The sequence below is a fragment of the Hemitrygon akajei genome, chromosome 3, assembly GCF_048418815.1.
Source record: "Hemitrygon akajei chromosome 3, sHemAka1.3, whole genome shotgun sequence".
Taxonomy (NCBI): domain Eukaryota; kingdom Metazoa; phylum Chordata; class Chondrichthyes; order Myliobatiformes; family Dasyatidae; genus Hemitrygon; species Hemitrygon akajei.
Genome location: NC_133126.1, coordinates 194,031,254 through 194,103,342, shown reverse-complemented (window position 1 = coordinate 194,103,342; position 72,089 = coordinate 194,031,254). Strand labels below are relative to the sequence as shown.

Here is a 72,089-nt window from a genome sequence, read left to right as displayed (position 1 = left end):
TGATCTTCAGGGTTAGTGTACAATCCCAGATGCTATCATATGTTTTATAATTCCCTTTAATTAGTCTAGGTTTTGATGTAGAGACACAATGGTAATCTAGACTCATGAACTAACAAACTGAAATCATTTCCAAATCTAACTCTGTTTGCTGAGGAATCTAAATTTTTAATTAAATAAAACTCAAATTAAAAAATGCAGTTTAAGCAGTTGATCCAGTCGGAATTGCAAATGGAATTGGCATTGGTTTATTATTGGCACATGTACCAAGATACAGTGAAAAGCTTGTCTTGAATACCGTTCATACAAATCAAATCATTACTCAGTGCACTGAGATATAATAAAGTGAAACAATGACAATGCAGAATGAAGTGTAACAGCTACAGAGAAAATGCAGTGCAGGTAAACAATAAGGTTCAAGAATATAACCAGGTAGATTGTGAGATCAAGAATTAATTTTATCATACAAGTGATCTATTCTATAGTCTAACAATAGCAGGATGGAAGGTGTCACAAAGCCTAGTGGTGTGTGCTTTCAGCCTTTTGTATCTTCTACCCATTGGGAGGGGGAGAAGGGAGAATGTCCAGAGCGGATAGGGTCCTTGATTACACTGGCTACTTTAGTGAGACAGTGATGTGATGATTTCTGTCCACCAAGTATTAATAGGTCGCTGGGTGAAGGGTGGGAGATTTTTAAAACATTGATGAATTGCAAATGGACATGGTTGGCAATATCAGCATGTTTTCTCCATCACCATTCTGAGTGAGAAGGTAATCTGCATTCAATCATATTGACTGTCCCTGGAACAAAATGAAGGAGAGATTGAATCTATTGGAAGTGATTTAATGAAGCACGCTGGATGGGCCAGCACATTTTTGCCATAAAAGACCTAATTGAAATTAGGTGGGCTTCGCAAAAGCCTTGCTGTCTGTCACCCAGTATTCCATTTTTACTTCCCTAGGAAGTACAAAGGTTCAATATGTCTAAACTATGCCGAGAATATATACTCAATTCATCTGCTAAAAATCCCTTTGAGACAGTAGTTCAAAAACAATACGAAATATAGAAACCGAAATCTCACTTCCTGTTCTCAATCCAAACTTCTAGAGACTCCAGAATTTTCTGTTAGAACCCTTTCACGGATTGGTTTCTGTCCCCAGCACTGAAATTCGCTACCATTTGTTTACAGGAGGTACTTAATAAAGTGGCCACTGAGTGTATGCTCATGGTCTTCTGCTGCTGTAGCCCATCAACCTTAAGGTTCTTATGGTCATATGTTCCTATCTTGAGGCAAGCAGAAATGAACGCATTACAATAAGTAACTTCTGCTGTATCATTGTTGACAATAGACTTTAGCACTTCAATGCACTCACTCACTACTTTTACGTCAAGGATGGATTTAGTAAATTGTCTTACCATTGGAATTCCAAAGGGAGCAACTGCTCTTGAAATGGATATGGACTGGGTTGATCCAGATTCTCCAATGATGACGGGAATAGGGACAGCTCCATTGCATTTAACTTCAGGAATAACTTTCTCCTGGCCATTAATTAGTGTCAGGGCTGCTCTTAGAGACTGAGAGGGAGAGGCGCATGAATCGTGGATCCGGTATCCAAGTGTCACATTCGGGAGGAGGTTTTGATCTCGGTTTATCTCCTTTATGGCAAAGATCATGATCTGCGTCCAGCGAAATGCCCTGAGGTCAAAACTAGGAGGTGGTCAGCAGCAGGATTTGCAAAAATGAAAAAAAGAAATTAGAACAACATGTAGCATCAAAATTGGGATGAACTGAAGCAGTGTTGATTAAAAAGTCTTCAATAGCCATTGCTAGTTGCCTTTTATATATAACAATAAAATAATTATTAATATTATATTAGATCAACCCCTGAAATTTGCAAACTCTAAATGTTATCAGAAGATGATATTAAATGTGTATTAAAATACTGAATGAACATGATAAGTCAGGCAGCATCTAAAAAGAAAGTCTCAGGATTAATGTTTTGCCATCATTTCAGGACCGAACTTGTTTTCCTCTCTCCATGGGTGCCCGACTTGGTGGGTGCATGCAAAATATCTTCTTTGTTCATATTTGCAGTCTTTTTATAGATCATGGAAATTGATTTTCACTGCACCTACAAAATCCTTATAATTATTGTAATTATTTTTATTGTCCAATTGAAACATAATGATTTAAAATTTAGCATTTAAGATCCTAGAGAATTTAACATCTTCTTCTTAATAAAATTAAGTATTTGTTTTATGAATAAGATTATAACTAAATTATAAAGTTTATAATTTAAAATCTAGGGTATGAATCCTAGAATTTATTCTAGGTCAGAGAGACTGGCTTTTATAAAATGGGTGAAGAGCCCAGAGGAAGTTTCTCGGTCCCTTTATTCATTTCGATAGACGCTGCTTGACTTGCTGAGTTCCACGAACATTTTGTGTGTGTTGTTCTGCATTTCCAGCATCCACAGTCTCTTGCGCTTATAAAACAAAATATATGTTTGATGGCAGTAAGGTAATTGCATTTTCAGAACTGTAAATAACCAGAAGAGTCGGCAACAGCATAACTTCCCCAGATTCCGTTACACCTCACCTGACACAACGGGAAGGTGTAGGTCTAGTTTTAAAAGAGGGTTCTTCCTCCAAAGCCTTGTTGTACACAGGGAATACGCCTCCAATTATGATATCTCCATCTTCATACAGCCCAGGCAAGTGAAACTCTCCGAAAAGTTTACAGGTCGATCTTCCCGCTCCCAGAACCGGGAGAGCAAAGTAAACTGTCCAAGGAAACAGGAGGTACATAGCAGTACGTTAAAAAGGCACAGCGCGTTATGTACACAAAGAGAGACGCAGCGCTTTATAGAGATTGATGATATCCACGTGGTCAAAAATGACAAAGTTAATTAAATTAGACCCATCTCTGGAAATCCCAGAAGAAAAGTCATCGTCTTCTAACTAGATGTGAGATGTGCCGAAAAATACCATTCACCATCTCGTGCCTCAAGCAATCTTTCCACCTGGGATACCAAGCCGGGAAATAAAACAGCGCAATCGCTTCATGGGAACTCTGACCGATTAAAGAAAGCGCATTTCTAGTTGAGAGGTAGAACAACATACTCAATGGTCACCTTATTAAATGCCTCCTGTATCTCGTAAAGTGGCCGCCGAGTGTATGCTCGTGACCGTCTGCTGCTGTAGTTCATCCACTTCGTGGTTCGACATGTTGTGCATTGGGAGATGGTTTTCTGCATACCACCGTTTTCACCCGTGTTTACTTGAGTTACTGTCGACTTCCTGTCAGCTAGAACCAGTTTGACCATTCTCATGCGATCTCTCTCATGAACAAGATTTTTTTTTCGCCCACGGAGCTGCCGCTCAGTAGATTTTTTCTTTGTTTTGTGCGCCATTCTCTGTAAACTCTAGAGACTGTTGTGCGTGTAAATCCCAGGAGATCAACAGTTTCTAAGATACTCAAACCACTCGGTCTGGCATCAACAATCATTCCACCGTCAAATTCACTTAGATCTCATTTATTCTCCATTCTGATATTTGGTCGGAATCACAAATCAACCTCTTGACTATGTCTGCATGCTTTCTTGAACTGAGTTGTTGCCAGACGGTTGTCAGATTGGATATTTACATTAACAAGCAGGTGCACAGGCGTATCTAATATAGTGGCCACAGAATGTAGAACAGGAACAGACCCTTCGGGACATACCAAATAAATCCTGCCCTGCTATCTCCCTCAGGTCCTCCGTTGTTGCCCCCTTTGCACACAAAATGTCGGGGGAACTCAGCACGTCAGAGTGTGACTACGGGAGGTGGTGCGGGGTGTCCCTTCATCCGGTCGTGATGAAAAGACTGGACCTGAAATTGCAGCTGTTCGTTTCCCTCCACAGATACAGACAGGCCTGCCGAGTTCCTCCAGCACTTTTGTAAATACTTCTCAAGATTCCCAGCAGCTGCAGAATAGCTTGTATTGCTTCCTTTCGCTGAATTCCCATTCCCCTATTACCCACCACAAACAAGAGAAAATCTGCAGATGCTGGAAATCCACGTAGCACACACAAAATGGAGGAACTCAGCAGGCCAGGCAGCATCTATGGAAAGGGGGAATGGGAGGGGCATCACCAGAAGTTCAAGAAATCGATGTTCATGTCATCAGGCTGGAGGTTACCCAGACGAATATAAGATGTTGTTTCTCCATTGTCCTGATGAGGCCACACTCAGGTTGAAGGAACAACACCTGATATTCTGTCTGGGTAGCCTCTACCCTAATGGCACGAAAATCACCTTCTCGAACTTCTGGTAATGCCCACCCCCCTTCTCGATTCCACATTCCCACTTCCCTCTCTCACCTTATCTCCTTGCCTGCCCATCACCCCTTTTTTTTCTTCCATGGCTTTCTGTCTTCTATTAGATTCCCCCTTCTCCACCCCGAATCTCTTTCACCAACAACATTCCAGCTCTTTAATTCACCCCTCCCCCTCCCTGTTTCACCTATCACCTTGTGTTCTCCCACCACCCCCACCTTTTAACTGTACTCTTCATCTGTTTTTTTTTTCCTCCAGACCTGCTGAAGGGTCTCATCTGGAAATGTCGACTTTTCAGAGATGCTGCTTGGCCTGCTGAGTTCCTCCAGCATGACCTATCTTCTGCCCCTTCCCATTCTGGTTCTAACCACCCAATGTGCATAATGTTACCTGTATGTTCTTTCCCACTCACCTATTGGGTTCTGGTTCCGTTTGCCACTCACCTCTCCCCTAATGTTTAATATTCTGTCCTCCTCTGCTTATCAGAGTCCAGCACTGGCAGCCCTTTGTGTTCCTGCTTAACTCTCCCCATCAGCTGCCTCCAATCATCATGCTCCCTTCCCCACCCTTGCTCTATCTGCCTCTTATTTATTTTAACTCTTTCTCTCTCTGTCTGCTTCAATCTATCATCTGCCTGTCATTGTCTCCCAGCTCAATCCTCGCTCAACATTTCTACCTGGATCCAACTGTCTATAATCTTCTATACATCCACTGTCCACCAGTCACCTCAGAATCCTGTCTCACCCTTCCTCCTCCCCTTGCCTCCATCCATCTCCATTCTCCACTCTCCCTCCTGATAGAGGGTTTCAATCTGAAACGTTGACAGTCGATTTCAACCCCACAGAAACTTCTCAATCTGCTGAGGTCCTCAAGCAGATTGTTGCTCCAGATACAACTTCTACAGTCACGTGTGTCTCCATTGGAACTAATATCATTGTTAGTTTGTTCTTCAATAAAATTCATTGTGATTTGTGATCAGAATCTAATAAGTGCTTTCTCCAATGTCTCTGAATACTTGACAAAAAAAGCGAAATTTTTTCAAAACGAACAAAGGTCCCATTCTCTGATGCCATTTGTGAAGAAATTTCCAAATTTTTATTTGCTCTGGACTGGTTGGAAGACCATAAGATATTGGAGCAAAGTTAGGCCATTTGGCCCATCGAGTCTGTTCCACTATTCATCATGGCTGATCCCATTTTCCTTTCAACCCCAATCTCCTGCCTACTTCTATATCCCTTCATGCCCTGACCAATCAAGAATTTATCAACCTCTCCCCAAATATATATAAAGACTTGGCCTCCACAGCTGCCTGTGGCAAAGAATTTCACAGATTCACCAGTCTCTGGCTGAAAAACTTTCTCCTCATCTCTGTTCTAAAAGGACTCCCCTCTGCTCTGAGGCTGTGTCCTCTGAGCTTAGACTCTCCCACCATAGGAAACATCCTCTCCACATCCATTCTGTCGAGGCCTTTGACCATCCAATAGGTTTCAATGAGGTCACCCATCATGCTTCTGAAATCCAGTGAATACAGTCCCAGAACCATTAAACATTTCATATGACAAGCCATTGAATCCTGGAATTATTTTCACGAAGCTCCTTTGAACCCTCTTCAGTTTCAGCACATTATTTCAAAGATAAGGGGCACAAAACTACTTCAAGTGAGGCCTCACCAGTGCTTTATAAAGCCTCAACATTACATCCTTGCCTTCATATTCCAGTCCTCTTGAAATGAATGCTAACATTGCATGTGCATTGTTCATCACAGACTCACCCTGCAAATTAACCCTTAGGAAATCCTGCACAAGGAATCCCAAGTCACTTTGTGCCTCTGTATTTTCTCTGCATTTAGCAAATAGTCAACCCTTTCCTTTCTTCTACCAAAGTGCATGACCATACACTTCCTGACACTGTATTCTATCTGTTATTTCTTTGCCCATACCCCTAATCTGTCCAAGTCATTCTGTAGTCTCTTACTTCCTCAAAATTACTTGTCCCTCCACTTATCTTCATACAAACAGACAGACATTCATTATTGATCCCGAGGGAAATTGAGTTTCGTTACAGCCGCACCAACCAAGAATAGTGAAGAAATATAGCAATATAAAACCATAAATAATTAAATAATAATAAGTTAATCATGCCCAGTGGAAATAAGTCCAGATATCATTAATAATCAACTCCAACATTTTCTCAACCACTGAGGTCAGTCTAACTGGCCATAAGATTTCTTTCTTATTCATCTCTCCCATCTTGAAGAGTAGGGTGAAGATTGCAATGTCCAAGTCTTCTGGAAGCTTTCTAGGGTCTAGTGATTCTGAAATGATCATCACTATTGCGTCCATGATCTCTTCAGCCACCTCTTTCAAAATCTTGGGTTGTACAGCATCTGGTTCAGAGGACTTACCTACTTTCAGACCATTCATTCTCCCAAGAACCTTCTCTCTAGTTATGGTAACTGCAGACACTTATAACCATATAACAATTACAGCACGGAAACAGACCATCTTGACCCTTCTAGTCCGTGCTGAAAGCTTACTCTTACCCAGTCCCACCGACCTGCACTCAGCCCATAACTCTCCATTCCTTTCCTGTCCATATACCTATCCAATTTTACTTTAAATGACAATATAGAACCTGCCTCTAACACTTCTACTGGAGGCTCGTTCCACACAGCTACCATTCTCTGTGTAAAGAAGTTCCCCCTCGTGTTACCCCTAAACTTTTGCCCCCTAACTCTCAACTCATGTCCTGTTGTTTGAATCTCCCCTACTCTCAATGGAAAAAGCCTATCCATGTCAACTGTATCTATAACCCTCATAATTTTAAATACCTCTATTAAGTCCCAAATCAACCTTCTACACTCCAAAGAATAAAGACTTAACTTGTTCAACCTTTCTCTGTAACTTAGGTGCTGAAAACCAGGTAACATTCTGGTAAATCTTCTCTGTACTCTTGCTATTTTGTTGACATCTTTCCTACAATTCGGTGACCAGAATTGTACACAGTACTCCAAATTTGGCCTTACCAATGCCTTGTACAATCTTAACATTACATCCCAACTGCTTTACTCAATGCTCTGATTTATAAAGGCCAGCATACCAAAACCTTTCTTCACCACCCTATCCACATAAGATTCCACCTTCAGGGAACTATGCATCATTATTCCTAGATCACTCTGTCCTACCGCATTCCTCAATGCCCTACTATTTACCATGTATGTCCTATTTTGATTAGTCCTACCAAAATGTAGCACCTCACACTTATCCATCTCCCATCCAGCCACTGTTGAATCCATTTTACTACTTCAATATTACCACCTAACGATTGAACCTTCCTAACTACCCTTCCATGTGGAACCTTGTCAAAGGCCTTACTGAAGTCCATATAGACAACATCCACTGCTTTATCCTCGTCAACTTTCCTAGTAACCTCTTCAAAAAATTCAGTAAGATTTGTGAAACATGACCTTCCACGCACAAATCCATGTTGACTGTTCCTAATCAGACCCTGTCTATCATAATTATATATATAATCTCTAAGAATACTTTCCATTAATTTACCCACCACTGACGTCAAACTTACAAAATTGCTAGGTTTACTCTTAGAAACATCTTTAAACAATGAAACAACATGAGCAATAATCCTCTGGCACCATTCCCGTTTCTAATGACATTTGAAATATTTCTGTCAGAGCCCCTGCTATTTCTACACTAACTTCCCTCAAGGTCCTAGGGAATATCCTGTCAGAACCCGGAGATTTATCCACTTTTATATTCCTTAACAGTGCCAGTACTTCCTCCTCTTGAATCATCATAGTTTCCATAACTTCCCTACTTGTTTCCCTTACCTTACACAATTCAATATCCTTCTCCTTAGTGAATACCGAAGAAGAGAAATTGTTCAAAATCTCCCCCATCTCTTTTGGCTCCACACATAGCTGTCCACTCTGATTCTCTAAGGGACCAATTTTATCCCTCACTATCCTTTTGCTATTAGTATAACTATAGAAACCCTTTGGATTTATTTTCATCTTACTTGTCAAAACAACCTCGTATCTTCTTTTAGATTTTCTATTTTTTTTTCTTAAGATTCTTTTTACATTCTTTATATTCCTCGAGCACCTCATTTACTCCATGCTGCCTATATTTATTGTAGATATCCCTCTTTTTCCAAACCAAGTTTCAAATATCCCTTGAAAACCATGGCACTCTCAAACTTTTAACCTTTCTTTTCAACCGGGAACTTCCAGCGTAGTGGTAGTGTCTTCCACAGTGAAGTCTAATGCAAAATACTTATTCAATTTGTCTGTCATTTCATTGACTCCATTACTACCTCTCCTGCATCATTTTCCAGCTGTCCGATATCCTCTTTCACCTCTCTTTCACACCATGTATCTGGAGAAACTATAGGTATCCTCTTTAATATTATGTAGCAGCATAATTTTGCATTTCATCTTTACCTTCTTAGTGATTTTTCAGTTGCCTTCTGTTGGTTTTTAAAAGCTTCACAGTCCTCTAGCTTCTCACCAAGTTTTGATTTAATATATGCCCTCTCTTTGGCTTTTATGTTGGTTTTGTCTTTTCTTGTTAGCCATGTTTGCCTCATCTTTCCTTTAGAATACATCTGCCTCTGGTATGTATATATCCTGTGCCTTCCAAATTGCTTCCAGAAATTCCAGCCATTGTTTCTCTGCCATCATCTTGCCAGTGTTCTTTTTAAATCAATTCTGGCCAGCTCTTCTCCCATACCTCTGTAATTCTTTTTAATCCACTGTAATACTGATATATCTAACTTTAGCTTCTCCTTCTCAAGTTTCAGTGTGAATTCAACCATATTATGATAATTTTCCCCAAGAGTTGCTTTAATTTAAGCTCACTAATCAATTCTGGTTCATTGCACAACACCCAATCTAGAAATGCTGATCCCCTGATGGGCTCAACCACAAGCTGTTCTAACTAGCCATCTCGCACTCTAGAATATCCCCCTCTTGGAATCCAAAACATGTAGAATTATTTCTATCAGCTTCTATCCTACTGTGTATGATTGTTGTATGGTCTAATGGACTCCATGGATAAATGGCCTTACACTCTAGTTCTTTGTTGCCTGCAGTAGGTTGGGAAATATATATCAATAGGAATAAAATGATGACATTTGGATTGAGTCCCTTCATTACTCGTGATGAATGGCTTCAGCCTAAAATGTTGATTCTTTATTCCTTTCCATTTTTTATGCCTGACCCGTGTGTGCATTGCTGTCAATTTCCAGCATCTGAAGAATCCCTTGTAGTTATCTTTATGGCCTTACACCATAATTGTCTGCGTGCACTGCATTTTCTCCATAGATATAATACATTATTCTTCATTCTTTTATTGATTTATTTGGTACCACCTCAAGGAATTATTGTGATGAAATAATTGGAATGGATGATACTTAAACAAGATATTTGGTTGTACATTGGTGCATTTGAGGTCAAGACTCCATTCTTTTTGTACTTGTGGACTATTCAATGGTCTCAGAGGAGTGAGATGGAGCTTTGGTGGTTTATACTTTCAGGCTTTTGGATCTTGTGCCTGCTGACAGGGAGGAGAATAGAAAACATGGCTGATGTTAGCTGCTTTACAGAAGAAGCAGGAAACCGTGATGATAAGACTATAAAATCCGAAGACATATTAGTAGAATTAGGCCATTATGTCCACTGAGTCTGTTTCACCATTCCAAAGTAGTTGATTATTATCCTTCTCAACCACATTCTCCTGCTGTCTCCCCATAATCTTTGACACCCTTAATTATCAGGAACCTATCATGCTCTGCTTTAAATGTACCCAAAGACCCGGCTTCCACAGGGATTCTTTGTACTTAAAACAGGACCTGACGGACAACTTCTTCACGCAGAGGGCAAGGTATATGTGGAAAAAGCTAATAGAAAAAGTAACAAAGAGCCTGCTGGAGGAACTCAAGTGGATGAGCAGCATCTGTGGGAGAAAATGAATTGTTGACATTCTGGGCTGTAACCCTGTATTACTTGTTATGCAGGGTTTCAATCTAAGATGTTGACAAATTTCTTTCCTCCTACAGATATTCCCTGATCTGCAATGTTTCTTCAGCAGATTGTCAGCAGATCTGCAGTCATAGAGAAGTATAGCACAGAAATACGTCCGTTGGCCCTCCTAGTACATGCCAAAAACATTTAAACTGCCTACTCCCATCGACCTGCACTGGGACCATAACCATGTAGCTATCCAAACTTTTCTTAACCATTAAAATCGAGCTCAAATGCATCACTTGTGCTGGCAGCTTATTCCACACTCTCATGACCCTCTGAGTGAAGAGGTTTCCCTCATGTTCCCCTCAAACTTTTCACCTTTCAACATTAATGCATGACCGCTGGTTGTAGTTCCACTAACCTCAGTGGAAAATGCCTACTTTCATTTACCCTATTTATACCCCTCAGAATTTTGCATACCTCTATCAAATTTCCTCTTTATCATCTATGTTCTAAAGGATAAAGTCCTATCCTAGTCAATCTTTCCTGGTAACTCAGGTCCTTCAGGCCTGAAATATCCTTGTAAGTTTTCTCTGTATTTTTTCAATCTTATATACTCCTTTTCTGTGGGTTGGTGGCCAAACCTACACGCAATACTCTAAATCATGCCTCACCAAAGTCTTACACAACCAAACATAACATCTCATCTCCTGTACTCAATACATTGAGTTATGAAGGCCAAAATGCCAAAAGCTTACCTTACGATACTATCCACTTGTGACGCCACTTTCACGGAATTATAGATCTGTATTCCCAGTTCTACCACACTCTTCAGTGCCCTACCATTCACTGTGTAACACCTAATCTGATTGGTCCTACCAAAGTACAATATCTCGCAATTGTCTGTTTTAAATCCATCTGCCATTTTCAGCCCATTTTTCCAGCTGACGCAAATCCCTCTGCAGTCCATGACAGCCCTCCCCACTGTCCACTACACCTGCAATATTGGGGTCAGCTGCAAATTTGCTGATCAAGTTAAACGCATTATCATCCAAATCATTGATATAGATGAGAAACATCAATGGATCCCTGCAGCACACCACTAGTCACAGGCCTCCAGTTCGAGGGACCATCCACTACCATTCTCTGGCTTCTCCCACAAAGCCAATGGCTAATCCAATTTACTACTTCATCTTTAATGCCAAGTGACTGATACTTCTTGACAGTCTCTTGTGTCTGCCAGAGAAAGTCACTGAGGTCAGTACAATGACAACATTTAAAGGATATTTGGAGAAGTAACTGGATAGATAAGGTTTGGAGGGTTACAGGCTAAATGCAGGCAAATAGACTACCTTCTGTGGGATCTTTGGTCCGCAAGGACCACTTGGACCAAAGCACCTGCTTCCATGCTGAATGACTCTATGACTCAAAGACAACAAAAGATTCAAATTCTAACAAAATACACTCAGTGGCAAATTTATTAGGTACCTCCTGTACCTAATAAAGTGACTACTGAGTGTATGCAGGTGATCTTCTGCTGCAGTAGTCCATCCACTTCAGGGTTCGACTTGTTGTGTGATCACAAATTCTCTTCAGTACACCATTGTTGTATCAGGTGGTTATTTGAGTTTCTGTCATCTTCCTGTCTGCTTCAACCAGTTGTCCTTTCTCCTCTGACGTCCTTCATTAACAAGCTGTTTTGCCCACGGAACTGCCACATACTGGATTTTTTTGTTCTGTTTTTCACACCATTCTCTGTAAGCTTTAGAGGCTGTTGTGCATGAAAATCCCACAGGATAATCAGTTTCTGAGATACACAAACTACCCTACCTGGCACCAACAATCCTTCCATGGTCAGTCACTTTGGTCACATTTCTTCTCCATTCTGATGTTTGATCTGAACAACCGAACCTCCTGACCATGACTACATGTTCAGACACTGCGAAAGGGAGGATAGGCAGATGATAGAGAAGGGTTTCTGCATTGAGTGGCTGCCACTTGATTGGCTGCTTATAACTTGCATTAACAAGCAGCTGTACATATGGCCATTGAGTGTATGTCTTTCAAGCACAGACTTCAGTTCATCTGTATTTCCTAAACTTCTCAAGAGTACATATTTTGTAGATGATGGTTAATATCAGTACGAGGACCCATTAGCATTCAGAATATACTCAATGTTATAACTGGATATTCTCTTTCAACATCTGTGCAAACTTTTGTTCAAATCTAGAATTTCAAGGTATCAATCTGCTCTCTTCAACTATTGTTCCTACAACTGTCTCTTCGTTACTTTATCATGCCACATTTCAGATTATTCTGTATAATGTGCCTGATAGAAAGCAAACAGTTGTTAAGATGTGAAAAGCACAGGGAATCTGCAAAGGAGGTTCACGAGAATGATCAAAAAATGGAAGGGCTAATGTATGAGAAACATTTGATGCTCTGGGCCTATACTCGCTGGAGCTTAGGAGAATGCTGGGCTTTCGGTGTACGGTGGGATGTAGGGGGATCTCATTGAAACTTAATGAATATTGGAAGGTCTGTATAATGTGGACGTAGGGACGATGTTTCCTAAAGTGGCTGAGTTTAGGACCAAAGGGCACAGTCTCGGATTTGAAGGACATGTGTTTAGAACAGAAATGTTCAGAGATGTTTTAGATATTTATTTTTTTGTCTTCTGCATTAGTGTGTCAGTGGAAAGGAACAAATTTTAGATTTCCGAACATTCATTTTCCAAAAATTATATATTACGGGAAAACCTTTGTATTTTGTTAAAGAAAGTAGCATTTTAAGTAATCGACCATTTTTCAAATAAAAAACTCGATTAATTTGTAGGTATATATCTCAGTTCATGACTTAACAAAGTGAACAAAGAAGTGCTACAATGACACAACGATACAATGAGTTGAATGAACTAAACTGATCAACTGAAGTAGAAACGGGTGCAGAAGGAATCAAACTGGGGAGGGACAACCGGAATAACTGTGAGTGGAACAAGCTGCACCTGCCCCTTTACCTTCTCCTTCACTCCCAATCAGGGCCCCAAAATGTCCTTCCAGGTGAGACGACACATCACCTGTGAGTTTATGCCATCTGCTGTATCTAGTGCTCCTGGCGTGGCTCCTGTATAATGACGAGACCTGACATAGATTGGGAAACCGCTTCACCAAGCACTTACATTCCATCCGCCAGAAAAAGTGGGATCTCCCAGCGGCAACGCTCAAGTTGGAGGAGCAGCAGCTTATATTTCATCTGGGTACTGTCCAACTTGATAGCTTGAAAATTGATTTCTTGAACTTCTGGTAATGCCGCATCTCCTTCACCATTCCCCATTCCCATTTCCCTCTCTAACCTTATCTCCTTACCTGCCCATCACCTCCCTGTGGCTCCTCCCACTTCCCCTTTTTCCATGGCCTTCTGTCCTCTCCTATCAGATTCTTGCTTCTCCAGCCCTTTATCTCTTTCACCAATCGACTTCCCAACTAATTACTTCACCCTCCCCTCTCTCCCAGTATCACTTATCACCTACAAACTTGAATTTATTTCTCTCATTCCCCTGTCTTCTTATTCTGACCTCATCTTTTTTCTCCAGTCCTGATGAAGGGTCTCAACTGATTACTCTTTTTCATAGATGATGCCTGGCTTGCTGAGTTCCTCCAGGATTTTATGTGTGTTGATGGACAACCAGACTAAAAGGCGAGTGTTTGGCAGCTGTGACTGTTTAATCTTCAAATTATCAATTGTCATACCATGGCAAGTGTGAGCATAGCAACAACACACAACTTGGATATTCTGCATCAGCAAGGTCTCTTCCCAGCAGAAATTTCACCGCAGAGAGAAGTTTCAAGGTGTGATGTCCAAGCACTTCTGAAGAAGCACAAAGAATAGCATGAAGTTGAGAACCAGAAACACAGTGGTCGATCATGGAGAGTGAGTGCAGCAGACAAGAGGTACATCAATCTGACATCCTTTCAACTCAGAAAAGCACTGCTATGAGCTCTGAACTCACTGGAACCCACTGGAACCCAAGTAAACCCCTCTACAGGTTGGAGAGGTCTTGTCAGAAGTGGTCCTCAAGAAGAGTTGTTGTCTTCTGGATGAAGGATAAGGGAAGAAGCCAGAAAAAGAAAGTGGGGGAGGGGAAGGAATCACATCTGACATATGGAGGGTGTTTAAAGAACAACTGCACAGAGTACAGGGCAAGTATGTTCTAGTAAGAATGGACAAGAATGGCAAGGTAAGATAACTTTTGATGTCAATAGACAATAGGTGCAGGAGTAGGCCATGTGGCCCTTCGAGCCAGCACCGCCATTCAATGTGATCATAGCTGATCATCCACAGTCAGAACCCCGTTCCTGTCTTCTCCCCATATCCCTTGACTCCGCTATCTTTAAGAGCTCGATCTAACTCTTTCTTGAAAGCATCCAGCGAATTGGACTCCACTGCCTTCTGAGGCAGAGCATTCTTTGTCGACAGAGGTGATGCGTTTAGTCAAGAGGAAAAGGAAACGTAAGTCAATCTTAGGAAGTTAGAATCAAACAGAGTGCTTGAGGATTATAAAAACGTCAGAAATTAACTCAAGAAGGAAATTAGGAAAGCCATGCAATGCCAGTGACAGGTAAGATTAAAGGGAATCCTAAGGCATTTATACATAATCCAAGAGCCAGAGGATAACTAAGGACCACTCAAGGATAAAGCTGTGGGGGGTGGGGGGTGGAACATTTCCTGGGATGCAGAGGATGTTGGTGAATTGCTTAATGAGTACTTTACATCAGCATTTAGCAAGGGGAAGATGTGGGGGATAGTGAGATGAGTGCAAAGAGTATTAATATATTAGGGCACTTTAAAGTAAAGGAGGAGGTACAGTTGGGTCTCTTAAAGAGAATTAAGGTAGATATATCCCCAGGGCCTGATGGAATATACCCCTGGTTTTTGAGAGAGGCAAATGAAGAGATTTCTGGGGCGTTAACCAATATCACTGTGTCCTCTCGAACTCCATGTGAGGTCCTGGAGGACTGGCCAGTACCTAATAGTGTTTCAATATTCAAGAAGGGAACCAGCACTAATCCTGGAAACTATGGACTGTTGAGTCTCACGTCAATAGTAGGGAGGTTACTGGAAATAATACTTAGGGATAAGATTTATGAACATTGGGAAAACATGGCTTAATTAGGGAGAGCCAGCATGGCTTTGTGTGGGGCAAGCCATGGTTTACGAACTTGATTTGGTGTCTTGACGAGATGACAATGATGATTGACGAAGGTAGAACTGTGGATGTTGCCTATATGGATTTTAGAAAGGTGTTTAACAAGATCTCTCTTGGGAGGCTCATCCAGAAGATTATGGTGCATGGGATCAGTGGTGAATTCACCATTTGAATTCAGAACTGGCTTGCCCATGGAAGACAAGAGTTTAGGGATCGAAGGGACATGATCTAGCTAGAGGTCTGTGACTACTAGTATTCCGCAGGAATCTGTACTGGGACCTCTGCTGTTTGTGATGTAATGTAAATGATTCGAATGAAGATGTAGGTGAGTGGATTAGTAAATTTGCAGATGATATGAAGATTGGTGGTGTGGGTAGTGCAAATATCACTGGGTTTGGATATGGCCCAAGTGCGGAGAGAGATACACTGAAGCGGGTTGATAGTTCACAGACTTTAATGCGAACTGTGTTAAAGCAAGAAGAAAACAATAAACGCCAGGCCAAACAGGGCTATTAACTAAAAGTCTCAAGTGGTAAATGAAGCCTATACTGCAGCTGAAAGGGAGAACTAAATATTAAACGAATACCGCTAGTCTACAGAGTCAGTTGACTTGACAGTCCAATTTCTCAGGCAAGGCCGAATGCAGACAGGCAGCAAAGCATTGCTGTGCTGTGTCCAAGTCTCGACGAGCACAGGTGCAATTGCCATATCTACTGAGCTGCCAAATCTGTGCTTGTGACAGTAAATGGCTGGCAAAGAATATAGTGGGATATAGATCAGTTGCAGGTATGGGCTGAGAAATGGCAGATGGAGTTTAACACAGATAAATGTGAAGTGTTGGATCTCAGTAATGCAAGAAGACTATACACTGTTAAGGGCAAGGCCCTTAACATTGTTTGCTGAGGAGATAAATCTTGGGATCCAAGTGGCTACACAGGTCAACAAGGTAGTGAAGAAGGCTTATGGAATGTTTTGTTTTATTAGTCGAGGCACTGGGTTCAAAAGTGAGGAGGTATTTTTGCAACTTCATAAAACTCGGGTTTGTCCACATCTGGAGAATTGCATACATTTCTGGTCGCCCCACTACAGAAAAAGATGTTGAGGCTTTGAAGAAGGTGCAGAAGTGGTTTACCTGGATGAGGTTGTGAGGCTGAGGGGAGATCTGATAGAGGTTTACAAGACTATAAAAGTCATAGATGGAGTGGACACAGAGTATCTGTTTCCGAGGGTTGAAATACCTAATACCAGAGGGCATGCAATGAAAGTGAGAGGGTGTAGGTTCAGGGAGATGTGAGGGGTAAGTTTTCTACTCAGAGAGTCGTTGATGCCCAGAATATGCTGAGTGTTATAGTGGTAGAGGCAGACACATTAGGGGCTTTTAAGAGACGTTTGGATAGGGACATGGATATAAGGGAGATGGAGGGATTAGTGTTTGGGTGTTTTTGATTTAATTTTTAGCTAGATCAGCACTACATTGTGGGCCGAATGGCCTGTTGTTGTGCTGTACTCCTGGTCATTTATATATATTACAAACAGCAGCAGTCCCAGATCAGATCAAAGTGGAACCACTAATTACAGACCTCCAGCTCGAATCGGTTCCTTCAACCACTACAAACTTCTAATATTCTAATGTACCATCGAATCCAGCGTTAAAGACCTGCCCAATACAATAGCTTACCTAGATAATATTCTGATTAGCTGATCGACCCTAGAAAAGAATCTGAATCTCCTTGATAAAACCTTCTCCCGACTGATGCAACTGGGTCTACAAATAAAGTGTGAGAAATGTATCCCTCTGGCAGATCATGTCGAATTCCTGGGTTTTCACTTGGATTCCAAAGGTATTAATCCAGTCAAAGAAAAGCTTCACCCCATTCTTGAAACCCCAGCACCAAGGGATATTCATGAACTTCGCTCCTTTTAGACATGTTCCATCATTATACCAGACGTTTGCCTCACCCAGCCACACTTCTTGCGCCACTAAATGATCTATTGAAGAAAGGCACGAGGTGGTGTTGACAATGGGCAGAGGAATCGGCTTTTAAGAGAGCCAAACAAATGTTGACTCAATCCCAGGTATTAAAGCACGTCAGACCCGGGGTGCCAATATTTTTGTATTGTGGTTCCTCCCTGCATGGTGTTCGTGTGGGGTTAACCCCAGAACACAGATGGCTTTTATGTCAGCACCTTTAACCTAGCCAAATGAAACTATGCACATATGGACAAGGAAGCATTAGCAGTTGATTTTGGGGTCGTGTATATTCACTATTTCCTGTATGACCAACGTTTTGAAGTTCATATGGACCATAATCCACTGGTGGGATTGCTTGGTTAGTACAACGCAGTGTAGCAGATGACATCACCAAGGATGCAATGCTAGGCGCTATACCTATCTGCTCATCAATACACAATATATGATGTTCCTGGGAGAAACAATTACACTGCAGATGCTTTAAGTCGGCTTCTGTTACATGAATATCCTCGTGAGTCAGAACTTCCAGGTGAATTGGGACTACAATGGCCTGGGTCAATGCTTCTCCGATCACCGCTTCTCAGTTAAAAGATGAAACTCAATTAACTGTTACATAGAAACACAGAAAACCTACAGCACAATACAGGCCCTTTGGCCCCAAAGCTGTGCCGAACATGCCCTTACCTTAGAACTGCCTAGGTTTACCATAGCCCTCTGTTTTTCTGAGCTCCATGTATCTATCCAGGAGTCTCTTAAAAGACTGTATCGTGTCTGTGTCTGCCTCCACCACCCACCTGCAGCCCATTCCATGCACTCACCACTCTCTGCTTAAAAAAAACTTACCTCTGACAACTCCTATGTACCTACTTCCAAGCACTTTAAAATTATGCCCTCTTGTGCTAGCCATTTCAACCCTGGGAAAAAAGCCTCTGACTATCCACACGATCAATGCCTCTCATTATTTTGTACATCTCTATCAGGTTACCTCTCATCCATGTAGATAAGGCCGAGTTCACTGAACCTTTTCTCATAAGGCATGCTCCGCAATCAAGGTAACATCTCTGTAAATCTCCTCTGCCCCCTTTCAATGGTTTCCATGTGCTTCCCGAAGTGAGAAGAGCACAACTGAGTACAGTACTCCAAGTGGGGTATGACCAGGGTCCTATATAGCTGCAACATTACCTCTAGGCTCTTAAGTTCGATCCCACGGTTGATGAAGGCCAATATGCCGTAAGCCTTCTTAACCACAGAGTCAACCTGTGTAGCAGCTTTGAGTGTCCGATGTACTTGGACCCAAAGATTCCTCTGATCCTCCACACTGCCATGAGTCTTACCATTAATGCTATATTCCATCATCATATTTGACCTACCAAAATGAACCACCTCACACTTATCTGGGTTGAACTCCATCTGCCACTTCTCAGCCCAGTTTTGCATCCTATCAATGCCTTGCTGTAACCTCTGACAGCCCTCCACACTATCCACAACCTTTGTGTCAACAGCAAATTTCCTAACCCATTCCTCCACTTCCTCATCTAGGTCATTTATAAAAATCACAAACAGCAGGGTCCCAGAACAGATCCCTGAGGCACACCACTGGTCATCGACCTCTATGTAGAATATGACTTATCTACTACCACTCTTTGCCTTCTGTGAGCAAGCCAATTCTGGATCCACAAAGCAAGGTCCCCTTGGACCCCATGCCTCTTTACTTTCTCAATAAGCCTTGCATGGGGTACCTTATCAAATGCCTTGCTGAAATACATATACACCACAACTACTGCTCTTCCTTCATCAACGTGTTTAGTTACATCCTCAAAAAATTCAGTCAGGCTCGTAAGGCATGACTTGCCTTTGACAAAGCCATGCTGACTATTCCTACTCTCATTATGCCTTCCCAAATGTTCATAAATCCTGTCTCTCAGGATACTTTCCATCAATTTACCAACCAGTGAAGTAAAACTCACTGCTCTATTATTTCCTGGGTTATCTTTACTCACTTTCTTGAATGAGGGAACAACATCTGCAACCCTCCAATCCTCTGGAACCTCTCCCCTTCCCATTGATGATGCAAAGATCATTACCAGAGGCTCAGCAGTTCCTCCATTTCCTCCCACAGTAGCCTGCCGTACATCTTGTCTGGTCCCGCAGACTTTTCCAACTTGATGCTTTCCAAAAGCTCCAGCACATTCTCTTTCATATTGTCCATATGCTCAAGCTTTTCATTCCACTGTAAGCCATCCCTACAATCACCTTTTCCGTAGTGAACACTGAAGCAGAGTACCTCAGCTATCTCCTCCAGTTCTATACACACTTCTCCACTCTCACACTTAGAAAACCTACAGCACAATACAAACCCTTTGGCCTGCAAGGCTGTGTCGAACATGTCCTTACTTTAGAACTACCTTGGCCTACCCATATCCCTCTACTTTTCTAAGCTCCATGTACCTATCCAGGAGTCTCCTAAACGACTCTATAATTTCCGCCTCCACACCACCGGCAGCCCATTCCATGCACTCACCACTCTCTGCATAAAAAAAACTTACCCCTGACATGTCCTGTGTACCTACTTCCAAGCACTTTAAAACTATGCCCTCTCGTGCTAGCCATTTCAGCCCTGGGAAAAAGCCTCTGACTATCCACACGATTAATGCCTCTCATCATCTTATATACCTCTATCAGGTATATAATACCTCTCATCCTCCTTCGCTCTAAGGGAAAAAAGGCCGAGTTCACTCAACCTATTCTCAAAAGGCATGCTCCCCAATCCAGACAACATCCTTATAAATCTCCTTTGCTCCCTTTCTGTAGTTTCCACGCCCTTCCTTAATTGGTGCTGTTCTCTCACTTCTTATCCTCTTGCTCTTCACATCTTTGGATGTTCTTTTCTTTGTGACTAGATTTTAAACGGCCTTTGTACACCACGGGTCCTGTACATTACCATCCTTTCCTTGTCTCATTGGATGGTAGTTTGCCTCCCAGGTGCCAGGGTCTGGGACGTTTCTAATCGTATCCACGATATCTTGAAGTGGGAAGGGGAACAACCAGAGGCCGTAGTACATATTGGTACCAACAACATAGGTAGGAATAGGGAGGAGGTCCTGAAAACAGATTACAGGGAGTTAGGAAGGAAGTTGGTAAGCAGGACCTCAAAGGTAGTAATCTAGGGATTACTGCTTGTGCATGCAACTGTATAGAGGAATAGAGTGAAGTGGAGAATAAATGCGTGGCTGAGGGATTGGAGCAAGGAGCAGGGATTCAGATTGTTGGATCATTGGGATCTCTTTCGGGGAAAGCTTGACCTGTACAAATAGGACGGGTTGCCTTTGAATCTGAGGGGGATCAATATCCTGGCAGCGAGGTTTGCTAAGGCTACTGGGGAGAGTTTAAACTGGAATTTCTGTGGGGTGGGAACCGAACTGAAGGGACAGAGGAAAGGGTCGTTATCTCATAAATAGAGAAAGCTTGGAGACAGTGCAAGAGGGAGGATAGGCAGGTGATAGAGAAGGAACGCGCTTAGACCAATGGTTTGAGATGTGTCTATTTTAATGCAAGAAACATCGTGAACGAAGTGGATGAGCTGAGAGTGTGGATCAGTACTTGGAGGCATGATGTTGTGGCCATAACAGAGACCTGGAAGGCTCAGAGGCAGGAATGGTTACTTAGAATACCAGGCTTTAGATGTTTCAGAAAGGACAGGGAGGGAGGCAAAAGAGATGGGGGCATGGTACTGCAGATCAAAGATAGTATCACAGCTACAGATAAGGAGGAAGTCATGGCGGGATTCTCTACTGAGTCTTTGTGGGTGACAATTAGAAACAGGAAGGGGTCAATAAATCTCCTGGGAGTTTTTTATAGACCATCCCATAGTAACATGAACATTGAGCAGCAGATAGGGAGACAGATTCTGGAAAGGTGTAATGATAACAGGATTGTCATGGTGGAAGATTTTAATTTCCCAAATATTGATAGGCATCCCCCTATGTTGCAAGGAGCGAAGGAACTGAACCCAAGTGCAGAACACAGGCACAGAAATTGAATTTGGATGCTTACACGGGCGTAAACGCTGAACAGCAAACAGGAGGGATCTTGACACGGAGCCCTGATATGGAGCCTTGACTCAGAGAGATGGAGTCTCATTGGTAAACCTTGAAACTGGAGCTAAACTTAAAACAAATAGTTCTAAGTCGTCGGGAAACGTAATTATCTCACAGGAAGAAGACCAACGAACTGACAACTTGTGGCTGTGACGCCGAGGTTCTTATACTATAGTTCTAGATGGAAACCAGGTGTGTTGTCATCAAAGTGAATTATAAGTAATTGGGAAATAAACGGTCGGAACTGTGGCACAATCAACGGAAATTAGGAGCAGGATAGGGAATAAACGATCGGGACCATGACAATATCCCCCACCCCGCCTTCAACGGGAGTCTCCTGGCGATTCAACAGGCTTGTCTGGGTTGTCCCGATGGAAATCCCGGATGAGTGAAGGGTCCAAGATGAAGGAGTGTGAAATCCAAAGTTCTTGTGATCAGTCCAGATGATAAATGTTTGTTCTGCTCCCTCCAGCCAGCGCCTCCACTTCTCCAAAGCAAGTCTGACCGCCAGTAACTCCCGGTTCCGTAACTCCCGGGGGACCGCCAGCGAGAAAAGAAGGCACAGGGATGAAGTTTGTGTTCAGGGCCTGAACGTTTGGAGAGGACCACTCCCATCCCAGAGTCGGAGGCGTCGACCTCCACAATGAATTGATAAGTGTGGTCTGGTTGAACCAGGATGGGAGCGGATGTGAAACGCCTCTTCAGCCTCGAGAAGGCAGTGCCCGCTTCGGGGTCCCAGTCAAAAGGGGTCTAAGGAGAGGTGAGTCGAGTAAGGGGCGCTGCCACCCGGCTGTAAACCCTGATAAAACGACGATAAAAGTTTGCGAACCCCAGAAATCGCTGATTTGCTTGAGTGTCGTGGGTGTAGGCCACTCCGTCACAGTCCGGATCTTTTAGGGATCTGCCCTCACTTGCCCGATCTCGATCCTAAGCAGCTGACTGAAGGAATGTGAAACTCACACTTCTCAGCTTTTACGAATAGTTTGTTATCCCAAAGCCTCTGCAGGACCTGACGGACATGGTGGGTGTGTTCCTGAAGACTGCTGGAGAAGACTAAGATGTCATCCAAATAAACAAACACGAAGCGGTTAATGAAATCTCTAAGGACAACGTTTCTCATGGCTTGGAAAATGGCGGGACATTGGTGAGGCCGAATGGCATGAACGGGTGTTGAAGTGACCAAGAAGGGTGTTGAACGCTATTTTCCACTCATTTCCTTCCCTTATCCTGACCAGATATAACCAAATAACAATTACAGTACAGAAACAGGCCATCTCGGTCCTTCTAGTCCGTGCCGAACGCTTACTCTCACCTAGTCCCACTGGCCCGCACTCAGCCCATAACCCTCCATTCCTTTCCTGTCCATATACCTATCCAATTTTACTTTAAATGACAATACCAAAACTGTCTCTACCACTTCTACTGGAAGCTCATTCCACACAGCTACTACTCTCTGAGTAAAGAAATTGCCCCTCGTGTTACCCTTAAACTTTTTCCCCCTAACTCTCAAATCATGCCCTCTCATTTGAATCTCCCCTACTCTCAATGGAAAAAGCCTATCCACGTCAACTCGATCTATTCCGCTCATTATTTTAAATACCTTTATCAAGTCTCCCCTCAACCTTCTACGCTCCAAAGAATAAAGACCTAACTTGTTCAGCCTTTCCCTGTAACTTAGATGCTGAAACCCAGGTAACATTCTAGTAAAAGTTCTCTGTACTCTCTCTATTTTGTTGATCTGTTTCCTATAATTCGGTGACCAGAACTGTACACAATACTCCAAATTCGGCCTTACCAGTGCCTTGTACAATTTTAACATTACATCCCAATGATGATAGGCACTTCGTCGGTCCAACCTGAAGAAGATAGTGGCTCCATGAAGTGGTTGGAAAGCAGAGTTGCGAAAGGGTAGTGGATATTTGTTCTTTACGGTTATGCTATTTAGGCCTCAGTAGTCAATGCAGCGACGCAGAGAACCGTCTTTCTTCCCCACAAAGAAGAAACCTGCGCCAACAGGGGAGATGAGTGTCGTATAATGCTCTCCGAGAGAGATTCATTTAAGTAAGACTCTATTGCTTCTCTTTCTGGCCGGGACAATTTATATAGCCGACTGGTGTGTATAGGAGCTCCGGTGAGAAGGTCAATAGCACAATCATAAGCGCGGTGTGGAGACAGGGAAAGAGCCGTTGTTTGCTGAACACCTTCCCCAGACTGTGGTACTCTGCTGGAACCTTGGATAAGTCGGGGGTTTCAGCGGCCGACGAGGTCGCGGTGACTTTCACAGGGGAAAGGGCCGATTGAAGACAAGTGGAGTGACAGAACGGACTCCAGCTGGGTATTTTCCCAGTGAATCAGTCAATGTGAGGATTATGGCGGCTTAACCAAGAGCTTGAGGAGAGGAAATTAGTTTAAATTGTACCTGTTGCACCAGAGAGATTAAGAGAGTGGGTGGTGTGCAGTGAGTGACTCGGGCCAGAAGTCTACCGTTCAGCGTCCGTGCTTCCAGAGGGTTACTCAACGGCTCCCGAGGAATTCCGGCCAGTGACGTTATGTCTTCATCCAACAGGTTTCCCTCGGCGCAGGAGTCCTCAAGAGCTGACAGAGGCAGGGTCTGTTGGTTATGACTTAAGGTAGCTTGGATATGCATCCGGGTTCGGGTGACAGAAGGGAATGTTGTCTGGCTCACCAGAGTCCCTCTTTCTACTGGTCAGCCCTCCCTTTTGGCCGAAGGGAACAGGTTGCATGGAAGTAGCCGGACTGGCTGCAATAGAGACACTCTCCCGATCTCAATCTCCGGAGCCGCTCTGCGGGAGATAAACGGTTCCGTCCCAGCTGCACTGATTCCTCTCTCGGGATGGTAGAAACCGCGGGGCTGGAAACTGTTCCAAGAGCAGGAGGAGAAGAGAGGCTTATGCTGGTGGGAGACTGTACAGGGTACCAGTTCTCTCCCTATGACGTTCTCGAAGACGGTTGCCCAGCTTGGTGGCTAAGGAGATCAATGAATCCAAGCTGTCGGTGTCATCCCTTGCCACCAACTCGCCTTCACGATGTCGCTGAGGCCATTCGGGAATACCCCTTGGAATGCCTCATCATTCCACTCCAAGTCGGGCGCTAACGTCCGGAACTTCACAGAATACTCGGCGACACTGTGGGAGCCCTGCTGGTGGGTGAGTAGACGCTTAGCGGCATCTTTACCACGGATGGGGTGGTAAACGATCTTTCTCATCTCTGTGATAAAGGCGGGGAATGAAGAGCAGATATCCGGCTGATTGTCCCAAACAGCCGTAGCCCACGTTAAAGCACTTCCCCGCAACAATCCAATTATATAAGTTTCCTTTGACTTGTCCGTGGAGTACGTGGATGACTGCTGATCGAACACCAAGGAGCATTGCAGAAGGAAGGCCGTGCACTTCGCCAAATCCCCAGCGTTCTGGTTCAGGTATGCGCGGCTCTCTTGGCGGGGGTGTTGCTGACACGTAGGAGGTTGCCACTACAGACTGTCTGGACTGGTTTGACAGAGTTCCAGGAGAGGATGGGGTAAGATTAGTGGATACACGGTCCACCGGTCACCGATCTTCGTTATGTTAGTGGACAGGGAACGGAGGTTGTCCACGACATCCCAGAGAAGTTGATCGTGCAGACCCAGTAGGGAGCCCTGGCTGGTAAGGGCTTTTTCCAGGGTCTTCGTGTCCGCTGGGTCCATATTGGCCTGTTTGTTCTGTTGCAAGGAGTGACTGAAGCGAACTCAAGTGCAGGACACAGGCACAAGGATTGAGTTTAGATGCTTACACCTGCATAAACGCCTAACAGCAAGCAGGAGGGATCTTGACACAGAGCCCTGATATGGAGCCTTGACTTAGAGAGACGGAATCTCATAAGTAAACCTTGAAACTGGAGTTAAACTTAGAACAAACGGTTCTAAGTGGTCGGGAAACGTAGTTATCTCGCAGGAAGAACGCCAACGAACTGGCGACTAGTGGTTGTGATGCCGAGGTTCTTATACTAGAGTTCAAGATGGAAACCAGGTGTGCTGTCATCAAAGCGAATTAGAAGTACATAACTGGGAAATAAACGGTCGGAACCGTGGCACAATCAACGGAAATTAGGAGCAAGGTAGGGAATAAACGATCCAGACCATGACAATTTAGATGGGGTGGAGTTTGTTAGGTGTGTTCAGGAAGGTTTCCTGACACAATATGTAGATAAGTCTACAAGAGTAGATGCTGTACTGATCTGGTATTAAGAAATTCACCTGGTCAGGTTTCGGAACTCACAGTGGGAGAGCATTTTGGAAAGGTTTAATTAGAATAAGGGGAACTATGAGGCTATCAGGCAGGAATTTGGAAGCATAAATTGGGAACAGATGATCTCAGGGAAATGCACGGCAGATACTTGGCAAATGTTCAGGGGATACTTGCATGGTGTTCTGCATTGGTACGTTCCAATGAAGCAGGGAAAGGATGGTAGGGTACAGGAACCGTGATGTATCAATGGTGTTGAAAATCTAGTCACGAAGAAAAGTCTACAAAAGGTTAAAAAACTAAGAGATCTAGAAAAGTATAATGCTAGCAGGAAGGAGCTTAAGAATGGAATTAAGAGATCCAGAACGGGCCATGAAAAGTCCTTGGTGAGCAGGATTAAAAAAAACCTCAAGGCATTTTACAAGTATGTGAAGAGCAAGAGGATAAGATGTGTGAGAATAGGACCAATTAAGGGACAGTGGAAAAGTGTGTATGGAATCGGAGGAGATTGCAGATACTTAATGAGTACTTTGTTTCAATAGACAATAGGTGCAGGAGTAGGCCATTCGGCCCTTCGAGCCAGCACCGCCATTCAATGTGATCATGGCTGATCATCCACAATCAGAACCCCGTTCCTGCCTTCTCCCCATATCCCTTGACTCCGTTATCTTTCAGAGCTCTATCTAACTCTTTCTTGAAAGCATTCAGAGAATTGGCCTCCATTGCCTTCTGAGGCAGAATAGATCCACAACTCTCTGGGTGAAAAAGTTTTACCTGAACTCCATTCTAAATGGCCTACCCCTCATTCTCAAACTGTGGCCTCTGGTTCTGGACTCTCCCAACATCGAGAACATGTTTCCTGCCTTTAGCGTGTCCAATCCCTAAATAATCTTATATGTTTCAATCAGATCCCCTCCCATCCTTCTAAATTCCAGTGTATACAAGCCCAGTCGCTCCAATCTTTCAAAATATGATAGTCCCACCATTCCGGGAATCAACCTCGTGAACCTACGCTGCAATCCCTCAATAGCAAAAATGTCCTTCCTCAAATTTGGAGACCAAAACTGAACATAATACTCCAGGTGTTGTCTCACCAGGGCCCTGTACAACTGCAGAAGGACCTCTTTGCTCCTATACTCAACTCCCCTTGTTATGAAGGCCAACATGCCATGAGCTTTCTTCAGTGCCTGCTGTATCTGCACGCTTATTTTCAGTGACTGATGAACAAGGACACCTAGATCTAATCGCACTTCCCATTTTTCTAATTTGACACCATCAGTATTCACTATAGAAAAGGACCTTGGCGATTATAAGGATGACTTACAGCGGATTGAAAAGCTTGAGTATATAGACATGAAGAAAGAGGATGTGCTGGAGCTTTTGGAAAGCATCAAGTTGGATAAGTCTCTGGGACCGGATGAGATGTACCCCAGGCTACTGTGGGAGGTGAGGGAGGAGATTGCTGAGCCTCTGGTAATAATCTTTGCATCATCAGTGGGAAGGGGAGAGGTTCCAGAGGATTGGAGGGTTTCAGATGTTGTTCCCTAATTCAAGAAAGGGAGTAGAGATAGCCCAGGAAATTACAGACCGGTAAATCTTACCTCATTGGTTGGTAAGTTGATAGAAAAGATCCTGAGAGGCAGGATTTATGAATATTTTGAGAGCCATAATACGATTAGGAATAGTCAGCATGGCTTTGTCAAAGGCAGGTCATGCCTTACGAGCTTGATTTAATTTTTTGAGGATGTGACTAAACACATTGATGAAGGTTGAGCAGTAGATGTAGTGTATATGGATTTTAGCAAGGTCTTTGATAGGGTACCTCATGCAAGGCTTATTGAGAAAGTAAGGAGGCATGAGATGCAAGGGGGGACCTTGCCTTGTGGATTCAGAATCGTCTTGCTCACAGAAGCAAAGATTGGTTGTAAACGGGTCATACTCGGCATGGAGATCGGCGACCAGTGGTGTGCGTCAGGGATCTGTTCTGGAACTCCTTCTCTTCATAAATTTTATAAATGATCTGGATGAGGAAGTGGAGGGATAGGTTAGTAAATTTGCTAATGACACAAAAGTTAGGGTGTTGTGGATAGTGTGGAGGGCTGTCAGATGTTGCAGCGGGACATCGATAGGATGCAAAGCTGGGCTGAGAAGTGGCAGATATATAGGACCCTGATGAGGACCCACTTGGAGTTCTGTGATGAGTTCTGGTCACCTCACTGCAGGAAAGATATGGAAACTATAGAAAGGGTACAGAGGAGATTTACAAGGATGTTGTCTGGTTGGGTAGCATGCCTTATGAGATTAGATTGAGTGAACTCTGCCTTTTCTTATTGGAGCGGTGGGGGATGAGTGGTGACCTGACAGAGGTGTATAAGATGATGAGAGGCATTGATCGTGTGGATAGTCAGAGGCTTTTTCCCAGGGCTGAAATGGCTGTCACGAGAGGGCCCAGTTTTAAGGTGCTTGGAAGTACTGTACTACGAAAGAGATGTCAGGGGTAAGTTTATTTTTACGCAGAGAGTAGTGAGTGAGTGAAATAGGCTGCCAGCAATGGTGGTGGAGGCGGCTATGATATGGTCTTTTAAGAGACTGTTGGACAGGTACATGGAGCTTAGCAAAATAGAGGGATATAGGTAATTTGTAAGTAAGTACATGTTCGGCACGGCATTGTGGGTCGAAGGGCCTGTATTGTGTTGTAGGTTTTCTATGTTTCTAATCTAACAGAGAAGCGAGTAGATATTGTGCTGCTGGAAAACAATGCTAGAGAGTTAGTAATGGGGGACAAGGAATTGGCGGATGAACTAAATAAGTACTTTACATCAGTCTTCACTGTGGAAGACACTAACAGTATTGTGAAAGTTCCAGGTGTCAGAGGGCATAAAGTACCATAACTAGAGACTAAGTTCTTGGGAAACAGAATGGTCTGAAGGCAGATACGTCACTGGGACGAGATGGTATATACCACAATGTTCTGAAAGAGGTGGTTGAAGAGATTATGAATGCACCAGTAATGATCTTTCAATTATCACTAGATTCTAAAATGGTTCCGGAATCTTCGAAATTGCAAATGTCACCACTCTCCAAAACAGGAGAGCGGCAGAAGAAAGGAAATTATAGGCCAGTTAGTCTGACCTCAGTGGTTGAGAAGATATTGTAGTGGATTGCTAAGGATGTGGTTTCGGGGTACCTGGGGAGGTACATGATAAAATAGGACTTAGCAGCTTCCTCGAGGTAAGAATCTTCCCTGATATATCTGTTGGGAACATGTGATGAAATAACAGCCTTAATAAAGGAAGTTTTTCTGGTTAACTGCCAGTGACTAGTGTGTTCCACAGGGTCTGTGTTGGGACCGATTCCTTTTACGCCATATGTCAACGATTTGGATGATGGAATTACCTGTACTAGTTTTGTTGCAAAGGTTGCAGACAATACGAAGATAGATGGAGGGGAAGGTAGTTTTGACGAATTAGAGAGGTTACAGAAGGACGTAGAGATTAGGAGAATGGGAAAATGGCACGTGGTATATCGTGTCGGGAAGTGTACAGTCATGCACTTTGGTAGAAGAAATGAAAGTTTTGATTATTTTGTAAATGGAGAGAAAATACAAAATCAAAGCTCAGACGCAATGGGACTTGGGAGACCTTGTGTAGGAACCCCTAAAGCTTAAACTGCACGTGGAGTCTGTGGTGAGGAGTGCAATCACGATGTTTGCATTCATTTGAAGAGGACTAGAATTTAAAAGCAAGGATGCAAAGTTGGAACTTTATAAAGCAAGTTGGAGGACTCACATAGAGTATTCTGAGCAGTCTGGGTGTCAGTACCTTCAGTTGAACTGTCTTTTTATGTATTTCCCCTGAGCTGTCAGTCTGTGGTTTTGTATTGCCACGTGCTCCTGTCCCCGCTCCGGCCCCTGTATTACTGAGTACTCCGTCTCTCATCTGTTCCTTATTATTACCTGTATTGCTGCCACATTTGTCTCATCGTATTCCATCTATCATCTGCTCTCTTTTTATTGTTCAGCGTATTTCTGTCCTGTGTTTTCACCTTTTTGCTGCCAGATTGTGCCAGTGAATCTTCCTGAACCTGTCCAACCTTTGTAACCGTACTCTGTCCGTCTGAATCTCGACTCTGCCTGTTTCCCTATTCTATTTTTTTTTTTGGATTTGTCTGGATGTTTTGATCTGTGCCTGAGCTTTGACGCCGACTTTGTTTGCACCTCGGCATTTGTTACTCAATTAATATCACTGTGTGCACAGCACTGGGTCTGCGATTGGATTCCTGCTCCAGCGTTCTGACAGTACAAACCGTCTTCGGCTTTGCTAACTTCTATCGCCGCTTCATCAGAAGTTACAGTACACTGACTGTACCACTTACCTCATCTGCTGTCAGATTCTTCTGGTCCCCTGTTGTTGAAATAGCACTCTCTGACCTGAAGGATTGTTTCTCCTCTGCCCCCATTCTGATTCATCCCGACACTGACCGGCAGTTCCTTGTGGAGGTGGATGCGTCTGACATTGGCGTAGGAGCTGTGGTCTCTCAGCTCTCGGCCAAGGATGAGAAGGTACACCCCTGCAGCGCCTTCTCTCACCGCCTCACTCCCACGGAGTGGAATTACAATGTCGGAAACTGGGAGCTTCTGGCTGTGAAGCTAGCTCTGGAGGAGTGGAGGCATTGGCTAGAGGGAGCCAATGTACCACTCTTAGTTTGTACTGATGACAAGAATTTGGAATATATCCGTACTGCCAATAGTCTCAACTCCCGTCAAGCTCGTTGGTCCCTGTTTTTCTCAAGATTCAATTTTACTCTGCCTTTCTGCCCCGGTTCCAAGAATGGAAAATCTAATGCCCTCTCCCGAAGATCCCCAACCGCCTCTCGAGACCCCTGAGGCCCCCGATGTAATCCTCCCTGCTCGCTGTTTCGTGTGTGCAGCGCAATGGGATATTGAATCCATTGTGCAAGCTGCTCAACAGAGCGAGGCAGCCCCTAGTCCAAGCCTCACGAACTGTGTTTATGTTCCCAGCTCTGTCCGCTCACAGGTATTGCAGTGGGGTCAATCTTCCGGGTTATCCTGTCACCCTGGAACCAAGCGTACTCAGGCCTTCATCAGTCGGTGGTTCTGCTGGCCCTCCATTGGAGATGACATCCACAACTTCGTCTCAGCCTGCTCGGTATGTGCTCGACGCAAGAACTCTAAATGGTCACCCGGTAGTCAGTTACAATTCCTGTCTATCCCCAAGAGACCCTGGTCCCATATTGCCCAGGATTTTGTCACCGGTCTTCCCCCATCAGATGTTAACACCACCATTCTCACGGTAGTTGATCGTTTCTCCAAGTCTGTACACTTCATTCCTTTACCTAAATTCCCCTCTGCCAAAGAAACAGCCAAATTAATAGTACTGTACTGGATGTTTTTAAATTACATGGTTTACCTATAGATGTTGCGTCAGACAGGGGCTCTCAAATCACATCCAGCTTCTGGAGGGCATTCCATAATCTTCTGGGTGCCTCTGTGAGTCCGTCCTCAGGATTCCACCAACAGACCAATGGCCAGACCGAGCGGACCAACCAATAGCTAGAGACAGTTTTGCAGTGTCTGGTCTCCCAGAACCCCTCTGTATGGAGTCAGCAGCTATGCTGGGCCGAGAACACGATAAACTCTCGTCCATCCTCATCCACCGGTCTGTCCCCCTTCTAGTGTTGCTTTGGCTAGCAGCCTCCACTATTTCCTGCCCAGGAGGAGGAGGTTGGTGTTCCATCTGCCGAGGCATTCATCCGCCGTTGTCAGCGGACGTGGAGGCTCACTCGCTCTGCCCTTCTCCGTGCCTCTGCTAGGATCAAGCGTCAAACTGACCGCCATCGCTCCAAGGCCCCACGTTACCGCCAGGGACAGCGTGTGTGGCTTTCAACCCGAGACCTACCCCTCAAGGTGGATTTGCTTAAGCTGTACCCACGCTTCATCGGCCCATTTCCATTGCTAAAGTCATCAGCCCAGCTGCTATCTGTTTCCACTCCACTCTCCGCCGCATTCATCCCAGCTTCCTCGTGGACTGGGAGGGCTGCGGTCCTAATAAGAGGTGCTGGGTCCCCGTCCGTAACATCCTGGACCTCTCTCTCATCAGGGACGTTTATCGCAGCACCCAGCTCTACCTGCCGTGATGCCAGGAGGCGTCTGTAGAGGGGTCAGTACCTTCAGTTGAACTGTCTTTTTGTGTGATTTCCCCTAGCTGTCAGCCTGTGGTTTTGTATTGCCATGTGCTCCTGTCTCCGCTCCTGTTCTACTCTAGCCCCTGTATTACTGAGTACTCCGTCTCTCATCTGCTTCTCATTATTACCTGTATTGCAGCCACCTGTGTCTCATTGTGCTCCACCTATCATCAGCCTTTCTGTTTATTGCTCAGTGTATTCCAGTCCTGTGTTTTCACCTGTTTGCTGCCAGATTGTGCCAATGAATTTTCCTGAGCCTTTCCGGCATTCGTATCTGTACTCTGAATCTCGACTCTGCCTGTTTCCCGATTCTGGTTTTTGGATTTCTCTGGATGTTTTGATCTCTGTCTTAAATTTGATGCCGTCTTTGTTTGCACCTCGGGATATCTTACTCAATTAATATCACTGTGTGCACAGTACTGGGTCTGCGATTGGATCCCTGCTCCAGCGTACTGACACTGGGCCCCCTATCTTTGACAGGGTGTGCTGATACTGGGGAGGGTACAAAGGAGGTTCACATAGATGATTCCAGGTTTGAACGGCTTCTCGTATAAAAAGCGTCTGATGGCTTTGGACCTGTATTCGCTATAACTCAGAAGCAAGACGGGTGACTTAATTGAAAACTGTCGAATGGTAAACGGCCATTCGAGTGGATGTGGAGAAGATGCTTCCTATGGCGGGAGAGTCTACGACAAGAGGACACAGTCTCAGATTAGAGGGGGTGTGGCTTTTAGAACGGAGAAGAGGGGAAATTTTTTTAGCCAGAGAGTGGTAAAACAATGGAATTCGTTGCCATCGGCAGCTGTAGAGGCCGAGTCTTTATGTATATTTAAGGCAGAGATTGATGTATTCTTGATTGGTTGGGGCATGAAGGGAATCGGGGGAAGGCAGGAGTTTGGGGCTGTATGAAAAATTGGATCAGCTATGATGAAATGGTGGAGAATACCTGATGGGACAAATGGCTTAATTCTGTTCCTTTATCTTATGGTCTTCTTTCCTATTCTACTATTTGGTCTGAACAGCAACTCTTGACCCTGTCCACCTGGTTTTATACATTGCATTGTTGTATAACGATTGGCTGACTATATATTTGCATTAACGAGCAGGTATACCTAATAAAGTGGCCGTTGAACTATGCCTGAATATCGCCTGGACTCTGGGACTTGACTTACAAGAAGAGAATGTGTAGACGGGAACTTCATTACCTAGAGCGTAGGTATTATCAAAAAAGAGAGATTTAAGAGATATTAAAAGCGGATTCTTCACACAGAGTGCAGTGCACATTTGCCATAAACTACCAGAAATAGTGATTGAGGCGGGCACATTAGCAACATTTAAAAGCCATCTAGATAGGAGTATGACTTACTCGACTGATTTCCCTACGAGTTGGCAAAGATTCAGCACAACATCTAAAACTTTGACAACCGTCTATAGATCAAGTCAGGTCAAGTAAAGATTATTGCCATTTAACTATATACATGCTTTAAACCATATAATGTATATAGCAACGAGAGACCATTTCTCCGAAGCAGGGTGTAAAGCAAAGTAGTACACATAACACACGGTAAGGCTAAAATCTACAGAAGAAACACACATAATAAAAAACGAATTAAAGTACATTAATATTAAATATTGTAAGGTACGGAACAGATTAGCCAGTGACAGTTAGAATGCGGTGCGCCAGGGAGGTCAGAAGCCTTATGGCTGCGGGGAAGAACCTGTTTCTCATCCTGACCGTTCTTGTTTTTCATGCATTGTAGTCTCCCACCTGATGATAGAAAGTCAAAGAGAATGTTGGATGTATGGGTGGGATCCGTAATAATACAAAGGGTCCTGCGTACCCAGTGCTCCTGATAAATGTCCTTGATGGATGGCAGGAGACCCCTATTACCCTCTCAGCTGTTCTCACAGTCCTTTGTATGAACTTTTCGTTCGATGTTCGACTGCTCCCATACCTGATGGAGATGCAATTTGTCAGGACGCTGCTAATAGTGCTCCCGTAAAACGGAGTTAAGATCGGGCGGGGGTAGGGATGGCGGTTGCTTTCCTCAATCTTCTTAGGAAGTGGAGGCGCTGCTGTGTGGATGTGTGGTGGAGAGTAGTTTGACTAGAGTATATTGCATCACAGCCTGGTGTTGAAATACCAAATCCTTTGAACGGAAATCCAACAAAAAGTAGTGGATACGGTGCAGTCCAACCCTTCCCCACGATTGAATACATCTACACGAAACGCTGTCGCAGGAAAGCAACATCCGTCATCAATGACCCCCACCATTCAGGACATGCTCTCTTCTCGCTGTTGCCATAAAGAAGAATGTCCAAGAATCTCAGAACTCACAGCACCAGGTTCAGGAACAGTTAGTACCCCTCAGCCATCAGGCTTTTGAAGTAAAGGGGTTAACTTCAGTCAATACTGAAATGTTTCCACAACCTATGGACTCACTTTCAAGGACTTCAGTTCATGTTGTCGCTATCTATTGTTTATTTATTATTATTATTACATCTTTATTTTTGTATTTGCACTGTTTGTTGTCTATTGCACAGTAGTTGAGCGCCCAGGTTGGTGTGATTCTGTCATTTAACTGATTCTGTCATGGTAATTATTCTATTATGGAATTATTGAGTATGCTCATAAGAAAATGAATCTCAGGGCTATATATGATATACAGTATGTGTAATTTGAAAATACATTTGATATGAACTTTGAAATGCGAGGAGATGAGACCTGCTTGCTGGGTATCATAGTTGGTGTGGAAGAGTTGGGACGAAGGGCTGTTTCTGTAAAACACTATGAACCATCTTTCTCGACCATGAATAAGCGATACCGTAACAATAAAAACATCGTTGTTTTATTTAATAGCACCAAGCTGCTATTAAATCAGTTGAGTATCAGTCTTGAAATATTATGTTTAGAAATCTGAGCAGGGACTTGATTCAATAACCTCTGACTCTAAGCTGAGAACACTGATTCAGAACGAATTGCATACGGACAATCTGGGCGCAAACGTAACGCAGGCGTTAGCTTAATGCTGTTGCAGCACGAGGAACAAGGGTTCAATTCTGCTGCTATCTTTAAGGAATTTGTATGTCCTCCCCTTGGCCACATGTGTTTCCTACCGTCGTTTTTGTTTCTTACCACATTCGAAAGAGCTACGGATAGGGTTAATGAGTTGTGGACATGGTACAGTGGCGTCGGAAGCGTGGTGGCACTTACAGGCTGCCCAACACAATCCTCGCTTATTTGACAGAATGGAATATTGAGGCTTTATAAGTCATTGGAGAGACCACACATGGAGTATTGTGGGACGTTTTGGGCTAATTATCTGAGAATTATCTGTTGGCTTTGGAGAGAACTCAGAGGAGGTTCACGAGAATGATACAGAGAATGAAATAGTTAATGATGAGTAACGTTTGAATGGTCAGGGTCTGTACTCACTGGAGTTTAGAAAAATAAGGGTAGATATCATAGAAACTGACCAAATGTTGAAGGGCCTAGATAGAGTGGACGTGGAGAGGATGCTTTCAATATTGGTGGAGTTTGGCACTCCGAATACAATGCCTTCCCTTTAGAACAGAGTTGAGGAGTAATTTCTCTGTTGATGAGCCAGAGGTTGGTGAATCCGTGGGATTCATTACCAGAGACTGTGGAGACCAAATCATTGAGTATCTTTGAAGTGGAGATTCATAGGTTCCTAACTAGTAAGTTTGTCAAATGTTACGGGGTGAAAGCTGTCCCCATGACCACACACGACTATAACAACCTCTGGGGTCGAGAGAGATAATGACTCAGAAATGATGAAACAGCGGAGTAGACTCGATGGGCCGAATGGCTTAATTCTTTGTCTTATTGTCTTCTGAGCTAAGTTCCTTCACGTTGTTACAGCCAGGTGGGTAATGGGGACAACTCCTACTACCTATTAAATGCTCCCAATGGTATGCGCCTCAAACGGCCGCTAACAACCAGGTCTAGCTCCTGGCCTTCACGTGCGCTTAGCTACTAAGCCTGGCGGAATCATTTCTACCGACAAGAGATGAAGCAAAGACGGATTACTGGCACCTTAATATCCGTCGCTTTGAGTAGATATGGCTCGTCAGCCATAGTTGACAGTTCATCTAGGAGAAGGAAGACTGTGATAAACCTCCACTGCGTTGCTGCGATACCCGCTCACGAGAAAGGATTCGGGAATAAACCTCGAAGGAAAAATCTGGAGCTGGATTACTGAAGGCGGTCCTATATTGAGTTCAATGGTGACTGGCAACTCCTCCGACGCTGCTGGTACCAAACTGCATCGGTCTCTGTCATTCCTTCAGATACGTGGAGAGGGGGGAACTTGCTACAATGGCAACAGCTTGCTGTCCATATCCTGCTGCTCAGGCTTGCATACCTACACAGCTAGGACGCAATATCCATGGCCATATCTGACCGATGGCGATCCTCACCTCACTAAGTACTGCTACTGCCTCATAGCTCAGAGTGCTAATCCAACTGGTCTGATTTGCATAGCTTGGATTCCTGAAATCATCCATGCAAACCCTATCTGCACCTTCTCATTGTCTCCAGATACTTTAATAGATATCTCGAAACATAGAAAACCTACAGCACAATACTGGCCCTACGCCCCACAAGGCACAGGGGTGTCCATAACCCTCTATTTTTCTATGCTCCATGTATTATTCATGAGTCTCTTAAAAGACCCTATTGTATTCACCTCCACCACCGTCACCGGCAACACAGTCCACGCACTCTCTGCGTAAAAAAACTATCCCTGACATCTCCTCTGTACCTACTTCCAAGCACCGTAAAACTGTGCCCTCTTGTGTTAGCCATTTTGGCCGTGGGAAAAAGCCTCCGACTATCCACACGATCAATGCCTTTCATCATCTTATACACCTCTATCAGGTCACATCTCATTCTCCGTCGCTCCAATAATTCAATAACATCCCGACAAGAAATGCATGCAGTACTCCAAGTATAGCTAAATCAATTTTCTACAACACTTAAGGGTGACTACAAATTTTTCAATAGACTCCTGGAGTTATGCAGCACGAAAATAGACCCCTTCAAAATTTATCAATGCTGACCAAATTACATATATACGGGTGCCAATTTTGCCTGCGTTTGGTCAATATCCCTGCAAACCTTCCTGTCCACGCATCTATCCGAAAGTATTTTAACTTTTGTAATTGGACCCGCTGGCAGCATGTTCATATACCCACCACCCTGCGTGTGAGAAGATTGCCCTCCAGGTTCCCTTAAGTACCTCCATCTCACCTTTAACCTAGTTTTAGACGAGAAAGACTGTGATCAGTATCAGTGAACGGAGAGTGAAACTGGATAGAAAAATACCCATTGGCCCAACATTTCTGTATCCCCTCTTCTTTCGCCCAACCTTGCACGAACTGGTGCCGTTTGGACCATATGGACACTAGCAAATTCGACTCTCCGGTCCGGATTAATGTAAAACATTGCTTCGCTGATTCGTCATTTTTTTTGATGCTCACCTAGAAGTGAGTAGCCGTGAGGCATTTCAGATTACACTGGGGAAGACAGTTTGATTAGATCCAGGGTGCTGCCCTTCGTTACGGAACCCGGTGATGTAGAGCGTACTAGGGATTGTTTTTACTCGCGACTTTCTTCTTCGGAAATTATGCCTCAGTCCCTCGAGGAAGAAATAAGTGGCGCCTCTGAACGTTTACTTTGTCACGAACTATCAGTATATAAAGACGAGGAAAGGAGCGGGGCATAAGCATGAGAATAGCTCCTTACGGTGACGATGGGTTGTCTACATTGCTGCCTGCTGTTACTGTCTGGCCTTATTCCCGCCGGATTGACGGAGGACCCAAGTTGCAAACGCTGGACTGATTTCGGTTTGCTCGGGTTTTCTAAGGAAGCTGATATTGTCCTCGGCGGAGTTTTCAGTGTCCACGTCGATGTGGAAGATCAAGTCATTTCCTTTAGAACGCAGCCTAAAGCGGAAAACTGCAAACTGTCAGTATAAGTTTGTGATTATCTTGTTGAGGGGTTTCTAATTTCTGTTGACGCAAAGTTGTGGTGATTCTGGATTAAGCTTTTTTTTTTGAGATTATGAATGTTACATTCTAGCAATTAACAAAATATATCATGTAAAATTTATCTTCCTTTCGGTTTGAATCTCGAATTTTAACTCAAATAGGAATGTTCAGAAGGATCATGTGGCCATCAGTAAAGCACAATCACTAGAAGCAAGCGAAAATGTATTGAAAAATAGTGTGAAAATTAAATGTGTGAAGTTACCTTAACTAGAGAGAAGGTTCTTGGGAAACTGAAAGGTCTGAAGATAGATAGGTCACCTGGACCAGATGGTGTACACACCAAGGGTTTGAAAGAGGTGGCTGAAGAGATTGTGGAGACATTAGTAATGATGTCGCGAGAATCAATTGACTATGACATGATTCCGGAAACTGGAAAACGTTTCAAGAAGGGTGAGAGGCAGAAGAAAGGAAACTATAAGCCGTTAATCTGATCTCAGTGGTTGGGAAGTTGTTGCATTCGATTGTTAAGGATGCGGTTTTGGGGTACTAGGTGGCACATAATAGAATAGGCGTGGTTCGCATGGTCTCCTCAAGGGAAAAGATGACCGAAAAAACTGTTGGAATTATTTGAAGAAACAACAAACAGATTAGGCAAATGAAAATCAGTTGATGTGGCAGATTTGACTAGGTGGAATACATGAAGCTGTTTACGAGCCCTTAGTACTACAGGAAAGATTCTAGCATGGATAAAACAGCGTTTGCTTAGCGGGAGGGAAAGAATGGGAATAAAGCAGCCTTTTCCGGTTGGCTGTATGTGATAAGTGGTATTTCACAGGGGTCTGTATTGTGACCGATTCTCTTTACGTTATGTGTTAATGATTTGGATGATGGAAGTGAAGGCTTTGTTGCAAAGTTTGTAGATGATGTTTAGATAGTTGGAGGGGCAAGTAGTTTTGAGGAAGAAGAGAGGCTACAGAAGGACTTAGATGAGGTGAAAGGGCAAAAACTAGCAAATGGAATACAATGCTAGAAAGTGTATGGTATGCACTTTGGTAGAAGAAATGAAAGCAGAAAATTTTCTAAATGAGAAGAAAATACAAAAAAAAAAGGAAGGCACATAGGGAGTTGGGAGTCCGTGTGCAGGATCTCCTAAAGGCTAAATTGCAGAATGAGTCGGTGATAAGGAAGGCAAATAAGATGTTCGTATTTATTTCAAGAGGACTAGAATATAAAAACAAGGATGTGATCTTGAGACCTTAAAAACAATGGTTAGGCCTCATTTTGAGTATTGTGAGCCATTTTGGGCCTTTAACTTAGAAAGGATGTGCTGAAATGGAGATGGTAAAAAGGAGGTTCACAAAAATGATTCCAAGATTGAACGGTTTGTCACATGAAGTGCGTTTGATTGCTCTGGGCTTGCATTCTCTAGAATTCAGATGAACGAGGGGTGACCCTAGAAAAATCTATGGAATGGTGAAAGGTGATGACAGAGAGGATGTGGAGAGATTGTTTCCTATGGTGGAGAGTCTAAGACCTCAGGACAAAGTCTCAGAATAGTGAGGCCAGAGAGTGGTGAATCTATGGAATATTTTGCTACAAGCCGCTATGGTAGCCAGGTATTTATGTTTATTTAAGTTGGAGGTTGATAGATTCTTGATCAGTCAGGGCATGAAGGTATACAGGAAGAAGGCAGGAGATTGGGACGGAGCGAAAATCGATCGGCCATGATGCAATGGCGTGGCACACTGGATGGGCCAAATGGGCTAATTTTTCTCCGATATCCTATGGTGTTATGGTCTTTTGCAGGCTGATTCGGAAAATCAGGTTGTTGGTGACTTTGGACCCCAAGAGAGAGAATTCACCCATCAATTTGAAAAAGTGAAGCTAAAATCAAATGTATCTATATTACATGCAAATAAATGGAAATGCAGTCCTGAGAGATGCTGGCCAAAGTTGATTAAAAGAGTATAGCAGCAGGATTGACGGTAGAACAGTAATAACTGGAGTTTCTTGGAGCTATTCAGAAGGCGCAAGATAGATATTTCCCAATGAAGAACAAGTACTTCAAGGGCAGGATGAAGTATCCGTGACTGACGAGGGAAGTCAGGCCAACATATAGGCAAAAGAGAGGGCATAATATCCAGCAAAATAGTTATTGGGCAGCTTTCCAAAACCAACAGAAGACAACTGAAAAGATGAAATATGATAAGCTAGCCAGTAAAGTCAAATGAGGAAACCAAAATATTTTTTTAAGATACAAAAGGGTGAAAGAGAGGCGAGAGTAGATATTGGACAACTGGAAAATGATACTGTAGAGATGGCAATGGGGTACAAAAATGGCGGACTAAGTTAATAAGAATTTTGCACCAGTCTTCACTGTGGAAGGCACGAGCAGTACGCTGAAGGTTCGAGAGTGTCAGAGTGCAGACATGAGCGCGGGTGGTATTACTTGGGAGAAGTTGATTTGGAAATTGAATGGTCTGAAGGTAGATAAGCCACCTGGACCAGATCGACTACACCCCATGTCCCTGAACGAGGTAGCTGAAGACATTGTAGAGGCATTAGTAATGATCTTTCAAGACTCAATAGATTCTGGCGTGACTCCAGAAGACTTGAATATTGTTAATATCACTCCATTTTTTGAGGAGGAAGGGAAGCAGAAGTAGGAATTTATAGGCCAGCTTGCCTGAAGTCAGTGGCTGAGAAGATGATGGAGTCGGTTGTTTAGGATGAGCTTTCCGGGTACTAGATGCACGTGATAAAATAGGCTAAAATCAGCATGCTTTGTGCAAGGGAAATTCTTGCCTGACTAATCTGATGGTATTCTTTGAAAAAGTAACAAGCAGAATGGACAAAGATGAATCTGTGATTGTGGTGCACTTGGATTTTCAGAAGCCCTTTTGCAAGGTGCCGCCCATGAGGCTGATGAGCACGATAAGAGCCGATGATATTACAAGAAAGATGCCAGCATGGATAGTGCATCGGTCGATTGGTAGGAGGTAAATGGTGGGAATAAATGGACCCTTTACTGATTTGCTGCCGGTGACCAGTGGTGGTCTGTAGGGGTTGGTGTTTTTTTTTTTAGCTGTCTATGTCAATGAATGGCATGACAGAATTGGTGACTTTGAGGCCCCGTTTGCGGAATATACAAAGGGGCATGTAGTGTTGAGTAAACAAGAGGCTACTGAAGGAATTAGTGATATTAGAAGAATGGGCAAAGAAGTGGCAGATGGAATATAGTGCCAGGAAGCGTATGGTCATGCACTTTGGTAGAATAAATCAAAGTCTAGTCTATTTTTGAAACGGGGAGAAAATTCAAAAATCCGCGCTGAAAAGGAATTGGGAGCCCTGTTGCCTGATTCCCTAAATGTTACCTTGCAGTTTGAGCCCGTGGCGAGGAAGGCAAATGTGATGTTACCATTGATTTTGAGAGGAGAAGAATATGAAAACAAGGGCATAATACGGAGGTTTCTATGGCACTGGTGAGTCCTCGATTGGAGTATCGTGAGCAGGTTTGGACCCCTTATCTAAGAAAGGACTTTCTGACACTGGAGAAGAATCAATAGATGCAGCTCTATAAAACTCTAGTTAGGCCACACTTGGAGTACTGTGTCCAATTCTGGTCGCCTCACTATAGGAAGGATGTGGAAGCATTGGAAAGGGTACAGAGGAGATTTACCAGGATGCTGCCTGGTTTAGAGAGTATGGATTATGATCAGAGTTTAAGGGAGCTAGGGCTTTACTCTTTGGAGAGAAGGAGGATGAGCGGAGACATGATAGAGGTGTACAAGATATTAAGAGGAATAGACAAGGTGGACAGCCAGCGCCTCTTCCCCAGGGCACCACTGTTCTGTACAAGAGGACATGGCTTTAAGGTAAGGGGAGGGAAGTTCAAGGGGGATATTAGAGAAAGGTTTTTCACTCAGAGAGTTATATGGGAGGCAGGGTTTGAGGGTCGGCACAACATTGTGGGCTGAAGGGCCTGTAATGTGCTGTACTATTCTATGTTCTATGTTCTAGAGGTTCACTACAATGATTCGGGGAATGAAAGACTTGTCGTTTAAGGAGCATTTAATGGTTCTGGGCCTATCTTCATTGGAATTTAGAACAATGAGCGGGATCTTATTGAAACAAATCGAACTTTGAAAGGAATAGATAGGTTGGATGTGGAGAGGATGTTTCCGAGAGTGGGAGAATCTAAGACCAAATGGCAAAACTTCAGAATAGAGCGACATTCATTTAGAATGGAGATGAGGAAGGTGCTGAATCTGTAGAATACATTGCCAATGGCGGCTGTGGCAGTCTGGTCTTTGGATTTATATAAGGCGGAGGTTGAAAGGTTCTTGATTGTTGAGGGTGTGAAAGGTTACGTGGAGAAGGCAGGAGAATGGAATTGCGAGGGACAATAAATCAGCCACGATGGAATAGCGAAGTAGTTTCGATGCGTCGACCCAATTAAGCTCCTATGTCTTCTGCTCTTATGGTGTCATGTCTGAAAAACTGAAATTTCAGGAAACACTCAACTGGCCAGGTACCATCCATGGGAACAGACACCTTTTGTGTATCGGGAAGGATACCATCCTTAGCGACTGGAGGGCGGCTGAATGTCCAACCAGGATAGTAACGGAGACATTCGTTTAGCAGGCTCTTAGATAGGCACAGGAACCGTGCAGATAATTGGTGATGGTGGTGTGGAGGATATGATATTTTATAGGCAGAAGAGAATAGTTTAGAAGATATGACTAAACACATTGAGATGTGTCTAAACACACTGGTGAAGGTAGAGCAGTAGCTGTAGTGTATAAGGATTCCAGCAAGGCATTTGATAAGGTACCCCCTGCAAGGCTTATTGAAAAGTAGGGAGGCATGGGATCGAAGGGGACATTGCTTTGTGGATCCAGAACCGGCTCGCCCACAGAAGGCAAAGAGTGGTTGTAGATGGGTCATATTCTGCATGGAGGTCGGTGACCAGTGGTGTGTCTTAGGGTTCTGTTCTGGGACCCTTACTCCTCGTGATTTTTATAAATGACCTAGATGAGGAAGTGGAGGAATGGGTTTGTAAGTACGCCGATGACACAAAGGTTGGAGGTGTTGTGGATAATGTGGAGCGCTATCAGAGGTTACAGCGGCACATTGATAGAATGGCAAAACTGGGCTGAGAATTGGCAGAAGGAGTTCAACCCAGAGAAGTGTGAAGTGGTTCATTTTGGTAGATCAAATCTGATGGCAGAATAGAGTATTAATGGTAAGACTAGGCAGTGTGGAGGATCAGAGCGATCTTGGGGTCCGAGTCCACAGGACGCTCAAAGCAGCTGCGCAGGTTGACTCTGTGGTTAAAAAGGCATATAGTGCATTGGCCTTCATCAATCGTGGAATTGAAATTAGGAGCCGAGAGGTAATGTTGCAGCTATATAGGACCCTGGTCAGACCCCACATGGAGTACTGTGCTCAGTTCTGGTCGCCTCACTACGGGAAGGATGTGGAAACCATGGAAAGGGTGCTGAGGAGATTTACAAGGATGGTGCCTGGATTGGGGAGCATGCCTTATGAGAACAGGTTGAATGAACTCGACTTTTTCTCATTGGAGCGAAGGAGGATGAGAGGTGACCTGATACAGTTGTATAAGATGATGAGAGGCATTGATAGTGTGGATAGTCAGAGGCTTTTTCCCAGGGCTGAAATGGTTGCCACAAGAAGACACAGGTTTAAGGTGCTGGGGAGTAGGTACAGAGGAGATGTCAGGGTTAGGTTTTTACTCAGAGAGTGGTGAGTGCATGGAATGGGCTGTCAGCAACGGTGGTGGAGGCCGATATGACAGTGTCTTTTAAGAGACTTTTGGATAAGTACATGTAGCTTACAAAAGTAGAAGGCTATGGTAATTTCTAAGGTAGGGACAAATAACCATATAACAATTACAGCACGGAAACAGGCCACCTTGGCTCTATCAGTCCGTGCCAAACGCTTATTCTCACCTAGTCCCACCTCCTTGCACTCAGCCCATAACCTTCCATTCCTTTCTGTCCATATACCTATCCAATTTTTAAAAAATGACAAAACGGAGCCTGCCTCTACCACCTCTACTGGAAGCTCGTTCCACACAGTTACCACTCTCGAGTAAAGAAGTTCCCCCTCGTGTTACACCTAAACTTTTGCCCCTTAAATCTCAACTCATGTCCTCTTGTTTGAATCTCCCCTACTCTCAATGGAAATAGCCTATCCACGTCAACTCTATCTAACCCCCTCATATTTTTAAATACCTCAATGAAGACACCCCTCAACCTTCTACGCACCAAAGAATGAAGACCTAACTTGTTCAACCTTTCTCTGTAACTTAGGTGCTGAAACTCAGGTAACATTCTAATAAATCTCCTCTGTACTCTCTCTATTTTGTTGACATCTTTCCTAAAATTCGATGACCAGAACTGTACACAATACTCCAAATTTGGCCTCACCAATGCCTTGTACAATTTTAACATTACATCCCAACTCCTATACTCAATGCTCTGATTTATAAAGGCCAGCATACGAAAAACATTCTTCACCACCCTGTCCACTTGAGATTCCACCTTCAGGGAACTATGCACCATTATTCCTAGATCACTCTGCTCTACTGCATTCCTACCACATTTACCATGTATGTCCTATTTTGATTATTTCTACCAAAATGTAGAACCTCGCATTTATCAGCATTAAACTCCATCTGCCATCTTTCAGCCCACTCTTCTAACTGGCCTAAATCTCTCTGCAAGCTTTGAAAATCTACTTCATTATCCACAACGGCACCTATCGTAGTATCATGTACATACTTACTAATCAAATTTACCACCCCATCATCCAGATCATTAATGTATATGACAAACAACATTGGGCCCAGTACAGATCCCTTAGACACACCACTAGTCAGCGGCCTCCAACCTGACAAACAGTTATCCACCACTACTCTCTGGCATCTCCCATCCAGTCACTGTTGAATCCATTTTACTACTTCAATATTAAAATACCTAACGATTGAACCTTCCTAACTAACCTTCCGTGTGGAACCTTGTCAAAGGCCTTACTGAAGTCCATATATACAACATCCACTGCTTTACCCTCGTCAACTTTCCTAGTAACCTCTTAAAAAATGCAATATGATTTGTCAAAAATATCCTTCCACGCACAAATCCATGTTGACTGTTCCTAATTAGACCCTGTGTATCCAGATAATTATATATACCACCTCTAAGAATACATTCCATTAATTTACCCACCACTGATGTCAAACTTACAGACCGGTAATTGCTAGGTATACTCTTAGAACCCTTTTTAAACAATGGAACCACATGAGCAATACGCCAATCCTCCGGCACCATCCACGTTTCTAATGACATTTGAAATATTTCTCTCAGAGCCCTTCCTATTTCTACACTAACTGCCCTCAAGGTCCTACGGAATATCCTGTCAGGACCCGGGGACTTAGCCACTTTTATATTCTTTAAAAGCGCCAGTTCTTCCACTTCTTTAATCATCATAGTTTCCATAACTACCCTACTTGTTTCCCTTACGTTACACAATTCAATATCCTTCTCCTTAGTGAATATCGAAGAAAAGAAATTATTCAACATCTTCCTCATCTCTTTTGGCTCCGCACATGGCTGTCCACTCTGATTCTCTATGGGACCAATTTTATCCCTCACTATCCTTCTGCTATTAATATAACTGTAGAAAGCCTTCGGATTTATTTTCACCTTACTTGCCAAAGCAGCCTCATATCTTCTTTAAGTTTTCTAATTTCTTTCTTAAGATTCTTTTTTTACATTCCTTGTACTCATCGAGCACCTCATTTACTCCATGCTGCCTATATTTATTGTAAACTCTCTCTTTTCCCAAACCAATTTTCCAATATTCCTTGAAAACCATGGCTCTCACAAACTTTTAATCTTTCTTTTCAACCTAACAGGAACATAAAGATTCTGTACCCTCAAAATTTCACCTTTAAATTACCTCAATTTCTCTATTACATCCTTCCCATAAAACAAATTGTCCCAATCCACTCCCTCTAAATCCTATCGCATCTTGTCAAAGTTAGGCTTTCTCCAGTCAAAAATCTCAAAGCTGGGTCCAGTCCTATCCTTCTCCATAATTATATTGAAACTAATGGCATTGTGATCACTGGACCCGACTTGCTCCCCAACAAATATCTCCGTAACATGACCTATCTCATTCCCTAACAGGAGATCCAACACTGCCCCTTCTCTAGTTGGTACCTCTATGTATTTCTGCAAAAACACTATCCTGCACACATTTTACAAACTCCAAACTATCCAGCCCTTTTACAGAATGGGCTTCCCAGTCAATGTGTGGAAAATTAAAATCTCCTACAATCACAACCTTGTGCTAACTGCAAATATCTGCTATCTCCTTTCAAATTTGCTTCTCCAATTCTCGCTCCCCATTAGGTGGTCTATAATACACCCCTATAAGTGTTACTACACATTTTCCCTTCCTCAATTCCACTCAAATAGCCTCCCTAGACGAGCCCTCTAATCTATCCTGCCAAAGCACTGCTGTAATATTTTCTCTAACAAGCAATGCAACACCTCCCCCTCTTGCCCCTCCGATTCTATCACACCTGAAGCAACGAAATCCAGGAATATTTAGTTGTTAATCACACCCCTCCTGCAACCATGTTTCACTAATAGCTACATCATATTTCCAGGTATCAATCCATGCTCTAAGCTTATCCACCTTTCTTACAATGCTCCTAGCATTAAAATAGATGCATTTAAGAAACTCTCCACCTCCTACTCTCTGTTTATTCCTAATGGTGCAAACAACTTTATTATCTTTATCTTCATTTTCTCCTACATCTTCGGGTTGAGCGCTCCCCTTCTCTGTCACATGTTCGGCAAAAATTTGTGGGCCGAAGTGCCTGCATTATGATGTAGGTTTTCTTTGTTTCTAGTAAGTATTAGTGTCATGTTTTGGGTAATACATTGTGGGCCGAAGGGCCTGTTCATGCGCTGCACTGTTTTACATCCTATGTTCTGTCAGCACCAGGAAAGAGTTCAGTGTTCAGATTTCAAAAGGAAATTTATTATCCAAGTACGTATATGTCACCATATAATACCCTGAGATCCATTTTCTTGTGACTTTTACAGAAGAACAAAAAGGACAATAGAATTGAACAAAGTACACGCTGAGATTGACAAACAACCAATGCGCAAATTTGCGCAGGCTGTACAAATACGATAACAATAATAATCCATAATAACTGTCGGATACAATAATAAGGATAAACAATGAAGAATAACTTATTTACTAGATATAGCCATTACAAACAGACATGTGAAGATGTGAAAAAAACCAGAAAAATGCTGAATTAAAAGGGGAAATTGAAAGACTTTGGAACATGAATAAGGTATACATTGTCATGATAATACCTAAAACTGGTGTCATCCCAAAGGCACAACATAATAGGGGTACACAGTAATATCTATGTAAATCTTCAGCAAGCCGGAATACTAAACCCTACTAGAATAGTCTGAATGTTGATAAATGCACGTGCTTATCAATGCCCATGTCTCAGGATTTACCAGATTGAGCCGAGAAACCATTAAATAATAATAATAATAGTAATATAACAACAATAATAATATTATTATAATGATGATGATGTTGATGATGATAATAATGATAATGATAATAATAATAATAATAATAATAATAGAATAATATTGAGTACACGAGTTGTTGAGTCCTTGAAAGTGAGTCCACAGGCTCTAGAATCAGTCCAGCGTTGAAGTGAATGAAGTTATCCATGCTGGTTCAGGACTATCCCTGAACCAAATAATGTGGGACCAAAGGCTCTAGTACCTCCTTCCCGACTGCAGCTGCGAGAAATGGGCATGGAGAGAAAACAATGCTACTCTACTTAGATATAGCCACTAATATTTGATCTGAGACATAAACTCAATTTCTCTTTTCATAAATTCTGAAATCCTGCGTTCTAAGTTACAATTCTGGTCCATTTTATTGCTGAGCTTTAAATGGTTTGAAAACCTTTGTGCTTTTTAGAGTGGCTTTAATTTCAATAAAACACGTTGGAAGTAATTTCGTCTTCATTTAGGATCAGTGCATAAAGATTTGATTTGTTTCCGTTGGTACATGAATGAAATATTATTCTTTATAGATACTAGGGTAACTTAATTTTAAGCAACAAACAATAGGCTGGAACATCTCAGGATCTGTGGGTGGAATAGATTATGTAGTTCAAACCATTGCTCTAGGTCCTGATGTAGGTTCTCCACCCGAAATGTTCAGAATTCCTTTCCTCTCACAGATGCTGAGTTCCTCCAGCAGATTATTTGCTGCAACCTATTAGAGTATGTGCAGTTTCTCGTGTGTCTATCTTGAAAGTAAGTCTGCTTAGTTTTGCTTTTATTCAGTACCTTGTAAAAATATTCAGCCCCAACTCTTTGTTCACACAAATGTGTATTACAACCAGGATTTTAATCAAATTAACTGAGAAAGATTATTTGTTAATCACATGCTGCTTTTTTCACCGTAGATCCCAAAGGGAGCAAAAATGCAAAGATTCAAAAACGAAAAATACATAAACTGAAATTTCTACCCATCAAAAGTAATCCCGGTTTTGACCTGTACATACCAGATTAACCTCTCACGGCTAATATAGCCAGTAGTCTTTTTGGATATGTCTCTATAAACCTTACACAACTTGCTGTAGCAACATTTTCCCATTCCCCCCTTGCCAAAATTGCTGAAGCTTGGGGAACTGTAGTGGACATCAATCTTGAGGTCTTGCCGGAGATGGTGGACTGTAAGACCATGAGAGCATAGGCTATTTGTCCTATCGAGTCTGATCTGCCATTCAATCATGACTGATCCTTTTTTCCCTTCCTTATCCCTGCTCCCTGGGCTTTTCCCCGTAACCGTTGATGCCGGGGCCAATCAGAACCTGTCAATCTCTGCCTTAACTACACCCAACGACCTGGCCTTCATAGCTGCCTGTGGTAACAAATTATGCAAATTCACCATCCTCTGGCCAAAGAAATGCCTCTGTATCTCAGTTTTAATTGGACAACCCTCAATATTGAGGCTGCGCCCTCTTGTCCTAGACTCCTCCACCATGGTAAACATCCTTTCCACATCGGCTCTGTCTAGACCTTTCAACATTCAAAAGGATTCAGTGAGATCCGCCCTCATTCTTCTAAATTACAGAGAGTACAGACCCAGACCCACCAAACGACCCTCATATATTAACCCTTTTATACCAACAATCATCGGAGTGAACCTTATCTGAACCCTCTCCAATGCGTCTACACCTTTTCTTAGTTAAGAAGTGCAAAACTGGGCTCATTCATGACTTATAAAACCCTAGCATCACACTCCTGCTCTTAGAGCCTAGACCTCTTGAAATGAATGCTAACATGGCACATTCTTCACCACCAACTCAACCCGCAAGATAAAGTTTAGGGTGTTCTGCACAAGGACTCCCAAGACATTTTGCATCTCAGACTTTTGAAATTTCTCCCAGTTTAGAAACGAGACTGCACATTTATTTCCTACCAAAATGCATGAACCGCTTTCTTGTCCATTCTTTCAATCTGTTTAAATCCTGCTGGAGCTTTCCTGCTTACCTGCTCGTCTATGAATCTTCAAATCATCTGCAAACTTGGAAACAAAGACATCTATTCCTTCATTTAAATAATTAATATTCAGCATAAAAAGATGTATTCAGAACACCGACCCCTGCAGAACACCAGTAGCAATTGGCCACCAATTATAAATGATCCTTTTATACTTACTCGCTGCCTTCTACCAATCAGCCAATGCTCTAACCATGCTAGTAACTTTCCTGTAATACCATGGGCTCTTAACTTGGTGAACCGCCTCATGCATGACACCTTTTAAAAGGCTTACTGAAAATCCAAATATACCCGAACCCATGCATCCCTTTATCCATCCTTCTTGTAATCGCCTTCGTCAGGCAAAATTTACCCTTTAAGAAACGATGCTGACTTATTCTATCTTCTCCTGTGTCATCAAATACTCCATAACCGCATCCTTAAGAATTGACTCCAACATCTTCCGTACCACCAAGATCTATAACTGGCTTGTAATTTCCTTTCTGCTGCCTTCTTCCTTTCTTAAAGAGGGGAGTGACATTTGCAATTTTCTAGTCTTCCAGAACCATGCCACAGTCCAATGGTTCTTGAAAGATCATTACTAATGTCTCCGTAATGTCTACCGTTACCTCTTTCAGAATCTTAGGGTGCGTTTCATCTGGTCCTTTACCTGTTAGATATGTACCTTTACCCAGCTGAAAGCTTTTTGAACACATTCTCTGACATCTCCTTATCCCCCGTTACTATTTTCTGGCCCCATTTTCCAGCGATGCTATATCCACTCTCATCTCTCTAATTTTTTATATATCCGAAAAAGCTTTTTCTATTCACCTTGATATTTATCGCTAACTTGCTTTGATATTTTATTTTTCCCTCCTAATGATTATTTTATTTGCTATCTGCTGATTTTTAAAAGCTTCATAAATCCGCTATCTCCTTGCTAATTTTTGCTTTGTGGTATTTCCTCTCTTTTGCTTTTACATTAGCTTTGACTTCTCTTGTAATCCATGGTTGTACTATTTTGCCATTTGAGTATTGCTTTGTTTTGGAATACATCTATCCTGCACCTTCCTCATTCCCCCCCCCCCCCCCCCAAACCCAAGCTCTCTAATCGCTCCGGATCATTAAGTAGCACCCAATCCAGTATAGCTGATCCTCTTGTAGGCTCGACGACAAACTGCTCTAAAAAGTAATCTCACAGGCATTCAGCAATTTCACTCGCTTGAGATCCACTGCCAACCCGATTTTACCAATCTACCTTTTTTTTTCACCAACAGAGCCATGCCACCCCCTCTGTCTACCTGCCTATCCCTCCGATACGATGCGTAACTTTGGACAGTCAGCCTGCAACTTCAACCGTCCTCCAGCCACAATTCAGTGATGGCCACAGCATCTTACCGGACAGTCTGTAATAGTGCAACAAGATCATTCATTTTATTTCTTAAACTCCATATATTGAGATGTAACACTTTGAGTACTGTATTTGCAATGCTTTTTGTTTCTGCATCTGCAATGCAGTGATAGGCTGCAATTTTGTCCTATCATCTGCCTGTCCTTCCTGGCAGTCTGATTGTACGCTACCGTTTTTTCTTCATCAACCGTCTTATCCTGAGTCCCTTCACACTGATTCCCAATACCCCTGCCAAATTAGTTTCAACATTCCCCAACAGCTCTAACAAACCTGCCCGAAAGATTATTGGGCCCTCTCTTGTTAGGTGCAATCCGTCCCTTTTGTTCAGGTCATAGCTCCGCCGGAAAATATCCCTATATATCAAAAACCCGAAGCCCTGCCGCCTGTACCGGCTTTTCAGCCACGCATGAAGTCATCCTGTTTCTACCCTTACTGGTGCGTGGCACATACACCAATCCAGAAGTTACTACCCTGAAGGTCATATCTCGCAGCCTTCTGCCGAATTGTCTAAGTTGTCTCTTCAAGACCTCTTTGCTTTTCCTTCTTATGGCATAGATACCAGTATATACAAAGCGACCTGGCTGTTCTAACCCGCCCTCTAAAATGCTGTGGACGCAATCCGAGATATCACTGACCCTGACAGCTGCGAGGCAACATACTATTCGCGTGTCCCGTACAATTATACAGGAATCTCCTGTCTGTTCATCTGGCTATTAAGCCCCCTAATACTATCGCTCCCCTCTTCTGCCCCTTTCACTTTCGAACTTCGGACCCAAGCTCAGTGCCGTTAACCCTGTCTCCATCGCATTCCCCTGGGAGGTCATCTTCTACAACAATATCCAAAATGGTATACTGATTAGTGAGGGGAACGACTCAAGGGTGCTTTTCACTAATTAATTGCTAACCTTCCCATTCTTTCTCCTGACAGTCACACAACTACCCGTCTCCGCAACCTCGGAGTGACTACTTCCCCATAAATTTGATCGATGATCTCCTCACTCTTCCGTACAATCCCAAGGCCATCCAACTGCTGCACCAAATCCCTACACGGTCTTTAAGCAGCTGCCTCTGGTAACAATTCATGCAAACGTAGCTCCCTGAGAGACTCTGGGTCCTAGGACTCCAACATTTGGCATGAAGAACACACAATGGTAATTTAAACTACACTGAGTACCCCTGACTCAGTAAGAAAAAAAGGGAAACTTAACTGAAACTTAACCGGACAACTTACCCAGAGCCAACGCTTCTTCCTAGCCAAAACCCAATGCCTGAGACTCCCACTCTCATCATTGGTTCACTTCCAACAATGGCAGCTCCATTTGTCCCTTCTGTACTTTTGTTTACTCCTTTCTGTGCTGCTCCTGCTGCTGACTGGACCGCCAGAATGATATCGAACGCCCGAGAAGCTCCCTTTAAACGACCACCGCCATCCTGCAAGAAACCTCCTCCTTGTGCAGTGCTCCATCCGCTGATTGAACCACTGGAATACTGCATCGGGTGAAGGCAAGAGGAGGTAACGAAAGAAATAGATGAGGGTAGGGCGGTAGATGTGCTCTACGTGGATTTTAGCAAGGCAGTTGACAAGTTCCACCAGGAGAGACTCATCCAGAAAGTCATGAGGCATGGGATCAGTGGAACCTTGGCTGTTTGGATAAAAAATTGGCTTACAGGAAGAAAGTAGAGGGTAGTAGTGGAAGGAAAGTATTCTGCATGGAGGTCAGTGACTAGTGGAGTGCCGCAAGGATCTGTCCTGGGACTCCTGCTCTTTGTACATTTTATAAATGACCTGGATGAAGAGGCAGAAGGATGAGTGAGTAAGTTTCCGGATGAGACGAAGATTGAAGGAATTGTGGATGGAGCTGTAGTTGTCGAAGGTTACAAGAGTATATAGACAGGATGCAGAGTTGGGCAGAAAAGTGGCAGATGGAGTTCAATCTGGATAAGTGTGAGGTGATGCATTTTGGAAGGACAAACCAGAAGGCTGAGTACAGGGTTAATGGTTGGTTACTTAAGAGTATGGATGAACAGAGGGACCTTGGGGTTCAAATCCATACATCCCTCAAGGTCGCTGCGCAGGTTGTTAGGATAGTTAAGAAGGCCTAAGGGATGCCAGGTTTCATTAATCGGGGGGTTGATTTCAAGAGTAGTGAGGTAACGTTGCAATTCTACAAATCTCTGGTGACACCACACTTAGAGTATTGTGTTCAGTTCTGGCCACCTCATTATAGAAAGGATGTGGATGCTATGGAGAGGGTGCAGAGGAGATATACCAGGATGTGGTCTGGAGTCGAAAACAAGTTTTATGAGGCAAGGTTAGCAGAGCTGGGACTTTTCTCTTTGGAGCGTAGAAGGATGAGAGGGGACTTGATAGAGGTCTACAAGATTATGAGAGGCGTGGATAGGGTGGATAGCCAGCACTTGTCTCCCAGGGCACGAATAGCAAACACCAGAGGGCATATGTACAAAATTAAGGAAGGGAAGTTTAGGGGAGACAACAGGGGTAAGTTTTTTACACAGAGGGTTGTGGGTGCCTGGAATGACTTGCCAGGGATGGTGGTGGAGGCTAAAACATTAGGGGTATATAAGAGCCTATTAGACAGGCACATGGATGAGAAAAAAGAGGGTTACCTGGTAGTGTGGATTTAGTACTTTTTAAAGGAATATATGGGTCGGCACAGCATCGAGGGCCGAAGGGTCAGTACTGTACTGTAGTTTTCTAGTGTCTACTGTCCAGTGATTCCGGCTGGGTTACTGAAGGACTCCAATTTTCTTTATTTGAAGCCACTTCATGGATGCTTTGGCAGTGGGCTTTGTGTCGTCCTGCTGAAAGACGAACTTCCTCCACAGCTTAAGCTTTCTGGCAGAAGAGAGTAGGTTTTATCCAGGATTTAGCAGCATTCACCTCCCCATCAATCCTGCCCAGATTTCCAGTCCCTGCTGTGAAAAGCATTCCCCACAGCATACTTTACAGTAGGGACGGTGTTACCTGGTTGACGTGCAGTATTAGATTTAATACAGCATGGACCGTTTAATGTTGAAGCCAAAAACTTCAATTTTAGCCTCATCCGACCATAAGCACTTCCACATGTTTACAGTATCTTCTAAATTAAACTTTGCAAAAAACCTTTACCGGCAAGGATATGCTTTTTTTTTGGACAGGGCTTCTTCTTTGCCACTCCTCCATAAATACCATTTTAATGAAACGTCTTAGACATTGCGGAGCCATGAACAGCATCTTCAGTTGCAGTCACCGTCTTCTGCAGCTCGCACAGTGTGATTGATGGCGTCACAGTAGCCTCCCTTACAAGTACCATTCTTCTCTTACGACTATGCTTAGGGGGACACCGTGACCTATGCAGTATGGCCGTAGTTTCATATTTGTTCTACTTTCTTACAATGCACTACACTGAGCTCTGAGGTATATTTAATGCCTTTGATACGATCTTGTACCCATTTCCAGATTTGCGCTTCTCTATTATAATTTTCCTGATTTGTCTTGAATGCTCTTTTGCCTTCATTTTAGTGTGGTCAGTTCAAAATCTGCCATACTGTTGGATCTTACAGAGAGAGCGTGTATCTATTCAGGTGAGCCTCCAATTTTGCACTTCAATAAATTGGGTAAGTTGGTAAGGTAATACGTATCTTGCACCCTCGAAAAGTTAATGTAGTAATTAAAAAGGAGATGAATATTTTGTCTGCCTCCCAATTTTAGCTTTTCATTTTTAGTAAAATGTTAACAGGTTCTGGAATTTTCCTCTGTTTTGACATAATGCGCCATGTTTTACACATTACCTTAAAATCCTACTTTAATATCTTTTAAATCTAGGAAATGAACCAGCAACCGGTGAACATAGTTGTGGGGGCTGAATTATTTTTCAAGGTACTGTATGTGTGGCGTTTTGTAATTGTCATATTTTGTTAAACCTTTTTCATAAATAAGCAATTGTATTTTGTGCAGCTTCAGGTTCAGACTTTTCCGTTTAGCAATAACGATGATCTTTGCAATAGAGGAAATTAATAAGCACCCGGAACTGCTTCCAAACGTTACGCTGGGTTACAGGATTTACGATTCTTGTGGCAGGCCTACTGTATCCTTAAAAGCAGCTTTTGAGTTTTTAAACAGCCAGGACGCAACAAATTCGACCTGTCGAAGAGCTCCGGTGGTTCCCGCTATCGTCGGGGATTCTGGATCATCACAGACTTTAGTGATCGCGTCACTAATTGGTTCCTTTCGGATACCTATGGTAAGGTTGATACGTAACTTTATGAACCTGTGTCGTAAACCTGATCAGATTTTCAGAAATAATTACTTAAACGACTTCTATATTGTTGCCTTTGCATAGGTCTGGTAGGACATATAAATTATTTCGTTATTTTTTTTACTTTAGGTAGGCTGCTTTCTCATATTATTTAGTCAGAATCAGAATGAGAATCAGAATCAGTGTTATATCAGTGTTTTTTTGTGATATACCAAATCTTCTCAACTGGATCATGGATGCAACCATAGCGTGGAGCGTAGTGTTGATCATGACAGCTGATTCTTTTGGTCATCTATTGCTGTTGGAACAACCTATTCCATTGCTGATCACTCGATGAGGACTTGTTCGTTGTCCCCAGACTTCTCTTTCTAAAGTCTGCCATCTTCCCCCTGGTCTTACTGATGTTAAGTACCATGCTTATTTGTCTCATTCCTTTACACCGCCTTGTCACCATCTCAGATTCTGCCGACAAGAGATGTGGCATCGGCAACTGATACATTGCGTTTAAGTTACGTCTAGTTAAAAAAAATTATTTAGACAATTAGACGGATTATTATTACAATGAGAAGTTATATCTCTGTTGCCGTCTTTTACAAAGAATTATAAACGAGATGTGGGCGGCGTTCGGTGGTGGTTAAGAAAACTGAAGCAGATATTTGGTGCCTCTAGATGTTACAAAAGCAAATTTGTCGAAGAGTATCATCGCTATTTACAATGAGAATCATACCCACAGAAAATGACCCTTCGGCCTCACTCATCCATGCCACTCTACTGCCCGGCGAGCTAGTCCCATTGACCCGTTTTTGGCCTATAGACCTCTACAGCTGTCCTCTCCGTGCACTTATACAGATAGGACCACTATTTCTGGTAGCTCATTCCAAATGCGTACCGCCCTTTGTGTGAAGAAGCTTTGCGTGAAGAAGAACTTTCTGTGAATTTCTCACTCCTGATCTTAAACTTTGCCCTTTTGTTTTAACACCTTCCCTTGGAAAAATGACTGTGTTTTCCATCCTGTCTATGCCATTCATGATCGTATATGCCCCTATCAGTACAATGCAGAACAGAACAATCGACCTCAAATGTCTGTGTTTGGATGTCACACACAATGTCAGGCTTGAATTAAGATTCTTGTAATACGGTTAAAATGTTTTTCTGTTCAATTGTTTCAACTTTTCCATTTAATATCAGTGAATATATACAGTATACAATCTAAAATTCATGATCTTCACAGACATCTACAAAAACAGAAGAGAACCCTAAAGTCCCTTTCCCTTCAAAGCACAAACAGCAGCAAAGCATCAGCCCTTCCCCTCCCCACGCATTTCAGTAGGTAGCATCAACACTCACCACCCACCAAACAAGCAAAAGCAAAGCCCACAGAGAGATCATGATCTGCAGTCCAACAAAATCTAATTGTTCACCCGACAATTCGACATGCTACAGGCCCACCCTCTCTACCTAACAATGGGCAAAGTGGCGTCAGCGCAGCTAGAGAGGAGACCAGCAAAACGTTACATTTACATGAAAGCCAAAAAGCAAATCTTTAGATTCTGGAAAATAAAAGAAACAGAAACTTCCAGAAAATCTCAGGTTTTGAAGAGGCATCTGAAGGGAAGCGAAAATCAGTCAACCCGCCCCATCTTTCAACCCGGTCTCCGCTGGTATGATTTCCATAAGTTACTGTCGCTTTGTCAACCTTCAACAACTCTCAGTCCCCTCTAGTCTTCCATAAAGTGTTGCCGAAGAACTACAGACCCAGAACATTGATCTTTCCCATTTGAGCTCACCCAGCGACTTCACATCGCTGTCATGATTTACCAAAGTCCTTTCAATCTTGAGCGGGCAGACATCCTAGCTCGCTGGGCAATACAGTTACAATGGAACACACACATACAACGCTGACCTCGGATTTCCAGCATCTGGAGATTTTCTCTTGTTTGTGATTTGAATACAGTTACAATGTAGAGATTAAATAAACAATTGTAATATATCGATTATAAACTTGTCTCCCTGCAGGTTAGCTATGTCGCCACGTGTGCCTGTCTGAGCAACAGACGTGAATATCCTTCGTTCTTTCGAACGATCCCAAGCGATTACTTTCAGGTGAGGGCCTTGGCTCAACTCATCAAGCATTTCGGATGGACCTGGATCGGAACAATTAGGAGTGATAATGACTATGGTAATTTTGGGATGCAGGCGTTCAATGAAGCGATGGGAGAGATGGGAATTTGCATTGCTTTCTCTGAGGCTTTTCACAGAACGTACGCAAGGGAGAAATTACTTCAAACTGTAGACATCATAAAGAAATCTTCCACAAAGGTAATATTAGCTTTCCTTGCGCAACCGGACATGAGCATATTACTGCAAGAAGTTGTACGGCAGAATATCACCGGTATACAATGGATAGGAAGCGAGGCTTGGATCACCACGCCGGTTCTACCCCCGCAGGAGAGTAAACTGTTTGTTGTCGGTGCACTTGGAATCGCGATCAGAAAAGTGCGAATACCAGGGTTGAAAGAATTCCTCATGAACACTCACCCGTCTCTTTATCCCGGAAACCCTTTAGTGCAAGAGTTTTGGGAACGAGCCTTCAGTTGCAAGTTAAGCAATACAGAAAGTAACACAGTCAACTACAAATCCGATTCGGTGTTTCGAGAATGCACGGGGAATGAAACTCTAACAGCGCACAACGAGTTTACTGATGTGTATGAGTACAGAGTGACCTACAACGTATATAAATCGACCTACGCTATCGCCCACGCTCTCCATAATATGCTTAGTTGCCAAAATGGTAACGGACCATTTCCCAAACAGAGTTGTGCCAATATTTCAAATTTCCAACCGTGGCAGGTAAGCACAAGTAAGACTATTCAACGGTCTCCTAGTACGATAAGGCAGACTCTTGACCTCACAATCTAGTACAGTATGGCCTTACACTTTGTTCTTGTGGGGTCACGGCAGTGTAGCGGTCAGCGCGACGATATTTCAGCGGGAGGCTCCGAGTTCAGAGTTCAACTGGCGCCATCTGTAAGGAGTTCATACGTTCTCCCATGACTGTACAGGGTTTCTCTGAGTGTTCCGGTTCCCTCTCACAGTCCAAAGGCATACCGCTTGGTAAGTTAATCGGCCATTGTAAATTGCCCTGTGCTCAGGCTAGTATTAAATAGGCTGGTGGCGTAGCTCGTTCGGCCGGAAGGGCCTGTTCCATGCCGTATCTCTAAATAAAATAAAAGCAGCATCCACTGCAGATGGTCTGCAACTTTAAAACTTTATTCTGCATTCTGTTACTGTTTTCAATGCAATTATAATTGTAATGAACCGCTTGGATAGCATGCAGGTTTTCACTGTACCTCGGTACATGTGACTGCAACAAGCCAATTTACCACTTACCCTCGTATGTAAAGTTTTATATCATGTTAATGGCACGTTGGAAGGTAAGCATTTAATTGATTTCTGAACAGGTTTGTGAAACAAATCCCTGCATTTATGGAGCGATTTTGAAAAATTAGGACATTTCCTGCTCCCCCTCCTCAATTTTCCAATTTCCCCCTTCCTGGATCCAATTATCCTCTGCTGGCTCTTGTTCTGTACATCTCTTTATATTGCCTTTCGCTCCCCTATCTTTCAATCCAGATGAAAAATCTCGACCAGAAACGTCAACTGTTCACTTCCTGCCGAGTTCTTCCGGCAGTAACTTCATTTATTTTACGTCTAGTGAACTTGGTCGAAACATTCTTGTTCATCGTGAACCTGGAGATGAGACATTACTTCTCACCGAACTATGAATTCTGATTTAGGTTCTACATTACATGAAAACAGTAAACTTCACGACAAAGATTGGAGAAAGGATCTATTTCGATGACAACGGTGATCCGATCCCAACATATGACATCGTAAACTGGCAGCCGACAGACACCGGCGCTGTCCCTGTAACAGTGGGGCAGTATGATGGAGCGGCGCCCGATGGACAGAAATTTATATTAGCCGAAGAGTCAATCATATGGACAGGAGGACAACCCACGGTAAGGGGTGTGTGACAAGATCTTGGAAGTTACAGGTATATTTCTATTCAGTCGATCACTCTTACGTGAGTTTCGATTTTAAAAAGTGTGTAATCCCGAGAGCACCAGATTGAAAATGGAAAAGCCAATAGCTTTACGTTTCTTCCATGACAATAATAAGGAACAAGTCAGAGCTGGAGGTGGTATCAAATTTCCTTCCCTCCCACCCCGCCCCAAGGCCAATCCCTGGGCTGAGAGCATTAACCTGTCCAAAGGCAGATCGGTATTTTGTTTGAAGTTGAGAAAAATCTTCAGTCGGCGGCACAGTAGTGTAGCTGTTAGCTCGACACTACTGCAACTCGGGATATTCTGGAGATCAAAGTTGAATTACGGCGCTGCCTGTAAGGAATTGCGTTGGTTTCCTCGAGTTTTCCAGTTTCTTGCACAGTCCAAAGACCTAACGGTTAGTAGGTTAATCGGTCTTTGTAACTTCTCCTGTGATTAAACGTGTTAAATACGTGGGTTGCTGGGCGGGGCGGTTCGTTCGCCAGGAAGGGCTTGTTCCACACTATAAATAAAAATAACTAAACAGCGAGGGAGGATCTTACAAGATATAAGCTCCTACTGTGTCATTACAGCACGGAGGTACTTCCTCTGGTGGCCACTTTCTTAGGTTACTTTCTGTAATTAATAAAGTCCGCCAGTAGTGAGAGCAACACACCCGGAATAAGGAAGGCTGTACAAGATGGACAACCTTTTTGTTGCTTTGCCCGTATCTCATGTGCTGCAGTTGAAATCAGCAGGTGCAACAGGTTCGTGAATGACATTTCTTGGAAAGATCTTTGGAACCTACACTCAGTGCCCAGTTCATTAGTTACCTCATGGACCCAATGAAGTGTTCACTGTGTGTACGTTCGTAATCCTTTGCTGCTGAGGCCCATCCAGTTCAAGGTACGACATTTTGTGCGGTCCGGTGCTCATCTGCACACAGCTGTTGAAATGCGCGTTGCTTTGCGTTACTGGTGCCTTCCTGTCAGCTTGAACCAGTCTGGCTATTCTCCTCTGACCTCTCTCATTATCATGGCATTTTGGCCCACAGAAGTACTGATGGCTGGATGTTTTTTTCCCGATTTTCTTCCCATTCTCTGTAACTCTAAAAACTGTGCTTCATGGAAATCTCAGTATATCAGCATTTTCTGAGCCACAGAATACACCCCGGCTGGCATCAACAATGATTTTATTGTCATTGATACTTCGATTGCATTTCTTCCCGATTGTGATATTTGCCTTAAATCGCTCAACCTTTCAAAGTTCAAAATAAATGTTTTATCAAATACGTACATGCCACCATATAAACCCTGAAATTGGTCTTCTTGCAGCCATTCACAGCAGAACAAAGAAACACTGCAGAAGCGATAAAAGACGATACACGAAAATAACCTGCGCCAAAGAAGAACATTATAAAATACAAAAAGAAAAAAAGATACTGATAATAAATCAGAAAAAAATAATACTGAGTGCTCCATTGCTCTTTCCTGCGCCCAAGCTGAGCTCATCAACGTCACCAATTTTGCCTCCAGCTCCTACTCTACTCTAAAATTCTCTTGATCCAGTTCTGACACCTCCCACCCCTTTCTTGCTTTCTTTGTGTCCATCCCTGGAGAAAATCTGCCTACGGACAGCTTTTATAAAGTAACGATTCACATGGTTATTTCGAATATACTCCTCTCACTATCTCCTGTACAAATGCTGTTCCATTTTCTCAGTTCCGTAGTCCCCACCACATCTCTTCTCAGGATGAGTCTTTCCTTTCCAGAACATGTGAGGTGTCCTTCTTCAAAGACAGGAGTTTCCCTTCTTCCACCATTGATGCTACCCACACCCGCATCTCCTCCATTTTCCAGACATTCACACTCACCCTATCTTCCCGCCTCCTTACAGGGATAGAATTTGTTATGTCCTCACCTACCACCCTACGAACCTTCGTATTTAACTGATCATTCTCTGCATCTTCAGCCATCTTCAACCGGATCCTATCTCCAACCACATCTTTACCTCACTACCACTCTCCACTTTCTGCAAAAATCACTCTCTTTGTGATTTCCTTTTCCGTTCGTCCCGCTCTGCTAATCCAACTCCTGGCACATATGTCTGCAAGCAATAGATATACTATATGTACCAGTTTATCTCTTCCTTTATATCCATTGTGGGCTCCAAACAATCCGTCCAGCTGAGTCAACACTTTACCTGAGAATCAGCTAGTGTCGTCTATTGTATCTGTTTCTCCCGATGCCACCTGCTCTACATTGGTGAGGGTGATGTAAAACCGCAATTTCCCCGTGAATAGCTACTTTAATCCTATCCTGACTGCTGTTCCAACATGTCGGTCCATGACCTCCTCTTTTGCCACCGTGCAGCCACTTCCAAGGTTGAAGAGCATCACCTTATATTCCATTTAGATAGCCTGCAACCTGATGGCACGATCATCGATTTCTCCTTCTGGTAATTTTTTATCTCCCGTTCTCCCTTCTTCTATTCCCAATCCTAGCCTTTTATTTCTTCTTTTCACCTGGCTATCACCTCCCCTGGTGTCCTTTCTTTTTCCCCTTCCGCCATGCTCCACTCTCCTGTCCTATCACATTCCTTCTTCTCCAGTCCTTTACCTTTCCCACTCACCTGGTTTTACCTATCACTCTTTAGTTGGTCCTCCTTCCTCTCCACCTGTTTTATTCTGGCGTCTCCCCCTTCTTTTCCAGTTCTGAAGAGGCGTCGCGGCTCAAAACGCCGACTGTTTATACATTTCCATAGATGCTGCCTGACCTGTTGAGTTCCTCCTGTATTATGCATGTTTTAGTAAGAACATGAGATGTAGAGTCTTTGAAAGTGACCTCACGGGTTTTGGAATGAGTTCATAATTGGGGTGAGTAAAGCATTAGCTCCCATTTCTACTTGTTATGGCCAGATTCCGTGTTTAATCTCTCCATAGGTTCCCCGAGCGGCCTGTTCTGAAAGCTGTGATCCCGGAACACGGAAGGCTCCTAAAAAAGGACAACCCAAGTGTTGCTATGACTGCGTACAATGTCCAGAAGGAGAAATTAGCAATACCACTGGTGAGATCCATGTGAAATTCCATTAATTAAATGCCAGTCCAGAATTATTTTTGAAACATAAACTTGTCCCTTTTCCTCCCCAATTCCCCAATATTGCTGTTTTCTTTTAGATTCAATCGGTTGCCTTAAATGCCCACCAGAGTACAAGTCCAATGTGAAACGAGTGGAGTGCATACCAAAAGAAATCGAATTTCTGTCATTTAATGAAATCATGGGGATTATCCAGGTGACGTTGGCATTGGTTGGATTTTGTATGACAATGCTGGTATTTGCAACGTTCTATACTCACAGAGAGACGCCGATTGTTAAAGCTAATAACTCAGAGCTTAGTTTCCTTCTGCTCGTTGCTTTAATGTTTTGCTTTCTCTGTTCAGTTACGTTCATCGGAGAACCGTCAACATCGTCTTGCATGCTTCGCCACACGTCATTCGGTATTATATTTGTTCTCTGTGTGTCTTGCGTTTTGGGTAAAACGATCGTTGTTGTCTTGGCGTTCAAAGCGACTCTGCCTAATAATAACATAATGAAGTGGTTTGGCCCAACCCAGCAGCGACTGACCGTCTTAAGCCTTACTACGCCGCAGTGCTTAATATGCACCGTCTGGCTCGCCACATCCCCGCCATACCCTCGGAAGAGTACGGAATATTTTACCGAGATAATAGTTTTTGAATGCAACGTTGGGTCTGACCTTGCCTTTTATTGCGTGCTGGGTTACATTGGATTCCTGTCCTGTGTGTGTTTTGTGGTCGCCTTTCTAGTTCGACGACTTCCTGACAACTTCAACGAAGCCGAACACATCACATTTAGTATGCTCATCTTTTGTGCAGTTTGGATTACCTTCATCCCAGCCTACGTGAGTTCTCCTGGGAAGTACACGGTGGCTGTGGAAGTGTTTGCCATTTTAGCGTCCAGTTATGCATTGTTGTTCTGTATTTTTGCTCCCAAATGTTACATTATACTCTTTAAGCGAGAACAGAACACAAAGCGACATGTCATGGGCAAAATGCCATCCAGCAAGCTTTAAGAATAAATAAGGAAGTAACTTTTTATGATTGTGTCTTCCCTTTCTTAAATTTTTCAGCGTGCACTGTTTGCTTTAATTTTGTAAGTCTCCCGTTATATCAAAGCAATATTGGTTGGGTTAAGCATATAGAACGTAGCACAGTACAACTCAGGAGTGGGTCCTTCGGCCCACGATGTTGTGCCGAATCAATTAAGTTCGTTATCACATGGCCAACTAAACTATTCTGTTCTGCCTGCACACTGCCTTTACCCTTCCATTCTCTTCACATGCATTTCCCTATCTAAACATCTCTTAAAGTTTTCTAATTTTTCTGCCCCTATCACCAACCCAGGCAACGCAGCCTAGGCACCCAACAACCTATGTAAAAAGCTTGACCCTCACATTTCCTTTGGAATGATCCCCTCTCACCTTAAATATGTGCCCTCTGACATTTCGACACTTGTAAAAAGATACTGTCTGTCCACTTACTCATGTCTCTCTTCAACTTATAAACATCTAACACCTCTCCGCTCAGCCTCCAAAGCTCCGGAGAAATAACACAATGTTGTCCAACCCCTCATTATAGAACGACCTTTAATCCAAGCAACATCCTGGTAAACCTCTTCTACACACTATCCAAATTTTCCACATCCTTTCTATAATATGGTGATCAGAGCGGTATGCAACATACTAAAATTTTATAAAGCTGCAAATAATTGGTGCATTTTGCAGTTCTGTTAATATTTTACTTTTTTGTGGTTAACGTTCGCATGAGAATTGATTCATAGAACAGTAGAACATATAAATTTGCCCTTTGGCTCGCGAAGGCTGTGCCAAACGTCATGACAAATTAAACGAATTAAACTCATCTATCTGCCTGCATATGATCCATACCCTTCCATCCTATGAACGTTCCCGTGCCTGTTTAAATGTCTCTTAAACGGCACTGTCATTACTGCTTCCAGGACCACCTCTTCTGGCACATTGTATGAATCATATCACCTCGTGTGAAAAAAAATAACTGTCCCAAGCAGCTTGAAATTTCGTCCCTCTCACCTTAAGGCAATGCCGTTTAAACTTTGCCGTTTGTACTCTGGAGGGTTGGTGACGGGGTGGAATCTATCAGCGGCTGACGCTCCACAGGAAACAATCCATTTTCTCTAACTTTACAGTCCAAATGAATTACAGTTCTAATGAACCTAGCTGAGATTCCTGTGCGGTCAGATCAACTCCGTGATGTGCACAGCGGAAGAGTTCCTGCCTTACCCTGAATGCCAATTTTAACTCAAAATGTCTTCAAATTCTTGTTACTTTTCAAATGGGGTTTTGCTAAACCAAGTTCAGTATGACTAAACCCGAGAGAAGGCGTCACAGAATCGCCGTGTTGGAGCAAGTGTGCTGTAACTGTCCGAAATTATGTATTATTTCCATCTATTCCTGCGTCAAAATGCTTTAATTAATCTCATAGAGTTACTTAGTTCAAAAATGTTAATAAAACGCTAATATTGTCAATAAGATTTGCATTAACCAACAATATTGCTAACAGAAAATGAAACTTTCTGCAGGTTGGGCAGCGACCCAACAACAGAGAGGGAGTACTTAAAAAAAAAAAGGAACTTTTCAATTAGGTCCGAGATCAAGATTTCAAAGACAGAGCTTCACGGCAATTTCTCTGAGTTGGGCAGCGACCCAGCAACAAAAGGGGTTAATTACAAAGGGCGAATAAAAATAATGCAAGTGCAAGCAGAGCGGCCATTCCTTGACGGCCATTTTTATTGAGTGTGCCAGTCATTAGAGTGGCTTGGGCTCATCAGGCTTATGCGAGATTATTTAGTGTTCCATATTTACAATTAATTTAGATCATTTTGCAGAGATCCATTTTGACATTGACACGAAAGAGTAGTTTTTCGGTTTTAAAAAATCCATAGTGACTCAATGTTGTAAAACAATAAAACATGAAAACTTCCGGGGTGTTGTGTGGTGATTTCTTTTTATAGACACTGTATTAAGAAACAGGAGTTGCAGCTTCACAATATTCGACTCATACTAGTGGATGGGGAGGTGACAGCTGGAGCTACAGGGTGGTAGTCGCCGCTAGGTTGCAGGTGACAGGTAACAGAGTGACTGTCAGGAGAAGGAAGACAAATCCACAGCTAATGCATAATACACCTGTGGCCATTCCCCTCAGTAATAAGTATACGACTTTAGATATTGTTGAGGCAATGACCTACTAGAGGCAGTCACAGTGACTGGGTGTCTGGCGCTGAGTCGGATGCTGTTGCTCAGAAGAGGAGAGAAGTGAAGAGGACTGCAGTGTTGAAAGCGGATTACTTGATCAGAGGAGCGGAGACGAGATTCTGCAGACGCGATAGAGACACACGGATGGAATGTTGCCTCACTGTTGCTATGGTCAGGGATGTCTCAGATCGTGTCCATGGCATTCTCAAGCGGGAGGGTAAGCAGCCAGAAGCCTTGTTGTATATTGGCACCAGTGACATTGGCAGAGAAGGTGAGGAGATCCGAGAGACGATCCGAGAGTAGACAGCTGAAAAATAGGACTTCCAGAGAAGCAACCTCTGGATTGCAGCCTATGTCACATGCCAGCAAGGGTAAGAATAGGATGATCTGACAGGTAAACGCGTGGCCAAGGAACTGGTGCAGGGTGTAGGGGTTCAGAATTATGGTTCATTGGGATCTCTTCTGGGGATGATACGACCTGTACAAGAGGGAAAAATTACACTTTAACCCGAGGGACAGGTCCTTGTGGGCTGGTTTTCTAGAGTTGCTAGGGAAATTTTAAAATAATTTGTCAGCTCAGTGGGAACTGGAGTGATAGTACTAAGGATGAGATAGTTTGCTTACAAACGACGTCATTCTGTGGTGAGACTTCTAGTAAGGAGAGGCCGATGATCGGGCAAAACTGTTGTCAACAAGATGCAATGTAAAAGGCAGACAAAACAGAAACGGAGAAAAAGTTGTCCTGGGAATATTGTAGGCTGTTGCCCAAGATGGAGTTGACTAGATTTACAACCTTCTGCAGCTTCTTTTGGTCCTGTGCAGTAGCCCCTCCATACCAGACATTGATACAGCTTGTCAGAATGCACTGCAAGGTACAGATATAGAAGTATTTGAGTGTATTTGTTGACATACCAAATCCAAATTCCTAATAAAGTATAGATCTTCAGGATAGATCTGTAGAGTATCTCAAATGCAGAGGTGGAGGAGTATGCCTAATGATCAACTCTTCTTGGTGCAAGAATATATCAGTGCTGTGCTAATTCTGCTCAACAGACCTGGAATACCTAACAGTAAAGTGTTGTCCTTTTTACTTACTACAGGAGTTCTCTGGGGTTATTCTGGTAGCAGTTTACATTCCACCTCAGGCCAATGTCAAGCAGGCTTTATATGATCTGAGCAATGGGATCAACATGCACGGAACAGGGCATCCTAACGCCTTCACCATCATTTTGGGAGAATTTACCAAGGCCAGTCTGAAAAATTACTAAGCAATTAGCATCAACAGATTACTTGCAATTTCTAACGAGGTTGGAGGCGATATCAGATGCACGGCAACCTGGGATATCCTTCCTATAATAGGTAACAAGTACCATACACAGTACTCCATATCTGACCTCACCAATGGTCCAAAATGACAACTGCTCATTCCGCTACGTAGCTGCCATCACACTCTTGAATCAAAGGGGATAACTTCACTTAACCCATCATTGAAATGTTTCCACAGCCAATGGATTAACATAGAACATAGAACAAACATAGAACATAGAACAATACTGCACCGTACAGGCCCTTCGGCCCACAATGTTGAGCCGACCCTTAAACCCTGCCTCCCAAATAGCCCACACCTTAAATTCCTCCATATACCTGTCTAGTAGTTTCTTAAATTTCACAAGTGTGTCTGCCTCCACCACTGACTCAGGCAGTGCATTCCACGCACCAACCACTCTCTGAGTAAAAAACTTTTCTCTAATAACCCCCTTGAACTTCCCACCCCTTACCTAAAAGCCATGTCCTCCTGTCTTGAGCAGTGGTGTCCTGGGAAGAGGCGCTGGCTGTCCACTCTATCTATTCCTCTTAATACCTTGTATAATTCTATCATGTCTCCTCTCATCTTCCTTCTCTCCAGAGCGTAAAACCCTAGCTCCCTTAAACTCTGATCATAATGCATACTCTGTAAACCAGGCAGCATCCTGTTAAATCTCCTTTGTACCCTTTCCAATGCTTCCACCTCCTTCCTATAATGAGGTGAGTAGACGATTAGTGGCATCTTTAGCACAGACGGGGTGGTCAAAGATCTTTCTTATCTCTGTGATAAACGTGGGCAATGAAGAGCAGATATCCGGCTGATTGTCCCAAGCAGCCGTAGCCCGCACTAAGGCGCTTCCCCGCAACAACCCCATGACATAAGCTATCTTTGACTTGTCCGTAGAGTACGTGGATGACTGCTGATCGAATACCACGGAGCATTGCAGAAGGAAGGCCCGGCACTTCCCCAAATTCCTAGCATAGTGTTCTGGTTCTGGCATGTGCGGCTCTGTTGGAGGGGGTGTTGCTGACACGCCAGTGGGTGCCACTGCAGACTGTCTGGACTGGTTTGACAGAGTTCCAGGAGAGGATGGGATGAGATTAGTGGATACACGGTCCACCTGGTCACCGATCTTCGTAATGTTAGCGGACAGGGAACGGAGGTTCTCCACGACATCCCAGAGGAGTTGATCGTGCAGACCGACTAGGGAGCCCTGGCTGGTGAGGGCTTGTTGCAGGGACTTCGTGTCCGCTGGGTTCATAATGGCCAGTTCGTTCTGTTGCAAGGAGCGAAGGAAGCGACACAGGCACGGAGACTGAGTTTGGATGCTTACCCGGGTGTAAACGCCGAACAGCAAGCAGGAGGGATCTTGACAGGGAGCTCTGATCTGGAGCCTTGATACGGAGCCTTGATTCAGAGAGACGGAGCTAAACTTAAAACAAACGGTTCTAAGCTGTCGGGAAACGTAGTTATGTCACAGGAAGAAGACCAACGAACTGGCGACTAGTGGTTGTGACGCCGAGGTTCTAGATGGAAACCAGGCGTGCTGTCATCAAAGCGAATTAGACGTAATTGGGTAGTAAACGGTCGGAACCGTGGCACAATCAACGGAAATTAGGAGCAAAATAGGAGATAAACGATCGGGACCACGACAGTTTAGATGGGGTGGAGTTTGTTCGGTGTGTTCAGGAAGGTTTCCTGATACAATATGTAGATAATCTTACAAGAGGCGAGCCTGTACTTGATCTGGCATTAGGAAATTCACCTAGTCAAGTTTCGGGTCTCTCAGTGGGAGAACATTTTGGAAAGGTTTAATTAGAATGTGGAAATATGAGGCTATCAGGCAGGAACTTGCAAGCATAAATTGGGAACAGATGTTCTCAGGGAAATGTACGACAGAAAAGTGGCAAATGTTCAGGGGATATTTGCATGGTGTTCTGCATTGGTACGTTCCAATGAAACAGGGAAAGGATGGTAGGATACAGGAACGCTGGTGTACAAAGGCTGTTGAAAATCTAGTCACTAAGAAAAGAAAAGCTTGCAAAAGGTTCAAAAAACTAGGTAATGATAGAGATCTAGAAAATTATAAGGCTAGCGGGAAGGAGTTTAAGAATGAAATTAGGAGAGTCAGAAGGGGCCATGAGAAGGCCTTGGTGAGCAGGATTAAAGAAAACCCCAAGGCGCTTTACAAGTGTGAGAAGAGCAAAAGGGTAAAATGTGAGAGAATAGGACCAGTCATGGACATATAGGACTAATAAGAGAATAGGACTAATCTCACAATAGATGTGAGAGAACAGGACAGTGGAAAAGTGTGTATGGAATCGGAAGAGATTGTAGAGATGCTTAATGAGTACTTTGCTTCAGTATTCACCATGGAAAAGTACGGTGGCGATTGTAGGGATGACTAATAGCGAAAAGCTTGAGAATATAGACATGAATAAAGAGGATGTGCTGGAGCGTTTGGAAAGCATCAAGTTGGATAAGTCTCTGGGACTAGATGACATGTACCTCAGGCTACTGTGGGAAGCGAGGGAGGAGATTGCTGAGCCTCTGGCATATATCTTTGCATCATCAATTCCAGAGGATTGGAGGGTTGCAGATGTTGTTCCCTAATTCAGGAAAGGGAGTAGAGATAGCCCAGGAAATTATAGACCTGTAAGTGTTAGCTCAGTGGTTGGTAAGTTGATGGAAAAGATCCTGAGAGGCAGGATTAATGAATATTTTGAGAGCCATAATATGATTACGAACAGTCAGCATAGAAGGTCGGTTGTGCATTATGAGCCTGATTGAATTTTTCGAGGATGTGACTAAACACATTGATGAAGGTAGAGCAGTAGATGTAGTGTATATGGATTTCAGCAAGGACTTTGATAGGGTACCCCATGCAAGGCTTATTAAGAATGTAAGGAGGCATGAGATTCTTGAGGACCTTGCCTTGTCGATCTAGAATTGTCTTGCTCACAGAAGCAAAGAGTGGTTGTAGACGGGTTCTATTCTGCATGGAAATCGGCGACCAGTGGTGTGCCTCAGGGATCTGTTCTGGGATCCCTTCTCTTCATAAATTTTATAAATGACCTGGATGAGGAAGTGGAGGGATGGGTTAGTAAATTTGCTAATTACACAAAGGTTAGGGTGTTGTGGATAGTGTGGAGGGCTGTCAGAGGTTACAGCAGGACATCGATAGGATGCAAAGCTGGGCTGAGAAGTGGCAGATATATAGGACTCTGGTGAAGCCCCACTTGGAGTTTTGTGTTCAGTTCTGGTCACCTCACTACAGGAAAGAGATGGAAAGTATAGAAAGGGTGGAGAGGAGATTTACAAGGATGTTGCCTGATTGGCTAGCATGCCTTATAAGAATAGGTTGAGTTAACTCTGCCTTTTCTCCTTGGAGCGGTGGAGGATGATTGATGACCTGATAGAAGTGTATAAGATGATGAGAGGCATTGATCGTGTGGACAGTCAGAGGCTTTTTCCCAGCGCTGAAATTGCTGTCACGAGAAGGCACAGTTTTAAGGTGCTTGGAAGTAGGTACAGAGGAAATGTCAGGGGTAAGTTTTTTTATGCAGAGAGTAGTGAGTGCCTGGAATGGGCTGCCAGCAACGGTGGTGGAGGCAGTTACGATAGGATCTTTTAAAAGTCTCCAGGATAGGTCCATGGATCTTAGAAAACTAGAGGGCTATGGGTAACCTTAGGTAGTTTGTAAGTAAGTACATGTTCGGCACAGCATTGTGGGCCGAAGAGCCTGTATTGTGTTGTAGGTTTTCTGTGTTTCTAATCTAACAGAGAAGCGAGTGGATATTGGGCTGCTGGAAAACAACGCCAGAGTGTTAGCAATGGGGGACAAGGAAATGGCGGATTAACTAAACAAGTACTTTACAACAGTCTTCACTGTGGAAGACGCCAACAGTATTGTAAAAGTTCCAGGTGTCAGAGGGCATAAAGTGCGTGAATTTACCATAACTAGAGACAAGGTTCTTGGGAAACAGAATGGTCTGAAAGCAGATACAACATCCAGGACGAGATGGTATATACCACAGTTTTCTGAAAGAGGTGGTTGAAGAGATTATTTATGCACCAGTAATGATCTTTCAATTAATAATAGATTCTGGAATGGTTCTGGAAGTCTGGGAAATTGCAAATGTCACCACTCTCCAATAAAGTAGAGCGGCAGAAAAAAGGAAATTATAGGCCAGTTAGTCTGACCTCAGTGGTTGAGAAGATATTGTAGTGGATTGCTAAGGATGTGCTTTCGGGGTACCTGGGGAGGTACATGATAAAACAGTTAGCGGTTTCCTCGAGGTAAGAATCTTGCCTGATAGGTCTGTTGGGAACATTTGAAGAGATAACAGCCATAACAAGGAAGTTTTTCTGGTTGGCTGCCAGTGACTAGTGTGTTCCACAAGGTCTGTGTTGAGACCGATTCCTTTTACGCTATATGTCAACGATTAGGATAATGGAATTACTAATTTGTTGTAAAGGCTGCAGACAATACGAAGATAGGTGGAGTGGAAGGTAGTTTTGACGAATTAGTGAGGCTACAGAAGGACATAGAGATTAGGAGAATGGGAAAATGGCACGTGGTATATCGTGTCGGGAAGTGTAGTCATGCACTTTGGTAGAAGAAATGAAAGTTTTGACTACTTTGTAAATGGAGAGAAAATACAAAAAAAACTGAGATGCATTGGGACTTGGGAGGCGTTGTATAGGATCCCCTAAAGTTTAATTTACACGTCGAGTCTTTGGTGAGGATGTTAGCATGTTGGCATGCAACAATGTTAGCATTCATTTCAAGTGGACTGGAATATAACAGCAAGGATGTAATGCTGAGACATTTGGAAAAGCAACGTTGAGGACTCACATAGAGTATTCTGAGCAGTCTGGGTGTCAGCACCTCCAGTTGAACTCTGTATTTTTGTGTGTTTTTCATTAGCTGTCAGTCTGTGGTTTTGTATTGCCATGTGCTCCTGTCCCCGCTCCGGCCCCTGTATTGTTGAGTACTCCGTCTCTCATCTGCTCCTTATTATTACCTGTATTGCTGCCACATTTGTCTCATCGTGTTCCGTCTATCATCTGCCTCTCTGTTTATTGTACGGCATATTTCT

General features: G+C 43.3%; 2 protein-coding genes across 2 annotated transcripts in view; one reads left to right on the top strand and one right to left on the bottom strand.

The window, feature by feature from the left end:
• The window catches only part of LOC140724618 (extracellular calcium-sensing receptor-like), a 15,398-nt gene extending 12,661 nt beyond the window's left edge, over positions 1–2,737 (bottom strand). Inside the window, exons 1-2 of the mRNA XM_073039041.1 lie at positions 2,598–2,737; positions 1,415–1,706 (exon numbers count right to left, since the gene is read on the bottom strand). Coding sequence (XP_072895142.1) covers positions 1,415–1,672 — 258 coding nt within the window. The 5' untranslated portion in view covers positions 1,673–1,706; positions 2,598–2,737. The remainder of the gene's footprint in view (positions 1–1,414; positions 1,707–2,597) is intronic.
• A 30,425-nt stretch (positions 2,738–33,162) lies between these two features.
• On the top strand, positions 33,163–63,464 carry LOC140724519 (extracellular calcium-sensing receptor-like). The gene is made up of 7 exons (XM_073038963.1): positions 33,163–33,232; positions 55,079–55,314; positions 57,346–58,120; positions 58,963–58,991; positions 59,127–59,351; positions 62,317–62,440; positions 62,551–63,464. The coding sequence occupies exons 1-7, from the start codon at positions 33,202–33,204 to the stop codon at positions 63,462–63,464; spliced, it is 2,334 nt and encodes a 777-aa protein (XP_072895064.1). The 5' UTR covers positions 33,163–33,201.
• Positions 63,465–72,089: the final 8,625 nt, after the last annotated feature.

Excerpts from the sequence above, each read along its gene's own strand:
- LOC140724519 (XM_073038963.1), top strand. The coding sequence starts at position 33,202 with ATGTGTAGACGGGAACTTCATTACCTAGAGC. Across the intron at positions 55,315-57,345 it reads GTTCCTTTCGGATACCTATG|GTTAGCTATGTCGCCACGTG; the intron begins GTAAGGTTGATA and ends GTCTCCCTGCAG. Across the intron at positions 58,992-59,126 it reads CTCGACCAGAAACGTCAACT|GTTCTACATTACATGAAAAC; the intron begins GTTCACTTCCTG and ends ATTCTGATTTAG.